This window comes from Amphiura filiformis, chromosome 19 (assembly GCF_039555335.1).
Source record: "Amphiura filiformis chromosome 19, Afil_fr2py, whole genome shotgun sequence".
Taxonomy (NCBI): domain Eukaryota; kingdom Metazoa; phylum Echinodermata; class Ophiuroidea; order Amphilepidida; family Amphiuridae; genus Amphiura; species Amphiura filiformis.
This window is the reverse complement of record NC_092646.1, coordinates 3,417,770-3,489,858: the sequence shown is the minus strand read 5'-3', so window position 1 is coordinate 3,489,858 and position 72,089 is coordinate 3,417,770. Positions and strand designations below refer to the sequence as shown.

At 37.0% G+C, this 72,089-nt stretch overlaps 2 protein-coding genes across 2 annotated transcripts; both read left to right on the top strand.

Annotated features, from left to right (window-relative positions):
- Nucleotides 1-13,006: 13,006 nt before the first annotated feature.
- LOC140141586 (uncharacterized) lies at nucleotides 13,007-27,473 on the top strand. The gene is made up of 12 exons (XM_072163498.1): nucleotides 13,007-13,120; nucleotides 14,333-14,557; nucleotides 14,772-14,934; nucleotides 15,535-15,662; nucleotides 18,792-19,049; nucleotides 20,442-20,561; nucleotides 21,949-22,146; nucleotides 22,661-22,786; nucleotides 23,887-24,000; nucleotides 24,419-24,616; nucleotides 25,669-25,774; nucleotides 26,996-27,473. The coding sequence occupies exons 1-12, from the start codon at nucleotides 13,057-13,059 to the stop codon at nucleotides 27,471-27,473; spliced, it is 2,178 nt and encodes a 725-aa protein (XP_072019599.1). The 5' UTR covers nucleotides 13,007-13,056.
- A 21,674-nt stretch (nucleotides 27,474-49,147) lies between these two features.
- On the top strand, nucleotides 49,148-52,256 carry LOC140141585 (protein O-mannose kinase-like). Its single transcript, XM_072163497.1, has 3 exons — nucleotides 49,148-49,345; nucleotides 50,913-51,076; nucleotides 51,519-52,256. The coding sequence occupies exons 1-3, from the start codon at nucleotides 49,198-49,200 to the stop codon at nucleotides 52,254-52,256; spliced, it is 1,050 nt and encodes a 349-aa protein (XP_072019598.1). The 5' UTR covers nucleotides 49,148-49,197.
- Nucleotides 52,257-72,089: the final 19,833 nt, after the last annotated feature.

Here is a 72,089-nt window from a genome sequence, read left to right as displayed (position 1 = left end):
CGCTTAGAAGGTTTACTGGAGGGTGGGAGGTACTCTCACACAAAAGTGATACCCAATGCGTCAGACAACCTCTTAACTTAAATTGCGCATCACTTTATCAATTTTATACCAACCAATGACGTAAACATTACAAAACTTTGTGTGGTAATTTGTATAATCTGTCATCACTGTTCATTGTAAAGCGCAGTGGTCTTAGCAGTATACTTAATAAATGTACGTATAGAAAAAATAACAGTAATTGAAAAAAAATGAGTGAAAGGTTATTAACTAATAATTGATAGACAATCTGAAATCCTGAATAAAATAATTGTTGTTATTAAACTGCAACTGATCAATGCTGATTTAAAGTACTCTTGTGTCTACATAATGTTTGAGTGCAAAATCATTCTGGCCGATTCGGTTGTTTGTCAAAGACATAACCGATATGTTTTGTTTTCGTCTGCGACAGACAGAAATCACAGAACAGTCCCCTATGGGAGCACTGCAATAAATGTATTTGTGTACCTCGCAAATTCATGTTTTCAAATCAACTGAAATTTCAATAATAAGCATTTTTGTGGATATCTAGGCCCTATTGAACCATTCCCTTAAAAGGGATGCTAAAATTACGAAATACTCCTTTAAAAAGAAGTTATGATATTGAATGAACACTTTGTTCTATAATTTTCAATGTTTGTTGTACATCTAAGTATCCTTTTAAAACTTTAGCTGCCGTTGGTCTGAGTTTTGGATCCGTACTGCGACACTTTTGGTGAAGTTTGGATAATAAGAGCCTAGTAAGATTTCCATGAAGATCTGCTCCTAACAAATAATCCGCTACCGCTGGAATCTTCCAGATGTCTGATTTCTCATCATAACCTGGCACTTCCATTGCTTCGTCATTTGTGGAAGACCCCACTCGGGAGCAACAAATTGTCCAGCTTCCACGGTGACTTTAAATTTTCCCCAACAAGTTGTTAAAATTCCCTTGGACGAATTGACCAGAGGAAGTAGGTCTAAATTGTTAACAACAATATGGAGATCAGAAGTCACTAAAAATTGTGAAAGTGTTTGAATTAAGGTATAAGTATCACACATGACATAAGCACCAGTTGGACCTGAATGAAGAAAATGAATTATTTTAACATAATCAAGGCAAAGTTGGAATCTCGTCGCCCCATTGTCTTCATCGGTGTCTTTTAAGATCTTGTTGATGGTTTTTAACGACCCAAATCTGTGATACTCTGTGACAATGGCGGGAATAGATGAGCAATAGCCAAGCAGTTGAGTTACAAACGGACTTGGTTGAAACTGTTTCAGTTTGTTTGCGGAAGATGAAAAGTAATTGCTGCGAGACGGGCGAGTCAAATTCACAAGGCTTACGTTGTATTTCTTCCATCTAGCAAGATAAACCTGGTCACGAAAATAAAGAACAATAATTATAATCAATAAATATGTACGTGTTTAACTTTTCTTATTTGTCACAAACTTGAAATTGCTTACCGAGAGGAAGCTTTCATCCAGTGTTCTCTTGGACGTCTTCAGACCCAATATTTGGCACGTGGCGTGCTGTCGGCTATTCTGAGCCACCGACACCAGACGGTGTCAGTCGGCTCAGAATGGAGTATGCATGCAGGTAATAAATATGTACATTTTAATAATTTTTATTTAAAAAAAATAAATATGTACATTTTAATAACTTTTAATATAGTATAGTAAATAAATATGTAAATTTAATAATTTTTAGTAAAGTATGATAAATGAAAGTGGCTTTGTGAGCTTGTTTACCATATCTACGACCTATAGCTAGACATACTCTACAAAATCATAGATCTGGATATTATATTACTAGGGAACCCGCTCTAAGCCAAAATTTTGAACCATACACAAGATACAATAAAAGATCTGAGCGATGTTTTAGGTCAATTGAAGAGTGTATGAATGTGGTGGTTTTTGGTTTTTGGGAAAGTGGTCAAATAATCATGCTGAAATTTTGTTGAAAACTACTCCAATGTATTCCTCTGGCCGGTAAGGATTCGAAAAATATAGTTTGATCCGTGACGCTCCATTCTCAAGTTATAAGTGAAAATGTCAAATGTCATTTATTTTGGGCTCTTACATAAGCAGGGATCATTATCGAAAACTGATTTTCAGTTAAATAGTCACAAGTTGTTACAAATAAACAATAGTTTGCACCATCTATGACGCTTCATTACATAGGTAACGTCGCACAATTGGTCAATTAGAGCTCAATGATGATTGATCTCTTTTAACCTTTTACTACATATAGGACACAAACTGGTTTTAAACGTTATAAACGTGATATAATTTTGTTTTGGTTTTGATCAAATTGCTTCAATAACACAATATATTGGGTTATATAATGGTTAAAGTATTCTTAAAATGTTGTTCATAAAAATTCTCATATTAAACGAGACGAATAAAATCAGACATTAAAAAGATGACAACATTTTTGTGATGTTGATATTATACAAAAATAGTCACTATTATAATATGGGAGAGAAAATGGTAAGAGGTCTTGGGGATAATCTGCAAAAGTCACCCAATTGGGCTGGAAATGGTCACAGGTCACTGGGATATCCCGCAAAGGTCACCTAATTGGGCTGTCAAGTCGTGTCTGTGGTAACCCTGCCTTTTCAACAAACTCAATATTTTTCCCTCCAGCCATACTACTGCTATTCAACGCAGTCACCCAACCATATTACCGTACGAGTGGAAATGGTTGTACCTTTTATTTTTTGGCCTTGCCAATTTTCTACCATTTCACTTCCATTTTCTATATTTTCACATTGACATTACACATAAGGAATATACAGGGTGTCCCTAAAAGAACTGTATCGTCGGAAACTTAATTGTTTGGGTATTTATCGCACCAACTAAGGCCAAGTAAAAATAAAAATATGATTCTCGTCCGGGTTTTTGAAAATTAGGAGGATTAGGGGCTTTTTATTTTCTATTTTCTATTGGAAAACGACACTAAATACCTGTATTTGGCACCATATTTTGGGTATTCGACATACAGATTAATATCTGAGAAAAAGGAGGAGACCCTTTTTATTGTGTTGTATTGAGAGGTAGGGTCCTCTAGTGATCACAAAACTCTTCTTAAGTGATGTATTATGCATTTACAAAGCTGTAAAATAAGTTTCAACTTCTGAAACATCTTTTTCTACAAGTTATAATTGAAAGTTTACAAAATAAAAAGAAATTTGAAACATCTTCAAAAAAGGAGGAGGGCGCGGACGAGAAACATGTATATTTTTTATTCGGCCTATGCATAACTAAATAACTGGTGTGGTTGAAGAATAAATCAGCTATCACATACTTTTTTAATGTTGACAGTTGACCACACCATTCTTGAAATATAAGAATTTTACGAAACTCCCTCATATCATTTACAACCCTTTCCACGGATTCAAATATCAATCGATGATCTGTATTCGGAGTGATAATCACTGTGCATCACGAGGCGTATTTATAGGTATTTGACTACGTGGAAAGGATTGAAAATGAAGTAGTTTTGTAAAATTCTTGTATTGACAATCTGCTCCAAACCTACACTGGCAAGTGTTAGTAGGTACGACTCGTTGATTGACTTTCTGTACTGGTGGGAGCTAATCTGTTCAGTATCCCAATCAATATCCGGTAAGTTCATATCGCCGCAGATCCAGACAGGTGCGCTTGGGTTGGAGGTACACAAGTCTTTGATGGCCTGATTCAAGTTGTCCAAGTACTGCTGATCATTATTAGTAGGGCGGTAGACTGCACCTAGGATGATGTTGTTGTTTCCATTCCATACCTTGGCTGCAACAATGTCTGCATCAGCGTCAATTGATACCTGATGACTATTAAGGCTGTTGGTAATGCCCAGTAACGCTCCTCCATAACCATCCTTCCTGTCCTTTCTGTATACACTATAACCAGGTGGAAAAATTTCACCTTGCGCCACGCCTGGTTTCAGCCATGTTTCACAGCCCATGACGACGTCAGGCTTGGTAGATTCCAACAGGCTCCAAAACACTTCCCTCTTGGCGAATATGCTCTGGAAGTTGATCACCAGGGTGCGTAAGTTGGCAGCACTGACTACTGGGTGTTGTTGTTTTGATGGAGAAGATGAGTGGTGGGCACGAGCTAGTTGAACTCCTACTAAGGATTTGATAGGCCACAATTGCAACACTCCCAGGGGATGTTAGATCTTCCCAAAATGGATAGCATGGGGGCGTCAATGTTAACACAGTCAGCGTGATACCACGCGTTGCAAGATTCACATAAAATACTAGCCTTTGCTCCCTTGTAATCAGTGCAGGCCTTACCGCATTCCCCACAAGGATATTTTGAGGGTCTGGGTCCTGGGTTGGTTTCCACATCTCCACTCAGCTGTATCAGCAACCCAAGCAGTAGTGCAGCATGGGTAAACGTTAATCTCAATATCATGATGGTAAAGATTTGGTGAGCATGGCATGCATAAGCAAGTAAACAGTTATTTATTACTTGTGAGATACATGTCTTAGTTACAGCAACAACAGGCACAAGCAAAATCACACATAAATGCATCAATATCAGTAATCGAGGATGGAGACATGATTGGTAGTGGTACGTGGGTGACAAAGGATTGGTAACAGCAAAGTATAACAACAACAGTTTACAGAAATTATAAACTTGGTAACACACTACAGCAATATCACACGTCATACATCAACATCAGGGATGGAGACATGATTGGTAACAGCAAAGGATTGGTAATGGTAGCAAAGGATTGGTAACAAAGGATTGGTAAGGTTAGGTAGGCATGGCAACAACAGTTTACACTGTATAAAACACATGTATCACAGCAACATGAACAGGCAGCAATCACAAGCAAGCAACATCATGCATCAGCAACGGGGATACAGATGATTGGTAACAGCAAAGGATTGGTAACATCAAGGGATGCATTGCTGAGTACACTGGCAAATATACTGGCCTACCTGTGGGTCCACGATCGCTATGACTACGGTAAATACGATACTTCGGAAGGTTGTTGAATTCGACAGGCATGCACTTGGTTTGGCGAACAAATAAATTGACTGGTGGATCAGGCTGCAGTTTTATGGATCAAAACACACCAAGCATACTTCCACTCAACGGTAGGCAAGAAAGGAACTATCCAGATATGTAATCCGGCAAGACTGATGAAATATCTTGCGCTGATCAGCCAAACAGATGGAAAAGATGGCCTAAATTGCAGACAAAATTGGGAAGACGTCCGCACGGTTCCACGCATGCGCACATCACTCAGATAATCGACCTTTTACTCCAGCTCAATCCGTTAACACGATTAACGGCGCCTATGAGCCTGGGCCTAGTCTCTACTCCCATAGAATTGGCTTTGGGCAGCAGCAAGGAACACTCAATCGCATCTATGACGAAATAACTGGAAATGGATTGTACGAAATGCCTCAATACGATAGACCACCAAGCAGGCTTCCTCCGGGACTGCCACCAGCCTATGATACTTTGAGTAGTCCAGATAACGAGAACGCGAACAGCGCAAGTGGTGAGGTCGTGAATAGCTCAAGTAATAAGCAAGCGATGATAAGTACCAGTAAACCAGACCTGAACACTGCAAATAACGAGAACGCGAGCGGGCAGTCTGCTTATGAAATCATGAAGAATGATGTCACGATTGATGTCCGAATGCCGCCAAATAATCAGTGAATAGCCTATACCGTATATCATTTTAACTTTAGAGTAGTGGCCTATATTAACTGTTACTCGTTTGTTGTAGTTCTCTGTGGTTCCGGTTACCTTGCGAATGAACACGGGAACACATGTTTAGAAATTATAGAAAACGCATTACTCAGTTCTGTGCCCAATAGCTTACTACATTTAATGTCCAGGGAGCACTTAATACAAATGACCATACGGGGATGGTCGCCTAAAAAAAGGCTGTTTAAATTTGTACCACGTTACTCCGAAAGCCCCTTGAATTTTGCCCAAAAAAGAGCGCTGAAAGACCATTGATTTTGATAGTACCATATCTAAAAGACCCCTAAATTGCTATTTTTTTGGTCAGACGATTTTCAACCAGAAGCTATGAAATACCTTTGATTTTGACCTGTCGCAGCTATAAAAGTCCCCTTTTTCCGGTACGCAGTCATCTCCCAGAGACCCACCACCTCAAACTTACGTGGTAACATGTACACTAAAAATTTGATGATGTGCACTGGGGAATGGTACACCCGGGAATGGTAGCCCTAGCTACCCATCTGAAAAATAGTTGTGTACGATTCAAGATTCCATTACCTGCCATACATGGATGAGCTGTCGAGAAACAAAAAACTGTTCCAACAATGTTCCCCTCATCATAAAATTTGTTTCACCGAGTTTACAGATGTCTAGAAAAAGACCCCAGATGACCTTCAACCTGACCTCTGAAAAATGTTCCGAAAAGGTTCTTCTGGTCACAAGGTTCGTTGTCACCGAGTTTGAGCTCTGTACCCTTTATAGATATCCAGATAATACAATTCTAAGATTTGACCCATGATGACCTTTTACCCGACCCAGCAAGATGTTTCATAATGTTCCCCTGGTCATGAAGTTTTGTTGTCACCAAGTTCGAGCCCCGTACCCCTTACAGATGTCCAGATAATGAATTCTAAGATTTGACCCCAGATAACCTTTGACCTGACCCCTGCAAAATGTTCCAAAATGTGCCCCTGGTCACAAGGTTTGCTATCACCGAGTTTGAGTCCTATACCGGTTACAGATATCCAGATAATACAATTATAAGAATTGACCCCAGATGACCTTTTACCTGACCATGCAATATGTTCCATAATGTTCCCCTGGTCATGAGGTTTTGTTGTCACCAAGTTTGAGCCCGTACCCCTTACAGATGACCAGATAATGAATTCTAAGATTTGGTCCCAGATAACCTTTGACCTGACCCCTGCAAAATGTTCCAAAATGTTCCCCTGGTCACAAGGTTTGCTATCACTGAGTTTGAGTCCCATACCGGTTACAGATTTCCAGATAATACAATTATAAGAATTGACCCCAGATGACCTTTGACCTGACCCCTGCATGATGTTCCATAATCCCAGTTTGTTGCCACCGAGTTTGATTCCCGTACCTCTTTACAGGTGTCCAGAAAATAAAATTCTAAGATTTGACCCCAGATGACTTTTGATCTGACCTATGCAAAGTGTTTCAAAATGTTCCCCTGGTCATTAAGTTTTTTGTCACCAAGCCTGAGCCCCGTACCCCTTACAGATGTCCAGAAAATGCATTTCTCAAATTTGACATATGCATGACCTTTGAGGGTGCACACCAGTAAATAGCCCACATTGACTTTCTGTACAAACATGGTCCAGGAAAACGTCATTTTCTTGATTCCAGAGCGACTCAGTTCTTCAAAACTTTCTGCAAGTCGAAGGTCAGATGAAGTCATCCATTGTAGAAATTATATACGGAGTCCAGCATTTTTTTCTAGTAAAATGCCGACTAGATCACCCTATAGCCCATACAGCATACACAACCTCACGAATAGCTTGATGTTTCTGAAATGTAACACATTTAGCCAAATCGTTATAAAAGGTCGGATACTGCTCATTTTTCACAGACAATCTATTTCCCAGGCTTAAATGAGGATTAAATGTGAATCAGGGCCTAATAGTTGGCTTTTAAGCCTTTTCTAATGTATTAAATTAAGTCGTGTTGCACGTTTCCTCGTTTGAAACACTGATTTTTTTCTCCCAGGGTGTAGAAGACTTGTATTTACTGGTGTGAACTCTTGACCTAACCCCTGCAAAATGTTCCCCTGGTCATGAGATTTGTTGTCACCGAGTTTGAGCACCATACCCCTTTCAGATGTCCAGATAATGCATAAGATTTTACACCCTTAATGACGTTTGACCCCAATTCTGTGAAGAGGCTATGGGCACTGGGTGACGTCATCGTGCTATGTAATATGTAGCAGAAGAAGCATTTTGACGGTTTTTGGTTATATACCGGGAATACCCCCTTAATGACCTTTGACCCAATTCTGTGAGGAAGCTATGGGTACTGGGTATAGCCAATGCTTCTGTGTAAGTGACGTCATGGACCCAATAAACACATATGTACACGTAACACATGGATATTCTGTATTACACACCATGGGTGTATTAACACCGTGGAATATAAAAACTAGTATTTTTATAAGTTATATTTCTAGGCCGTTACATTAAGGTTACTCAGGCTTCTAACATTAAGGTTAATTTTTTTAGGCACGGTTATTCATTGTTTTTGTTGATATTTGGCGACTCCCATACGACGACTAAACACTCCAAGTGGGACCCCAATATAAGGGCCCCGCAGGGCAAGAAAGCCAGAGTAACCAAAGGGGTGACGGGCTGTCTCTACTGGGTGACGGGCAGTCGATAATGAAAATGTGTTTATGGGAGCACACAACTAAATCAATGCGCCATTTGTGTAACCCTAACGAGTTCCGGTAATATTCAAACCCTTTTTGATGTATTTTGGGCTGGTCTTTAGACTAATAAACAGAGAGAGTAGCGAATTATAGTTTAAATAAAAGTATAAAGCCTATACATGAGTCGCATTTGTAAAATCATCGAGAAAATAGGTCCGCGAAATAAATAAACGGCAGAAACAGGTTGGCAGTCTTAGTGACATCGTAGCTGGAAAACGAGGTGGAAAGCTACCCATACATTGAAACATATGTTAAACTTTCATCGATTTGCAATCGACTGGTTATCATAAAATATCTTAAAACGAGCCCAAAAGGCCTCAAAACGAGCAAAGAAAACCGGTGTTTTTACACGTATTTCAATGGGGCGCCCTTATGTTATCGACAGACCGTCACCCATACTTATATTGAGGACACGGTGGCTCAGTGGTTACAGCCTTGGACTCATAATCTTAGAGATTGCTCGACATGCGTGGGTTCGAGTCCCCGTCCCACCACCGTGTTGCGCCCTTGGGCAAGGCGCTTTGCCTCGCTTGCCTCCCCCACCCAGGTACAATGGGAAGCTGCTAGGGGTAGTCACAGTCGTCGTACTGATGAACCCTGCGCCATTTGTAGGCTGCAAACTTGGTTCCGACATATTCTAATGACGGCGGACTAAATGTAAAGCGCTTTGAGGCTGTTTACTATAGATGGCGGATACCTTCAAAATACGCCTAAGATAATACGCCTAACCTTATCCAACCCAGCACGGCAGTATCGTGCCCATACGACCCGTATGGACATAATGTGTTACGTGTATATCATGTGTCTGTGTGTCGGGTGCAGGATGTTTTATGTAGGAGAAGAAGCATTTTAGCTGAAATCAGTGTCATGTGATATGTACTGCCTTGTTCAACGACTGTTGTAACCATGTCTGCTATAAAATTGGATGGATTGAGCATGGTACACAACGATATTGGTCAAGCTGTGTGTTTTAAACTCACAGTGAGACCAATATCTTTGTGTATCGTGAGAATTGTTATGCTCTGCGAATCTGATTTTTGGTCAAAAATGAGATTTTTGGTCAAAAATTTGATTTTTTTGTAAAAATTGTGATTTTCTCGATAACATTTTGCAACCGTTTAAAGTGTGTCGCTAAACATTGTTAGATATCTACACGCTACATGTACGTTGATCGTGGACTGTAAGCTGATGCAGAGACCTCCGATATCGGGTGAAAAAAGTGTTAAGACTCCAGCGGGTGCCAGATATCCAAAATAATTTTTTACAAAGTATATAAAGTATAGTATTATGAATTTTAATTGGGGAATTAGTCATGGCAAGGAAGAGCGAGGTACCAGATTTGGAGTCCCATGGGATGAGGGAATGAACGGGAACGGGAATGACAATCTCGAAATGAACAAGATGAAACAGAAATTAAGTATAAGAATTTATTAGGAAATTACTTTATCAGATAAACTGATCAAAACAATATGAGTGTATGAATTAATATAAAATCTTACCAGAGTTACATCACATAAGTAGTATAATTTAATATGAATCACGTGCAAGACATGATGACATTATAATCGTCATCATGTTACCAGTCTAACTTAACTATTCATCATGAACCAAAGTTGAGTGGCTGCATCAGTCGCAGGGCTAGCAAGGAGTGGCGACTTTATTAACGGAGAAACAAATCCTTGTTTCACTCAGTGCAATTGATGCACGTAATCGGATATAAAAACGTTCACTTGATGAATGGTTAACATGGCTTATGATCAATAATCAATTATTGACTGAATTATCGTCACAACAATAGGATGGAAGATTCTCACAGCATAATAATGGTCAAAATCGGTCAACGAATGTCTCAGCTAGAATAATGTTGACAGAAAAAGGGCAGAGGAAGAAGAGGAAGCAGAAACCAACTGGATTACAATAGCTTGGGGTATAAATCCCCAAACTAGGTAACTGCACATGTTACAGTGCAGAATGTTGATGGGGGCTCCATACCTTTTACAGAATATTCTTGTTTACTTTTTACTATTTAAGAAACATGTCCAACGAACTCACACTAGTTCTTTGTGTACACTAAGTTTACAATATTTGGCCCCAGGGGGCCATTCAAACTTTCTGAGTGCTTACCACTTTATGTATTTCAGTTCTGATGAACACTTATTGGTATTTAGGTTCAGTAAATATCACCTTAAGCCTCAATAAATTTGATTATATCAGAATGCTGTTGCTCAAAATCAGAAATTTTACCCCCACAAAAATCTCCTTAAAACCGCCCTTTTAGGCTAATTCTCTACATTATGAGCGCCACAATGTAAACTAATGGAAAGCATATTTTCTGTCAATAAATTACTTTACACAATCTCCCGATACACCGCAATTAATATTTAACCGGCGTGGTTTATGCAGACCCCTTCCAGACCAGTCTTGGAATTTTGCGGAAAAAATATTCCATACTAAATCTCAAGTCTGTACCTTTGATGGAGTAATTCCTCATTATACAATTTTTCTTTATTTTGTCTAGCCTATACTGATTGACTTGCTGACCCCTGGGTAAGGACATTTCTGTAATTTCCCAGAGACTGTCACGTATTATGATATTTATGATTCATTTCCGGGCTCGGTTTCAGTATTTTCAATTAGACATTATAATAGTCTTCAGAACAAACACTGAAACTGAAGCGTAGTGACTATTTTAAACAGGAATAATAACAACCATGCTCTTTCGTATTGCTCTCATCCTTGTTGTCCTAATAAAAGACACACTAACATTTAATTGACCTCAAGTCTTTGTTGTGAAATATCATTTTCTTGGCTTGTCTCTCGCTCGTAAAATTGAAGCGACAATCAGAAAGTTTCTGTTCCAATTTCAATTTGCTCATAATATCTCATGCATATTGACCTTTTCGGTAAATCCCATAAGCCTTTGTGAGTACACCTGAGATGTCGTCATTTGACGTCACGCAGATGCGAACATCTTTTAGTGAACTTCGCTACTGCCCATTTCAGAGATGGTAAATGCGCAGTAACAATGTGCGCATCGGCGTGACGACATCTCAGGTCTAACCGCAAAGGCTTATGGGATTTACCGAAAAGGTCAGTTGCAAATAGACCAATAATGCGCTCTGTTAGTGTAAATTACTATCCAGTGTCAACTGCAAGCGTTTTTCCTTGTATTCGAAAGTCTCACTTGCGCAATAAAAAGTAGGTAATTTTTTCTATTATACCTTTTAAAAATAAGATTTTTACTTTATCAGATTACTTTCACTTCAGTTCAGCAATTTGTTTTAGCACATCTATGGATGTTTCAAAAACGTATAATCTGAATTTTCAGGAATTGATGGAAGTTCTGGTTTGGAAAATTAATGAGGAGCTTTAATTAAACCTTAAGCATGCGGATCGGTGAGTAGATATAGTTGTCATACATATGAAAGGACTTTGGGGTTTCGGCAATTGCAGAGATATCGAAAATGAAAAGGGTTTTGACAGTTACACAGATCGAAATGTACTTTGGGGTTTCAGCTGTCAGATATCGAAAAGGACTTGGGGGGGGTTTGCACTTGAAGTTCAAATGATTAATACAGTCAGTTAAAAAGGAACATGATAAGGGCGGTGAGATACTTCATGTTATCATGCTTCATATTCATATTCACATTCAACACTACGCGTTGGGGCAAGCGAAGGCACCATGTGTATATTACCAGTGGTTACGCAATAAAATACAAGAAATGAAAAATGTTAAAATTATCTGCAAACTGTGCCAGCATAAGCTATCTACACCATTTGCCATTTTGAGGTAAACGATTTCAGCATTGTCACTCGGAAAGTCTACGCTCTACGGCACATAAATTTATTTATTGTACAGCGCCTAACAAAACAAACGTCATATTTCTATCAGGCAAAGTACTTGCGTTTGTATTGTTGCAATACAGGCCCGTAAAAAAGAATGTTCAACTCAGAAGACTCAACCAGTCTTTAATAATCTGTATAGTACCACGCAACCATCAATTTAACAGGTTAAGTGCTTAAGCAACAAAAGGATAAGAAATATAGAGATTTTCTCTTAGTAAACTGGCCTCAAAAAGAAACTTATAATTTTTCACAACGTCAAATCGTAAAATCCTGTCTATAAAAATGAACACAAATTGCACACAGGATTACTGAATGTGGTCCCGGAAATTGTTTCGTTTCAGTGCATTTTACTGTTGTGTCAGTTGGACAACTGCTTGGTTACTGACATGTGTTTAGAGTAGAGTATTGAAGTATTCCGGTGTGTAATTTTTATTCATTTTAATGTTCAGGATTATAAGTTTCTTTTTGAGGCCAGTTCATTTTGCACTAATGGGAATTGCGTAGAAAGGAGAAAAAAGAATAGGAACCAGATACATGTATTACAGGTATGTAGTTGTTAGTTATTTTGTAGATCTGCGAATGGTGTCGGTGAATAAATGTTACCTGATATATTATTAGAATGATGTGTATGTGAACAAGACCGGTCGAGATACAATGACTTTCTAAAATTCTTTCTCAATTATGTTTATTCTTAGGTGTATCATTGAACATTTGTAGAAGTTAACTGCTAAGTATTTTCCTGATTCCTCACCATTATGGGTGGATTGAATTGCTACATCTTTATAATGGCTGTCAATGTTGCCGTTCTTGTGATTGCAAGTATGTACAATACTCGTCACTCGTATATATGTGCAGTTGACCTCTGAATTCAAAACCACCTGTGGGAGATTTAAACCCACTTTTAAAACATCCTAGAAGGAAAATTGGATTTAGTTTTAATACTGCCTGTAACTACAATAAATAATGTATATAGGCGTTACGATGTGATAATGGTGTGGTGTGGTGTGATGTGATGTGGTGTGATGTGATGTGGTGTGATGTGATGTGATGTGATATTTTGCTTCAGCAATTGCTTTTGCTTTTGCTTCTATAAAAATGCACTTGGTTTCTAGGAAATGTTAATTCTGAGTGAACATAATGCCAACAGCACATTATGAGGTTTTAAAAGGACCTAGGATATTATGATTTCAAAGGTCAAAATCTACATTGGTTTACCCTGGCCAGCGACGATATGCACACTATTTTATTACTTATTTTATTATCCATTTAGTACATTATACAGCGATATTGTTTTCGTACATCTTTTTTGTAAATTTTGATTTTTGATAATGTTTTTCCGTTTCTCATAATTTAGCAGGGAATAAAGCACAATTTACTAAAGAAAAAAAAACCTGAAAATAAACTTATTTTACCACATGTGTTACAAAAATGTTTTATTGGTCTTGCGCAGACATGTATTTCCCAGGAAGTATCTACATAACTTGAATAAGATGAATGCGGTGAAATGTTCCATAATCTTCAAGGCATTTGTGACCTGTATTGGTTGCCATTATGTTACTTTCAATTTTTAGTAACTGTATCCTAATATAAGTAGCTTTAGTTCAGACTGCTGTTACATTAGCACCCACAAAGTAAGATGAAAATTGAAAAACAGTGTTAGTATAGTAGCTTACAGTTTTTCGCGGCCTCAGAATGTAATTTTGTCCTTATTTCAGGCAATAATCTAGCTTGATGTCATTTAATCTTTTCTCGAGGATCGTTTCGAATTTAATATTTTAAAAATTATGATACTCAATTCCATAGGAGGCGGAAGCAGGGGAGACGGGGGCCACACCTCCTAGTTTTCCATGCAGGAACGTCCCCACCCCCTACAAATCCTAATAGAAGAAAAATTAAAGAAATAATAATAACCATGTGCATCTTCCTTTTTAGTTCGAAAAACACCGTGTTTTGGGGCCAAATATGGTACCATTTTCCCCATCAGGCACATCACTGCATGGTTTACTTCATAACGTTTATTATAATTTATAGGAGATACAATTTTCGTGACCGACTTCATTAATGTTAAGATATGGGCAGCACCTCTTGACACGCTCGAGTTTGAGGCACTTCCGCTTCAAAATATTGGTCAACCAGTTGCTGTAGATTTTGATCCAGTCGACCACAAAGTATATTGGACTGATGTTAGACGTCGCATCATTAGTAGAGCGAAACTTGATGGCACTGAACAAGAAGTTGTTGTGGGATATGTATCAGGTAAGAACACTTTCCATATACAAGGCAGACAAGGACAAAAGACAGAGGGTGAGACACACTAATAAACAGACAAACACTCGCAATATGAATTGTTGAAAGTTTACGATCTGGGCTTTTGGTTTTGAAGAGGATGACAATGTTATTTGACGGGTACAACGTTTGTATACTTCAAGTTAAATTAGACAGTTCTTCATTATTATTATCTCTTTTTCAGTTCCTGATGGTCTAACTATTGATGTGGTAAATAGACATATATACTGGACAGATACAGGTACCAATACAACAGGGAGAGCAAATTTAGATGGAACTGGAAGACAAATTATTCTACAGGATGGTCATGATGAACCCAGGGCAATTGTGGTGGATTCTGCTGGGGGGTAAGTAGCAGACAGTAGAGAGAATACCGGGAAAAAGCCCAAGCTTCCAAAGATAACCCACGAGCCTCTAGTGCTCCCATTGATCACGATCGGATAAATTTTAAACAACTTGTCTTCGTCATTGTCTTTTTTACTGACGTAATTTTGGTTACACTGTGATGTTGGTTGTGCCAGCCCCTGTGGATTTTTTTAAACCCACCTATATTGTTTTATATAATTGGTACCTTTGGTTAGCTGTGGGTCTAATTCTCTATCCAGTGATACGAAAATCAGTAACAACATTCTTCACTATGAAATCGTAATGTAGTGTACGTCTCACAACATTGGGATTGATCTAATCTAAATCTCAACATTGAGCTCAATATCACTATAAAGCTGCGAACAAAACGTACCCGAACACATCCGAACAATGTCTTAAAGACTAAGACTGAATTGCAAACTATTTTAAATAGAAAAAATGTATATTCTAGAATGTAACAACATTATTTTCTTTCATGATGTTTTATAACAGATATTAGATTAAAACCTTGTTTAAGTTATTGAAACATTATTGAGAATCACGACATTTTAAACAATTTAAATTTTGTTTCTTAAATTAAGTCGTTTATTCTGGACCGATTGGGGAACCAATCCAAAGATAGAGAGATCTAAACTTGATGGAAGTGGGAGGAAGATTCTAGTAAACACTGGTCTTGAGCTACCAAATGGATTAACGCTGGACCTTGAAGGTATTGGTGTGACTTGGATTAAAGCCCGGGATTAAAGGGTTAGGCGGGTTGAGAGGAATACGACGTAGCGTTATTTGCACTCAAAAGATTGAGACAAATATAATTTGTTATGAATTCAGCAGACGGCCGAATCCAGATTCGGCTTTTGGTACATTTGTTTTAGGCATGCATTATATTTAAATTAGATCACAAGGGATCAATGCTGAGGGCAGCATATCATTTTTTAACGGAAATCAGATGATAACAGCGTAATTAGTTATCAAAAGAAGGTGGCATGCAGGGTTAGCTAACGGTGTATCGTAGTACGGTCAACGATGACCGTTAAAAATTGATATGCTGCCCTCTATTATAGGTAAAGCATTGGTCTCTTGTTCTCTAATTCAAACATAATGCATGCGTAACATGAGTTTACCAAAAGCCGAATCCGGATTCGGCCGTCTGCCGAATTCATAATGATGTATAGCTAACACACACGAGGATTTGTATGGGTTCTATAAAGGAGATCCCGATGCTGCTACAAGTGGTGTCATTTACGCCCCACTTTCATGATTTTTCTCGGGAGAGTAAAATGCCAAAAACGTTCGTTTTGATATATATCGTTGACCTTAAATCAAGTACTGCAAGACCTCAGTATAGAATTACAAATGCGGTTATTAGCTTCCTTTACTCATTTCTTATAAGATCGGTGTATTTATATAAGAGAATACACTGCGGGGTTTTTTCAGTTAAATATCTATAACTGGACAAAATTGTGCATGTCATCCCACTGAATTCGTCCAGGTGATTTTCTAAAGTACTAGACATATGGACTTCATATTTGGTTGTATGATGTATCTTGGTGAGACGATAAAAATTTACCGGATTTTGTTTTAATCCGGTTGCTATGGCAACGGTGGCCATTTTTTTAATTTTAATCGATAAAGTGACAAAACAGTACTTTGTCGTGCAAGATTCTCGAAAATGTTCCCCCAATACGGGCTTCTAAAATTTAATCGGTACTGCATTTGGTTCTGATAAATGGCAACATTATTTCTTTGATCGATTTGTAGTACAACACAAAAAAAGGAGAAAACAATCACTTGACGTGGTTTTATACGGGCGCACATTTTGAAAAACAAATAAACGCGTTTTTGATTTTGTGAACATGGTGCGCTAAAAGGATATAAACGAAGGATTTTCAAACGGATTCTAAAAATTGGTATAAATACACACAAATAATATAAAGCTACATCCAACGCACCAACATTTCTCTCACTGCGAAATTTGATTGCTGAGAAAACTTTAAGAACAACTTTATACGTGTTTTTATAGTTTTTTATACGTTTCTATTTCTAACCTTAAGAGAGACTAATGAAGGACTGCAAATATTTTGTCTATGTATTGAAGGGGCACAATGAGCAAGTGTTCTTCAATTCCTAGAAAAAAGGGGAACATGATAATGAAGATTTTCGTTTACTATAGCTTAAGCTTATACAATGTATTATAACATTTTGGATGAATGACGACGTATACACAGCTACGTTAATATATCATTGGACCTGCATATCCACTATGACAAGATAAACATATCGTGCTGCATGTCAATGGATAGCTACAATACTCAGCTTTACAATGACACCCCATTTGAAACAATAACATTTTTCGCGGCTGAGTACACGCCTTGTGAATGTAGTGGGGTCTCAAACAGAATTCGCCAAATTGACCATTATTCTATGCCGCAAGCTGCAATCCCATATCTTCACAATCTGGGACCTAATGCAATTCTCCAAGATGGCACCGCTCGCCACACACAGCCACGGTAGTCAACGACTACCTTCAGGACATGGGAGTAGAGTCAAAATGGCCTGCCATCAGGCCAGACCTTGGGGGGGGCATACCACAATCCGTCTGAACACTTGTGGGACCAGCTTGATCGTGCTGTGCGTGCCAGAGAAGCCCATATGCAACCACATTGAATGACCTGTGACGAATGGAATGCCATCCCACAGTAACGTGTAACCAGGTCGGTGAACAGCATGAGGAGAAGGTGCCTGCCCGGGGGGGCACTTCAAGTTGAAATGGATATAGGTGTAGGGCTGGCGCTTTCGCACTAAGGGGCATTCGGTGAGAGCAACATGTAAAAAATATGGGGTCATTGGGTGAGAGCATGATTTTTGGCATTCGGTGAGAGCAAAATGTAAAAAATATGGGGTCATTGGGTGAGAACATGACCTTTTTTTTAAATGGAATCTTTGGGTGAGAACCAAAACAGTGCCACAAAAACCTCGAAAATCGAATTTCTAGTTCTAAATGGCTTCAAATTTCTTTATTTTCTTCAAAATAAGTAACAAAATCAGTGATAAATGAAAGTTGCTGTTCAAATTGAACTTGTAGGCCTAAGGGTCTTTCGGTGACAGACCAAATGGAAAAATAGGGGGTCTTCGGGTGACAGAGCGCGGAGCGAGCATGTGTTCGTAAAAAAATATGGGGTCTTTGGGTGACAGCGATGCTGAAAAAGGGGGTCTTAACAGCCCTACATACGCGTCACCTCCAAAGTTGGAGTGCCCCCCCCCCCGGGGGTGCCTGACCTGCTGCCTGTGGTTTTTCCACCCGCTATTGAGGTTAGTGGCTAGGGTTGTTTGAGCACAGAATAATGGTCAATTTGGCAAACTCTGTTTGAGACCCCACTACATTCACAACACAAGGCGTGTACTTAGCCGTGAAAAATGTTATTGTTTCAAATGGGGTGTCATTGTAAAGAGGAGTATTTAAGCAATTAATTGATATGCAACACGATATGAATATGTCACAAATAATTTGAGATACAGATGCTTGGAAAAACTTTCCAAACTTTTGTTGAGGAGTTTAGAAGATAGTAAAAACAAAAACAAATCCTATCGGTTCTTCTTTAATTACGTCAAGTTTACAACTAAATGTTTAGGAGGACATGTCTTAATTTTAGAACATGTACTCAAAGGACTGGATTAATGGACTACTGGTATATTTCATTGGATCTTGAGACGATGTCGTATTGATATAATGTCACCACAAGTCACAAACTACCTTGATAATGAATCTGTTGCCAATATGTCAACACGTTTATATCTTATAATTACCAGATTATCTCATTTCATTCCAATTTAATTTCAGGGAACAGAATTTATTGGTGTGACGCTGGTCTAAACGCCATTGAAACAACAGACTTGGATGGGGGAAATAGGATAAACCTGTTTACCATCTTCAGCCGTGACATTCACCCATTCGATATTGGAATATATAACGGATACGTTTACTGGTCGGATTGGTTGTTTGTTAATATCCTAAAATTGAACAAATATGGTGAACGACAGGCTACAGGGGTAGGAACGCCCGTGTTTGAAAGAGCAGGAGGTTTACACATATTCATTGGTACATAAATTGGTTTCATTTTTCGTGAGCCTAAGGGAACCTAATGCCCATGTCAGACTTTCATGCCGCTTGTCGCTGCAACACGTATTAGCAAATAATTGATTGTTTCCATAATGTCTGCAATACGCGTGCGTCACGCCGCTCGGCAAGCGGCATGACTGTATGAAACCAGCATAACGTGGCGTAAAATATGGTCTCATTTAGGATGTTGGTTACCATCATAGTTTTTAGTAAACATAATTTTTTCACTAATGGGTTATTGATCCATGGTCATGTATGTAAAATAGGGAAAAAAACCCAGGAAGGGCGTCAATTCGAAGTTGAATGTGGGGGACACAAGTTTTGTTCAATGTGACCGTAAAGCAGGCCTGTCGTCGCGCTTGCGCAATGCAGAGGTGTGTCTGTGGGAGAATGTGCCCCCGTCAGTCGTTGGAAAGTTTTATAAGATGGGCGCCAAATGGAGGCATTTGGTGGACATTTTTTACACTATTATTTTATAAAATATTTTTGTTGAGAACGTGAACATTATTCCGACCCAATTTTCAGTTTCATACTACATGTATTTGAGTTCATTTCGCCACAATTTGCAAATTTACACTATTATATACCAAAAGTAAGGTGTGTACCAAATGTGTGTGTAAACTAAGAACGAGGAATTTTTCCTTTCGGGGGTGGGGCGTCAATGAAAGACAACTGCGTATTGTTCACGCAAAACATTTTCATTTTTAGTCCCCATTCAAGGTGAATTACAATTACATACTATTTGAGCCATAAATTAAGGTTTAATGCAGACAATTGCCTGCATTTTTAAAGTAAGCCAACTGATACTAAGGAAGAATTTGCCAAAATGTGGAGGGGTAGGACATTTGATATTGTGCCCCCCTCTTCCCAAAATTTGGAGGGGACATGTCTCCCCCCCCCCTCCCCCGGGATTGACGTCCATGAAACCCGAGTATGCCTATATCCTTTAATAGATAATTGAGAACCACATGAGAGTCCCTGTATTCAGTAGCTCGTCAATAATCGGATTCATTGCTAGGAGAAATAAAAAGCAGAAAATTGTAAGATGCCCAGGTAGCCACCTGCATAATCAATAGTCGGAGGTTATTTAAAGAATATTACATTTGGACGACGAAACACTGTTTAATGAACAAACTAATTCTTGTTATGTAGACAAACTGTGAACGTCATTGTTGAAATACGGTAATGAAGCGCATTTCATTGGTTCATACAGTTACAGCGTCATTTTAATAATATAAAATAATGCTATAGACTTTTGAAAGTTAATTTAGATACTTTGCGCATATTGTGTTCATACAAATATGTTAACACTTTTTTCCAACATTTAACTTGTTAAAATTTATCATCACACTGTTTTCTATTTCATTCCAGATACAATAAATGAATGCGACAGTAACCCATGTAACAACGAAGGAATGTGTATTGATGAAATAGACTATTACCAATGCAACTGCACCGGGACCGGGTATCAGGGAGACATATGCCAAATAGGTCAGTGCGTAATCAGCCAGGTCTTTCAGATGAGGCAAAAATTAGTTTATCTTTGTCCCAATAGGAAAAGAAAAGAAAGATTTTTTATCGGAAAATATAGGTTTTTTTTATTACGGGCAGTCTGCCATTCTACAACTACTTTGTAAAGGCAGCATTTTTTTTGGTGACAATTTGATGTACGTTTGTCCAAAGCAATAGCACGATTTAAAGACAAAGGTAGGTATTTATATTTGTAATTATTCTCATGAATTTATCAATTCAATTATTCTGTTATCCATCCGTTCATCAATCATCAATCAATCAATCAATCAATCAATCAATCAATCAATTAACCAATCAATCAAGTAAGTAAGCAAGCAAACACTTACTTCATCAATCAATCAATCAATCAATCAACCAATTAACCAATCAATCAACCAATCAATCAAGTAAGTAAGCAAGCAAACACTTACTTCATCAATCAATCAATCAATCAATCAATCAACCATTTGAAGGTCATTAAAGGGTCATCGGGATCACAATACATATAGCTTGTGAACTGGCATTTTAAATTGTACATACACAAATTGTGTAATATACGGTAGAGCTTCAATTCAAAAATGCCCGAACCTTTTTTTCTATCAGTCAATTCAGATGAACTAGGTAAATTCCAGGTGGCAAACACATTTGAAGACCTGAGCGCAAGAAGACCGTAAGTCCACTTGGCCCCTCAACATGTATACACTAAAGTTACGTATAGTTTCTTAGGGTTTTATAATGTTTAATACATGTTCTAGGGTGAAATCATCATGAAAGGTTGTGAAAGATTTGTTTTGGTCCCTGAACATGTATAAAACATTACCAAACTATACGAAACTATACGCAACTTTAGTGTATACATGTTGAGGGGCCAAGTGGACTTACGGCCAGGTCTTCATTTGTTTGTTTGTTTAAACTTATTGTGATGTATTTCGCTTCTCAAGACAACCAATTTGAATTTGAAAAATATGTTAACTGGTCCATTGTCAGCATTGGACAATTTTAGATGTGAACAGTCAAAGTTTATGCAAACATTTTTGAAGATCTTACCAAATTATTTATTGGATTATACAGATTCAGAAATGGTTTTGCCTATCTGTGACGCACCGTTCTAGGGCAATAAAGGTCGAAGGTCACATTTTTTGGCCTCCCCGGAGGTCAACACTTGAAAGCGTCCTCATATTTTTCACACTGGCCTCAAATTGCTCATTTTGGAGCAATATTTCAGAAAAGAATAGTTTGTTTTATGTATCCTTTGTTAAACCGGCAACATCTCAAAATTGAATCTATGCTATATATACATACCCAGAATTAGATTAGAAAAAAATGTGTGGCTAGTAACGGTACCTAATACATCGCTTTGTTGCAGTATCTAGTGCCTGCAAGTACCCAGGGGACATACAAAATGGTCATGTGATTCCTGGTCAAGCCGGTAATATCTATGCACCAGGGGAGAAGGTAGAATTTACTTGCGCAGATGGATACATGCCTGATGGGGAAAAGCAGGCATTCTGTCAAAGTGATGGCACATGGTCTGATGAGAACCCTGTTTGTAAATCAGAAGATGGTGAGTACTAGAACTAGCCCCGTTCGCAAACCGAGTTACCCTTCAAATAGCGCGAATATTGTTGTTGGGATATCTTAGATCATCATACAAGTCTATTAAAGGACACCAGGGGCGTAGCCAGCTTTCTTGGTCGGGGGGGGGAGCAAAATAAGATTTCAGGGGCACAGCTGAAAAAAAATTGCAGTTGCAGCATGCAATACAAATACCGGTTTCGTTTTTTAGAGATACTGTACATGTCTTCGAGCTTCCAAAAAAGCTTTTTGGACGATGTGCTCGCATAGCGCGCAAACATTTTGAATTTGACACTATTTTCGCCCATGATCAAAATGAAAATGGCTTTATTGTGACATTTGTGAAAATTTTGCATTTTAAACTATCTTGGCCTATGATCGGGGGTGAATTTTGATGTAATGGGAAGTGTTTCCTAGCCAGGCAGCCGGACCGGACTGGTCAGTGGAAGTGTAGCTGTTATATGAAATACTAAGCTAGCTAAACATATTTGTTTTCTTTCCAGATGTAAATGAGTGTTCCCAGACACCATCTCCGTGTCACGTGAATGCAGATTGTTCCAACACTGAAGGCAGCTATACCTGCCATTGTCAACCTGGATTTGCTGGAGATGGATATACAACGTGTACAGGTAGGGTTGAGTTTGGATTATTTCAATTAATCCAATTTAAACGCAAATCTGAATTCATTTTAAACCTTTCATAAGCTGGATTTAGAGATAACGTTCATGACAACATTATAAACATAACATTACACATTTTGTTTAGTTGAAAATTCAGGATAAGAAATGAAAATCAAAATAAATGTTATACGTAAGGTTCTGGATTAGCAACCCTTTTGTTTAGTTCGGAGTTTTATTTGGTATTAACTCATGACCTCTTTATTACATTGATTGCAAATATATTTAGTACTTATTCCCGACAACTAGATCTGAATTTCAAGACTTTTCATTTTCGATTCTGCTCAATGAGGGCACGTGTTTATAGACTAAAGATATTGTGGCTCTTATAAGTAGGAAATTTTATTGACAAACAATTATCTGAAAAGCTTGAAATGACAACTAAGTTTTAAAGTTTTTGTACTCTTGTTTTGAAAAGATCATTTCAATTTGAATATGAAAGTTTTTGAAATTCAGAATGATCTAACTGTCAGCCTATAATGTACTAATACATCTGACCGCAATCAGTATAATCGGTAAGGTGTTATGGCCAGTTTGAAGATGCGAATTCTAGACTGGCGCAGTCTCTGCTTGTTCTCATGAAATTTTCAGCTAACTTGAAATTCTATGAGAACACGGTATCAACTAAATTGATATTAAGGGCGTTGGCTCTAACTAACAATGTTCCTTGTTATGCAAATGAGATAGTTCACGCTCCGCGGCTCAGTTCAGCACCCTGGGATTTTGGTGCTTGGTTTTTTCATTTTCCTATTTCACGACATTGACGTGCATCAAGGCCGTTTCTATGCGGGTGAATGAGCATGAAAAGAATCTTCCACATGCTTTTTTGGTGCGAATCCTGGCTGCGATAGTTTATCATGTACGGGCGCACAACTTACATGTATGTATAAGTTGGGCGCTCGTGGAGTGCGTTTCTAAGCTGCATATCACTCCCTGATTGTTATTAAAGGGTTTATATGGTTTTACTGTGGTAAGCAAATTTTTGTCAAGTGTGCTGATGCTTGTGCGGAGCTCACAATATTATTATAAATCACTGCGTTTTTTTCCCACAGACACAGATGAATGTTCGTCCAACCCGTGTCAGAATGGCGGTACATGTAATGATTTAATCAACAATTTCCGATGTGACTGCAGTTTTGTCTACGAGGGTGTCCGTTGTGAATCACGTAAGTTTGTATGTTGTGAAAGCAATGTAAACATGTTTGCCTTCGGAAAAACAAAAACAATTAAATCTTCAATATATTTAAGAGAAGAAATACTTTTTTTTTCAAGTCTACAAGATTTTTACTTCAAGTATGATATGTAAAAAGTAGAACTATACCCGATCAAATATGGCCTCTCAGCTTCTAAATTGGTTTGTTATAGATTATATATACGACGTATTTAATAGAACTGATTTGATGAAGCGGTTTAAGTAAAATATTAACCGTCAGACCTGTTTATCATAGGATCCATCGAAAATATGGCCTCTGTTTTCAGCTTCTAAATTGGTTTGTTATAGATTATATATACGACGTATTTAATAGAACTGATTTGATGAAGCGGTTTAAGTAAAATATTAACCGTCAGACCTGTTTATCATAGGATCCATCGAAGGATGTCTTCATCCGGGAGAGTTGGAAAACGGTTATGTCATATCAGGTGGCTCTAACAATCTGATTTATCCTCCGGGGAAACGGATCGAGTATCTTTGTGAAGATAATTATGAGTTGCAGGGTACAAAATCCATATTCTGTCAAACTGATTCAACATGGTCGCATGAAATGCCAGTGTGTGTGGAAGGTAGGGAGAATAATAAACTGCTCAAATAAAGAAAGTCCGCAGTCGTGTAACCCATCCTACACCAAAGCCTGATCTTGTTATGACAATCTTGTTAGCTCCAGTTTGATACCAAATTTGCTAACAAACACTCTAAATTGATAAAGATTGATACCAGTTATAAAATTTGGTGCGGACTTTCTTTATTTGAGTAGTTTATTAGTAGACAAAAAAAACCACACAGACACACTCAACACCGTAAAGATTCGCCTAATGGCGCACTAGGGCTTCTTTGCCTTAGGGTAAATTTCATGTGCAAATAGAGAGCTCCCTCTTCTGAAATCCCAACAAGAAAATCCCAATAAGAATTAAGGTTCCGTGGCCTTATTTGCTGGTAGGAAATTTACGGGAGGGCACTTTAAGGATGTGCCTAAATGTCCACATACGTCACGGAGCATATAGCGCCATTAGGCGAATCTTTACGGTAGACTAGTTCAGCATTATGAGAAAGGTTTTTAACACAAGTCTCCACATACAGCCATTGTTTTTCTGCATAGACCTATGGACCTATATAATTGTTTTACAATGAGCATACTTAAACATAATGCCCTGTATTTTCCAAAACATGTTAAGCCTACGTAACACTCACACCGCACCCACCATAAGTATGATTACACAACTATAACAGGTCCCTCTATTTTTTCAGCAATGGGATATCCAGACACCCCCTATAGAAGACATGACCTTAATCACTGTTAATCTTCCACATAGGGGGTATAGATTTTCCATTTAGGTAACACATATGAAACTCACACTCCCTGTGAGGAAGATTAAGGTCATGTCTTCCATAGGGGTGTATGGATTTCATCTCGAACTTCCCTATCCCTGACCAGTCTCAGTGGCGTAACTAGGGGGGCTGGGGGGACATGCCCCGGGCGCCACCCTTAGGGGCGCCAAATTGACCGATTCAGCATCGATTATGCGCCCCTCGATTATGTGTAATATACCATACATTAGTTGCAGTTTCTTTATTTTTCCAATTAAATAATTTTAGCTCAAATTGTTTCGTGTTACAGAGAAGGACGGACTGAATACGCAGGCCATTATTGGTGGAGGAGTCGCAGTTGGATCGGTCATTATTATCCTTATTATAATACTCCTTGTTGTCTGTTGCAAGAAGAAGTAAGTAATATTTAGATTATAGTCTTTAACTATCGGCTTCACAACCCTCCTAACCCTTTTTAAAATACATGGAAAAATATTTTAAGAAATGTAAAAATTTAAAGTATTATGTGTAGTCTAATTCGTTTTACACATCTTGATCAATTTATATCGTCAGACATCAATGCATTCGGTCACAATGTTTCATTATATAAAAAAGAGGCAGTTTTAAAAGTTGTATCCATATGATTCAACTCTTTAAGTGATGAACGTTGACTCCTATATGCTCTCAGGTGTAAGAAAGTTGACTCCTATATGCACTCAGGTGCAACTTTTACATAATGAACCATTGTGAAAGAATGCAATATTCACAGTATTCAAAGTTGATTTGTTAGGTAACTGTAAGCACTGGTAAGGGCTGTCAATCTTAGCCTTGGTACATAATGTAGGACAAGTACATATATAAGCAAATTACGTTCAAGCTTTTGTTAATTTCACGTAGAGCTTATGTATGTCTTTATACTGGTAAACGTATTTTTTCCTGAAGTTCACTAGATGCCCGGGAGAGCTTGTAACAAAAAAGGGTGAATCTAGTTCAATTATTTGAATTTTTAGCATGAATAATATAACAGTTTTTGATTAAATGTGACGTGTCATGTCAAAAGGAGACACTTTTGGGCTGGGTATCAATTTTGAGGTTTTTACATATCTTAAATATAGAGATATTTTGCTCCACAACGCCTTTTCCCCCAATGAAATCGGACATACCTAAGTGAGGATATTGAATTCGTAAGTTATAGTATTATGAAATTGAAAATTGAGATATCGGCCTTTAAAAATATTATTGACAATGTTGAGAATAGGAATTACTTTGAAAATGTCTCAAAAAATACAAGATGCCAGTTATATTCCGGTCTGAAACTATCAGACAATATTTTAAACATTAATAACATCACAAATTCGCAACAAACCCAAATTGTGAAAAAATCACCCCGGAAGATTTTTGGCTATTTCTCCATTTACGATCCTGCCCAAAAGTGTCTCCTTTTGACATGACACGTCACAAATAAATACTCAATAAAGTGGCTACTGTTCTTTATGATAGTCTGCTAAACAGTGTTTATAGATAAATGCATTCTTGTTTATAACCACAATTGATATTAAAGTTGCTAACCGTAAGTAATTTGTGCTGTTTCTATTAGTGCTGCTTCTTATAGTTTTAATATGCTTCTTATATTTCAGTCAAAATACGGGAGCCAATGACTTGCTGGCACTGCAGCGTGTTAATCCTCCGGCTCCAAAACCAGACAATCGACCTTTTACTCCAGCTCAATCCGTTAACACGATTAACCGCGCCTATGAGCCTGGCCCTAGTCTCTATTCCCATAGAATTGGCTTTGGGCAGCAGCAAGGAACACTCAATCGCATCTATGACGAAATACCTGGAAATGGATTGTACGAAATGCCTCAATATGATAGACCACCAAGCAGGCTTCCTCCGGGACTGCCACCAGCCTATGATACTTTGAGAAGTCCAGATAACGCGAACGCGAACGGCGCAAGAGGTGAGGTCGTGAATAGCTCTAGCAATAAGCAAGCGATGATAGGTACCAGTAAACCAAACCTAAACACTGCAAATAACGCGAGCGGACAGTCTGCTTATGAAATCATGAAGAACGATGTCACGATTGATGTCCGAATGCCGCCTAATAATCAGTGAATAGCCTATAGCATCATAACTTTAGAGTAGTGGCCTATATTACACTGTTACTCAATTCCCAGAGCAAAGTTTATTGCAGTTCTCTGTGGTTTCGGTAACCTTGCGAATGAACACGGGAACACATGTTTAGAAATTATAGAAAACGAATTACTCAGTTCTGTGGTCAATAGCTTACTACATTTAATGTCCAGGGAGCACTTAATACAAATGACCATACGGGGATGGTCGCCTAAAAAAAGGCTGTTTTAATTTGTACCACGTTACTCCGAAAGACCCTTGAATTTTGCCCAAAAAAGAGCGCTGTAAAACCATTGCTTTTGATAATACCATATCTAAAAGACCCCTAAATTGCTATTTTTTGGTCAGGCGATTTTCAACCAGAAGCCATGAAATATCTTTGAATTTGACCTGTCGCAGCTATAAAAGTCCCCCTTTTGAGGTACGCAGTCATCTCCCAGAGACCCACCACCTCAAACTTACGTGGTAGCATGTACACTAAAAATTTGATGATGTGCACAGGGGAATGGTACACCCGGGAATGGTAGTCCTAAATAGCTAGCTACCCATCCGAAAAATAGTTACATGTGTACGATTCAAGATTCCATTACCTGGGGGTACATGGGTGAGCTATTGGTGTTATCCCGTATGTCCTAAACAAAGCCATGTCATATGTGACCGTCCACGGCGAATGAGCCGTAAATTCCTCCCCCGGTCAATTTTGTTTTATTTCCTGTTTAAAAATAAACATCATAAACTTAAAAATGGTATATCATTTGACTTCAAACGATATCCAGAAGCGGGGTTATGGTTTGTTAAACTTTGCACCTTCAACAAAATTATAGCTTTTTACGTTTTTACATGTGTCTCTTTTTCCACATTGTTGGCAAAAAATATCAAACAGTCATAATTGGCGGTCATTTCAAATCATCCCCAAGTCAACGAGGTTTAAGAAAGTTCTCTCATTGTTAATTGTTGGTTATGCATACCTGTATGTTACGGGGTGGGAAAAATCCCGAAACACAAAATAAATAAGAAATGGACACAGATGGAAGACTTGGTGGATATACTATGTTATTATGCTCCGGCTTTAATATAATAATATCTGATGATTCGTAGAAACAATGAAGATGGATGCAATATAAATATATTTAATGAATATGATGAAGATTGAATTGATGTTGACAAGTTGGATGCCTGGATGGAAGTTTTGATGTTTATCAGTTGGAATCTTGGATGGAAGTGAAGTAAAATGGCAAGTTCATATGGGAAAACACTTGAGTACCATCTCTACAACAGCCTAAATAATAACCTTAACTAAGCATTTACTTAATGACAGATCTTAACAATACACAACCCGTTAAAGAGATAAAACTTTCTCATGAATAATTCATAAGTACATCACCTACCATCTTAAGCCAAAAGATAAGTGGCAATAATTTACACCACACTTAAGTTTTTAGGATAACAATACACACTCATATAAAAGGAATCAATTGCTAAAGTGCTCTTAAAACTTCTATGAATGGAAGACAATAAACAATGAAGACATAAAACATTTGATGAACTCATAAAATTGAGAAGCAAAGGATGCAGGCATGTTCATGATCAATGCATGAGGTGAATGAGGTGAATGACCTTTTCAAATTAAAGATAAACCATGATCTATTAACATAATTTTAAAGACAATAATGGTTACGATGGAAAATAACTTAACTTGATGATGATCATGATCGATTAATTACACAACAGATAGAAATATAATTTGATATGAAACCAAAAACCTACATTAATTAAGAATGACACAATCAAAATAAACAAAATAATAAACATGGTAAATAATGATAAACCTTAAGTCCTAACATTTCAAACCCTACACTTAAAACCAACCATTCTGATGCCGGTTACATGTATAAAATACAATGCCTGGTAACCCACCACTTGAACAGGATTTAGCAATATAAGCAAACAAAGACCAGAGCTAAATTTTGCAAAACGAAGACCTAATTGAACCGATTTGGTGGACCATTTTGGCACTATTACTGCATGTGTAAAGTTTGAACAATTGAACAAAGCGTTCGTTGTCCCGTTTTCCCTATTATTGTAGGCCTATAAATTATGTTAAACATGGGGCCTGAATTGGCAAATGTCGAAAGCAGAAGCGAGGGTGTCTGAGGGGGATGTTAACCCTGAGAGGGAAACATTTTGCAAACTTAAAGTCCAATTGAAGCCATTTGGTGCATCGTTTCATTTCGCTTCAATTAGGTCTTCATTTTGCAAAATTTTCCAAGTTCTGAGGGGGAAACATCCTGCGTAGTTGATAAACAAATGGCCACTTTCACCTCTGCTTTCAAAATTTGCCAATTTATGTTTAACACAAATTTTCGGCTTTTTTAAACTAAAATTTTATACATTAATAGTGCCAAAATGGTCCACCCAATCGCTTCAATTAGGTCTTTATTTTGCAAAAGTTTCTTATTTCTCAGGTGGCATTTTTTACATTTTATTATTTTCTTCTAAAATTGCCCCCCCCCCTTGTGACTGCTGTAGATACGTCACTGCTCCAAAACACACAAATTGTTAAATATATCTTCAAAAATAATATTACAAAAATAAAAATACCCCTTGGGCAATGTTTTGGACATATTCAGAGGAAAAATTCCCAATTGAAAGGGACAAAAAAATGAAAATAACCCTTCAGCAAAATGCTTAAATAAAACCATGCTCATTACCATGATTATGGGTAGTACATACACTCCTAGAAACGACTTCAAATGCCATGTTCAGTAGTAATTTTTTCATTTGTAAAATTAACGTTATGTTTTTAAAACTTGGCCTACATGCTTTTGATCTGAAAGAAATACTGTAGTATCGTCTGCATACATTTTTTTTAAAAATAATTCTGAAGGGGACGTTTTATACCATTTATGTTCTTATCTCGTCTTATTTTACAAGCCAAAAGTTCAATAGACATTACAAACAATAGTGCAGAAAGGGGACAATGGGCTATTCCATTGAAAATCCATACCACCCCTGTAGAAGATTTACCTAAAGTCTTCTAAATAGGGAGTATGAGTTTTGAATAGAATAGACAATTTGGTAATTTCGTTTGAAATACTCACTCCAGTTGTGGAAGATAGAGGTAAAGCCATAATACAGGGGGAGTATGGGTTTCAAAATGATTAACCCTGACAAGTTACATTTGAAAAACATACTCCCCCTGTGGAAGATATTTCCAAAATCTTCCACAGGGGTAGTGTGGATTTCAACTGGAATAGCCCAATCTTGACGTACACCCTTTCTCCAAGTTGTATGCTGTTATTAAGTGACATAACTTTTATGCAGTATCACTGCTTAAAGGTCCACAGCCTCATCCCCAGAAGTTGAGATTCTTATCATCAAAAACCCCAGGACTACATAATGTTAGAGTGCAAAACCATTCTGGTCTATTTGGGTGTTTGTCAAAGACATGTCCGATATGTTTTGTTTTCGTCTGCGACAACACAGTCCCCTATATGGGGGCACTGCAATAAATGTATTTGTGTACCTCGCAAATTCAGTGTTCGAATCAACTGAAAAATTAATAATAAGCATTTTTGTGGATATCTATGCCCTATTGATCCATTCCTTTAAAAGGGATGCTAAAATCACGAAATACTCCTTTAAAAAGAAGTTATGATATTGAATAAACACTTTGTTCTATAATTTTCAATGTTTGTTGTACAGCTAAGTATCCCTTTAAAACTTTAGCTGCCGTTGGTCTGAGTTTTGGATCCTTATTGCGACACTTTTGGTGAAGTTTGGATAATAAGAGCCTAGTAAGATTTCCATGGATATCTGCTCCTAACAAATAATCTACTACCGCTGGAATCTTCCAGATGTCTGATTTCTCATCATAACCTGGCACTTCCATTGCTTCGTCATTTGTGGAAGACCCCACTAATTGTTCGGGAGCAACAAATTGTCCAGCTTCCACGGTGACTTTAAATTTTCCCCAACAAGTTGTTAAAATTCCCTTGGATGAATTGACCAGAGGAAGTAGGTCTAAATCGTTAACAACAACATGGAAATCAGAAGTCACTAAAAACTGTGAAAGTGTTTGAATTAAGGTATAAGTATCACACATGACATAAGCACCAGTTGGACCTGAATGAAGAAAATGAATTATTTTAACATAATCAAGGCAAAGTTGGAATCTCGTCGCCCCATTGTCTTCATCGGTGTCTTTTAAGATCTTGTTGATGGTTTTTAACGACCCAAATCTATGATACTCTGTGACAATGGCGGGAATAGATGAGCAATAGCCAAGCAGTTGAGTTACAAACGGACTTGGTTGAAATAGTTACATGTGTACGATTCAAGATTCCATTACCTGGGGGTACATGGGTGAGCTATTGGTGTTATCCCGTATGTCCTAAACAAAGCCATGTCATATGTGACCGTCCACGGCGAATGAGCCGTAAATTCCTCCCCCGGTCAATTTTGTTTTATTTCCTGTTTAAAAATAAACATCATAAACTTAAAAATGGTATATCATTTGACTTCAAACGATATCCAGAAGCGGGGTTATGGTTTGTTAAACTTTGCACCTTCAACAAAATTATAGCTTTTTACGTTTTTACATGTGTCTCTTTTTCCACATTGTTGGCAAAAAATATCAAACAGTCATAATTGGCGGTCATTTCAAATCATCCCCAAGTCAACGAGGTTTAAGAAAGTTCTCTCATTGTTAATTGTTGGTTATGCATACCTGTATGTTACGGGGTGGGAAAAATCCCGAAACACAAAATAAATAAGAAATGGACACAGATGGAAGACTTGGTGGATATACTATGTTATTATGCTCCGGCTTTAATATAATAATATCTGATGATTCGTAGAAACAATGAAGATGGATGCAATATAAATATATTTAATGAATATGATGAAGATTGAATTGATGTTGACAAGTTGGATGCCTGGATGGAAGTTTTGATGTTTATCAGTTGGAATCTTGGATGGAAGTGAAGTAAAATGGCAAGTTCATATGGGAAAACACTTGAGTACCATCTCTACAACAGCCTAAATAATAACCTTAACTAAGCATTTACTTAATGACAGATATTAACAATACACAACCCGTTAAAGAGATACAACTTTCTCATGAATAATTCATAAGTACATCACCTACCATCTTAAGCCAAAAGATAAGTGGCAATAATTTACACCACACTTAAGTTTTAGGATAACAATACACACTCATATAAAAGGAATCAATTGCTAAAGTGCTCTTAAAACTTCTATGAATGGAAGACAATAAACAATGAAGACATAAAACATTTGATGAACTCATAAAATTGAGAAGCAAAGGATGCAGGCATGTTCATGATCAATGCATGAGGTGAATGAGGTGAATGACCTTTTCAAATTAAAGATAAACCATGATCTACTAACATAATTTTAAAGACAATAATGGTTACGATGGAAAATAACTTAACTTGATGATGATCATGATCGATTAATTACACAACAGATAGAAATATAATTTGATATGAAACCAAAAACCTACATTAATTAAGAATGACACAATCAAAATAAACAAAATAATAAACATGGTAAATAATGATAAACCTTAAGTCCTAACATTTCAAACCCTACACTTAAAACCAACCATTCTGATGCCGGTTACATGTATAAAATACAATGCCTGGTAACCCACCACTTGAACAGGATTTAGCAATATAAGCAAACAAAGACCAGAGCTAAATTTTGCAAAACGAAGACCTAATTGAACCGATTTGGTGGACCATTTTGGCACTATTACTGCATGTGTAAAGTTTGAACAATTGAAAAAGCGTTCGTTGTCCCGTTTTCCCTATTATTGTAGGCCTATAAATTATGTTAAACATGGGGCCTGAATTGGCAAATGTCGAAAGCAGAAGCGAGGGTGTCTGAGGGGGATGTTAACCCTGAGAGGGAAAAATTTTGCAAACTTAAAGTCCAATTGAAGCCATTTGGTGCATCGTTTCATTTCGCTTCAATTAGGTCTTCATTTTGCAAAATTTTCCAAGTTCTGAGGGGGAAACATCCTGCGTAGTTGATAAACAAATGGCCACTTTCACCTCTGCTTTCAAAATTTGCCAATTTATGTTTAACACAAATTTTCGGCTTTTTTAAACTAAAATTTTATACATTAATAGTGCCAAAATGGTCCACCAAATCGCTTCAATTAGGTCTTTATTTTGCAAAAGTTTCTTATTTCTCAGGTGGCATTTTTTACATTTTATTATTTTCTTCTAAAATTGCCCCCCCTTGTGACTGCTGTAGATACGTCACTGCTCCAAAACACACAAATTGTTAAATATATCTTCAAAAATAATATTACAAAAATAAAAATACCCCTTGGGCAATGTTTTGGACCTCTTCAGAGGAAAAATTCCCAATTGAAAGGGACAAAAAAAAATGAAAATAACCCTTCAGCAAAATGCTTAAATAAAACCATGCTCATTACCATGATTATGGGTAGTACATACACTCCTAGAAACGACTTCAAATGCCATGTTCAGTAGTAATTTTTTCATTTGTAAAATTAACGTTATGTTTTTAAAACTTGGCCTACATGCTTTTGATCTGAAAGAAATACTGTAGTATCGTCTGCATACATTTTTTTTAAAAATAATTCTGAAGGGGACGTTTTATACCATTTATGTTCTTATCTCGTCTTATTTTACAAGCCAAAAGTTCAATAGACATTACAAACAATAGTGCAGAAAGGGGACAATGGGCTATTCCATTGAAAATCCATACCACCCCTGTAGAAGATTTACCTAAAGTCTTCTAAATAGGGAGTATGAGTTTTGAATAGAATAGACAATTTGGTAATTTCGTTTGAAATACTCACTCCAGTTGTGGAAGATAGAGGTAAAGCCATAATACAGGGGGAGTATGGGTTTCAAAATGATTAACCCTGACAAGTTACATTTGAAAAACATATTCCCCTGTGGAAGATATTTCAAAATCTTCCACAGGGGTAGTGTGGATTTCAACTGAATAGCCCAATCTTGACGTACACCCTTTCTCCAAGTTGTATGCTGTTATTAAGTGACATAACTTTTATGCAGTATCACTGCTTAAAGGTCCACAGCCTCATCCCCAGAAGTTGAGATTCTTATCATCAAAAACCCCAGGACTACATAATGTTAGAGTGCAAAACCATTCTGGTCTATTTGGGTGTTTGTCAAAGACATGTCCGATATGTTTTGTTTTCGTCTGCGACAACACAGTCCCCTATATGGGGGCACTGCAATAAATGTATTTGTGTACCTCGCAAATTCAGTGTTCGAATCAACTGAAAAATTAATAATAAGCATTTTTGTGGATATCTATGCCCTATTGATCCATTCCTTTAAAAGGGATGCTAAAATCACGAAATACTCCTTTAAAAAGAAGTTATGATATTGAATAAACACTTTGTTCTATAATTTTCAATGTTTGTTGTACAGCTAAGTATCCCTTTAAAACTTTAGCTGCCGTTGGTCTGAGTTTTGGATCCTTATTGCGACACTTTTGGTGAAGTTTGGATAATAAGAGCCTAGTAAGATTTCCATGGATATCTGCTCCTAACAAATAATCCACTACCGCTGGAATCTTCCAGATGTCTGATTTCTCATCATAACCTGGCACTTCCATTGCTTCGTCATTTGTGGAAGACCCCACTAATTGTTCGGGAGCAACAAATTGTCCAGCTTCCACGGTGACTTTAAATTTTCCCCAACAAGTTGTTAAAATTCCCTTGGATGAATTGACCAGAGGAAGTAGGTCTAAATCGTTAACAACAACATGGAAATCAGAAGTCACTAAAAACTGTGAAAGTGTTTGAATTAAGGTATAAGTATCACACATGACATAAGCACCAGTTGGACCTGAATGAAGAAAATGAATTATTTTAACATAATCAAGGCAAAGTTGGAATCTCGTCGCCCCATTGTCTTCATCGGTGTCTTTTAAGATCTTGTTGATGGTTTTTAACGACCCAAATCTATGATACTCTGTGACAATGGCGGGAATAGATGAGCAATAGCCAAGCAGTTGAGTTACAAACGGACTTGGTTGAAACTGTTTCAGTTTGTTTGCGGAAGATGAAAAGTAATTGCTGCGAGACGGGCGAGTCAAATTCACAAGGCTTACGTTGTATTTCTTCCATCTGGCAAGATAAACCTGGTCACGAAAATAAAGAACAATAATTATAATCAATATCTATGTACGTGTTTAACTTTTCTTATTTGTCACAAACTTGAAATTGCTTACCGAGAGGAAGCTTTCATCCAGTGTTCTCTTGGACGTCTTCAGCCCCAATATTTGGCACGTGGCGTGCTGTCGGCTATTTTGAGCCACCGACACCAGACGGTGTCAGTCGGCTCAGAATGGAGTTATACACGGCATGCAGGTAATAAATATGTACATTTAAATAATTTGTATTTAAAAACAATAATTATGTACATTTTAATAACTTTTAATATAGTATAGTAAATAAATATGTAAATTTAATAATTTTTAGTATAGTATGATAAATGAAAGTGGCTTTGTGAGCTTGTTTACCATATCTACGACCTATAGCTAGACCTGCTCTACAAACTCATAGATCTGGATATTATATTACTAGGGAACCCGCTCTAAGCCAAAATTTTGAACCATACACAAGATACAATAAAAGATCTGAGCGATGTTTTAGGTCAATTGAAGAGTGTATATGAATGTGGTTTTTTTTTTTTTTTTGGGAAAAGTGGTCAAATAATCATGCTGAAATTGTGTTGAAAACTACTCCAATGTATTCCTCTGGCCGGTAAGGATTCGAAAAAAATAGTTTGATCCGTGACGCTCCATTCTCAAGTTATAAGTGAAAATGTCAAGTGTCATTTATTTTGGGCTCTTACATAAGCAGGGATCATTATCGAAAACTGATTTTCAGTTAAATAGTCACAAGTTGTTACAAATAAACAATAGTTTGCACCATCTTTCATTACATAGGTAACGTCGCACAATTGGTCAATTAGAGCTCAATGATGATTGATCTCTTTTAACCTTTTACTACATATAGGACACAAACTGGTTTTAAACGTTATAAACGTGATATAATTTTGTTTTGGTTTTGATCAAATTGCTTCAATAACACAATATATTGGGTTATATAATGGTCAAAGTGTTCTTAAAATGTTGTTCATAAAAATTCTCATATTAAACGAGACGAATAAAATCAGACATTAAAAAGATGACAACATTTTTGTGATGTTGATCCCTGAAGCGGAAGGAACGTCAATAACCTCTTTAACAGTCCTCGTAGAACACTTTATAAATATAATGACATGTACTTAAAGTGTATGTAGCTGGGATGAAGCAGACCATCAAATATATACATAAAATTTTATAAAACGTTATGGTCGGTTTTTCATTCCAGCTACATACACTTTAAGTACATAATTTCTAAAGTTTACAATGTTCTAAGACTGTTAAATGTCAAAAACGTTAGTTTTCAAAAAAAAAATGCCATAACACTTGGTATTATATCAATTTCAAAAAATATTTGATATTAGAAGGACATTCCGCGTATTCAGAATGCAATCTGGTGTGTCTGATGAGCTCTCAGGTCCCATAAAAATACTGTGCAAACGTTGCTATCTGGAACCCTTTTAAAACAATTTATATTTGAAGACCGAATTAAAAAAGACTGGTTTGCGTTTGACTTCAGGGCAAAGACGCGACTAAATTGGTTACTGACCTGCGCAGTGCGGCATTTTTGGTGTGGTTGGCAGGACGTCATGCGGAAACTCGGCAGAGTGCTACACTATCGTAAGTGCAATAGAATGTTATAGCTGCCTTTTGCAACATTTCAATAAATGTACTTATTTTTAACCAATAACACTAGAAAAATACCCAACTACATTTTAAGGTGATATCTTGGGGTTAGCTTATAGTGGCCATCAGGCAAGTAAAACAGAACATCAACACTTTACCATGAGCATGATGAGGGGATTGTGCTGCAAACAATAGGTGTTTTACAAAAGGCAGCTATTACATTCTACTGCCTTACGATAGTGTAGCACTCTGCCGACGTAGTATTTTTAATTCTGTCTTCAATTATACTGCATATCACCGATGCGCACATCTTTCTTGCGCACCTTGAATATTGTTGATTGTAGTAAAGATGCATGCATCGATAATACGTCATCGGGGACCAATCGCAAAGGATTTCGGGAAATGTGAATACATATTTGAAGAAAATATGAAAACCATCAACTTACATTCTTATGTTTTCCACCACCGATTTTATGAATGCCAGTGACACTGTCTTGAATGTCGTTACACGTTAGCATGGGATGACAAATACCATCATTATTCAGTTGAAATTGTCCTGGACTGCAATGTCTGTCGGTGCCTTTAAAATGATGTTCATCCACAGCTCCTGAACATAACAAAATGTGAAGATTGTAAAATCAAATCCTTGATATCTAAATTTGAACTGACAGCAAGATTGCCCCTTCAAAAAAAAGTGGACTTTAAGTTCCTTTTACAAAGTCTGGTGGCTCTGAAAAGAGCCGTTTATTATGTGGTTTAAAAAAATATATTTTTGGTTAAAAAATCTATTCTAACCCGTGGAGCTTTTTCAAATTTTAATTGAGATGCTAATACAAACACAAAACAAAAATTTCTTTGAAAAAAGAGAAGGTACGAGGGGGTATCCAAAAGTTTTTGACATCACCCAGAAGTGAAAGAGCTATACTGATGAAATTTTGTCAGTGTAATCACTGGTCCTTATGTACATTATGGTCCAAAAATGGTCTCATAAGTATGTTTACTTTCTTCACAGGTGGCGCTAGATGGGAAGTAGGCGCATAACCTTTTCATGATAAGATCCTCCACTTTCTTGAGTTTTTTTGCTGTGGCCGCATCATCCGTAAGTGATGGACGTCCACTTCTTGGCTCATCTGTGAGGGACATGTGGCCAGTTTGGAAATTCCTTTTTCAAAAAGCAATAGTGCATATGATGGGCAATCATCACCGTAGATTGTTTTCATTTCATCATAGATTTTCTGAGCATTGTAGGCCTAACCCTTCAAATGCAGGAACTTAATCACGCTGCGTTGCTCAATTTTCACCATCTTGCAGGTTATGCGCCTACTGTCCATCTAGCGCCACCTGTAAAGAAAGTAAACATACTTATGAGGCCAGTGATTACACTGACAAAATTTCATCGGTATAGCTCTTTCACTTCTGGGTGATGTCAAAAACTTTTGGATACCCCCTCGTAGAGGTTAATTTTTTTTAGTTAAAGTCGCAAATAGGTCCTAACAAAGATACACACAATAAACTTGATAATCACTCACTCACTCACTCACTCACTCACTCACTCACTCACTCACCTCAATCAATCACTCACTCACTCACTCACTCACTCACTCGGGCTTTCATCATTCTCATCATTGTGCCATAATTCTATCATATATGTTCATTGAGCTCAAGGTTTTTTGCCGCGGGTAGAAAAAAAACATGGTTTTAAACCGAGTTTTTTCCACTTGGCAAAACAATTTTTTGCCAGTTTTGTTGGCAAAAATGGCAAAAACTGACAAAGTGGTTCACTTTTCTTCATCTCAACACAAATTATTTTAATCATTATTTAATTTCTTCTTTCGGAAGCTTCAGGCAGACCACGAACTGCTAGATCACATGTGAACATTGGTACTAGATATGCGTTACAGCAAGACCAAATATCAGCTCAATCCTTTACCCAACATTCCCCAATCGTTCGTAAAGACTTGAATTGGTATCCCTACAAACTATAGTACCGTCATGGACTTTGTTGAATATTAATTAAAAGCAAAAGTTGTCTTTTCAACAATAAATCCTGTTAGCACTTTGCTGATTTGTCGAAATTGAAATGGATGAAAATCAATCAGCCTTGTGCAGCTACAAAAATGGGTGATTGTATTCAAATGAGTATATTTTAGTTTGCTGCATTTATTTATTTAGACGTGTGGAATCTGCTCTTTCCAGTGGTATTTTTATTTTTAGCAGATTCCTTGCAGATCTGGAGTTACAGCCCCTCAAACATGAGTTTACTTCTTTTTGACTCAGCCTGTAATACTCGGAGTCTGCATATTGCTTTAGTCACTAGTACACGTAACTGAATGTGTCATAACACAGATATTGTGGTCATAACTTGATCATTGTTAAACAACGTGACGAGACAAAGCAATATGTTGTCTGGTTCATTAAAGGTTGCGTGTTACTGTTTATGGGTTACTGTGTTATTTTTCAATAGTTTGCCAGTTTTTTGCCACTTTGCCGGCAAAACCGGACCCTGATTGAGCATTATTGATAAATTGACTTTTTAACCGATTCTGAAGCCAAAATGGTATTAATAGACGGGTCGGTACATTTTAATGGTTACCGGGCCGACTTCAGCCCGCCCTAAAATAGTTCAGTCTCCCTTACCTGAACCTAGTACTACTTGATCACTCTGCCCAACTGCTGACACTCCTGGGGATATATTAATACTCTTCGTCAATAATAAGATGATCAGTTGAGAGACAATAGCAATGAATGATAATGCTATCAAGAGGAAACACAACCTTGCCCGTTTAGCCATATCTAAATCCCTGGTCTAAATCATGAAACATCAGTAACGTCCGACATTTATGTAAATGGATGCGATATCCCAAGTTGAATCCAATAATATGTTCACAGTCAAACACGTGTTGAGATTATTTGCCAAGTTGAATCCAATAATATGTTCACATTCAAACACGTGTTGAGATTATTACCAAGTTGAATCCAATAAATATATTCGCTGTCAAACACGTGTTGGTTAACTTTTGTTTCCAAGTTGAATCCAATAAATATGTTCACAGTGAAACCAGTGTTGGGAAAACTTATTTGCCAAGCTGAATCCAATAGTATGTACCATTGTACCTTGTACCTTGTACCTTGTAGAAATTACTCCCGAAGAGTCCACCAGGGACTATACTGGAAATTGACTAGAGTGGTCCGGTGGTAGTGTTGAAAAGTTGAAAATATGTTCACAGTCAAATACGTGTTGACTGACTTAGTTCGAAAAATATGTTCACTAGTTAATAGCGATATTGTTTTTGACATGTTTGATGTAAAATTATGTAATTGGTGCATAGGTCAGATATAGACCGTAACAGTGCTATTGATGAGATCCCTTGAGGATCGAAACAGGCTTGTCTAACTGTATGCTTTTTTATCCAAGCCTGTCGGCATGGATTTTTATCTATATAAGTAATAGTTATTACTTATAATAAGAATAATTTATAGTGTTTTTAAGTTTAAAAACATGCAGGCCTATACATGTTTTAAAGTGATGTTGTGCGTACGCATTAAGTATAGGTTTCTCCATTTTGGTAAGGGCGATTTAAATTTAAGATATTCAAAGTTCTGAATGTCATAATGATTAATGAAAACCGCAGATAAAAGGTTTTTTTATATATGAATGGTAAGCCTACCATTGAAAATGATGCTAAGATGTTCGCCGATTCTACGTAGATAAACGAGAAACGGCGAGAAAAACAGCAGCGTCTCTGATTGGCCATTTTAGCGAACTCCGCGATTGGTCAATCTAACCGTCCATTTAGGCATCCCGGTTTACCGACCAATGAGAGTGCAGCAGATATATGATAAATAGCGATGTTTTCAGTAGGAAACGTCATTCTGTGTCGGGTCTTAGTCAGGACTCGTCATCAAATTCAGAGCCCAGGAGAGGACTCACAGTCACCATCCTCAAGATTGAAACCAAGTCAGGTTTTCATCAATCGGTATCAGCTCCTAGTCTGGACTTGATATCAAACTCGAGTCCATGAAAGGACTCACAGTTTTACCATAAATAAGGTTGAAATAGATTTTTTAACCATAATATTAAAGTTTCTATAAAAGAGACAGAAAAAGGTTTCCGAACCGCAGAATAAACGGCTCTTTTCAGAGCCACCGAACTTTACAAAAAGACCGATATGATTGGTATAATATTTTGCTTTGATATTCACAGTTTTGAATATTACTAACCAAAAAGCGTGACTTTGGTTATGTATAAATACTTCTCTTTAGAAACCAAGATAAGGTTTCACTATATAGGCTATTAGTATATAATTAAGAATCTCTCAGCGAAAGAATTCCTAATTTAATAGAGCAAGGTTAAACTTTTTATAACAAGGTTATTACTTGAAGCAGGTACCGTCTGTGCCCCTCAGTTTTCATAATTTTGCTCTTGCCAATTTTCGATCATTGACTAGTCTCGTTTTTAAATTAGTGATTCTCAACTTCCTTACATTGGCATTTTATACACAAAAAGAATATATATATATAATTTAGTTGTTATGTTATTTTTGTGGTCAGTTTGAAAGAGAAGTAATTCATTGGTAGAGCACCAGCGCAGTCACCTTCGGAGCCTTATTTCACCCTTATACAGATGAGCACTCCATTATAATGCCTCTTTGAAGGTGTCTTGGGAAGCATTTCTTGAACTGCATATCTCCTTGTCTTGGGTAGGCATTAATTGATTCTCTGAGGTCTCTGGACTTAGGACCAGACTCTGGTGGGTTAAATCGATTTTAAGTGCGCACAACCGTCACGCTTCCCTCAGAGATAGATTTAATTAAACCATCATCAGAGATCACCAGCGCGGTCATCTTTGGAGTCTAATTTCACCCTTCTTAAGATGAGCACTCCTGGTGTATTTCTCTCTTGGAAGATGATAAAATTGGAAAAATCACATTGTTGCGGTCTAACTAACACACGAACAAAGTCAGCTTGTTACACAAGCAAGTGCCACACCGTTGCAACGGTCCACCCGGGGTGATGTAAGGCAGCAGGCAGGACTAGTGTACAGCTATGAAAAGTGTCGTTGAGGAATATTTATAAGTGTCACTTGACATATTTAGGTCTGAGTGTCTTGTGCTGGTTCGTCTTCTTTATCTTCACATGGAGACGGTTTCCAGCTTTGAATCAGGTCTATCTGTCGGAATGCTTTGCTTTGACGGCATAACCATATCACATAGATCGCTGGTTCTGAGTGCGGTTTTAGAAGCCACATCCGTGATGCTACGTCTCTTTCCACTTGGTACTCCGAGAGCAGCGATGCATTTTGTCAGCGATGTGTTGTAAATACCTCTGCTTCCAATTTCAATTGGGAAGTAGTGCGTACACCATCCCCTATTTTCGCAGTCGGCTACAAGATCTTGGTATTTGCTTTTCTTTCTTGCATTGGCATTTGACAGGTTTTCTTCCATTGGGACTGTAAGCTCAATGATGATAACTGTTTTGGTCCTTTCAGAATAGATTGCAATATCAGGACGTTTTGCAGTCTCTGTGATTATGGGAGGAAATACTACTTGCTTATGTTCCTCATCCATCAGAAATTCCCAGTCATTGACCTTCTGTAACAGGTTTGTTGAGTCCCTTTTTGGAAGAGGCAGTGCTGGATTCCGGTAGGTTACACCATCTGCAGTGGGGAATTTTATAGTAGTCATATAGTGGGTATCTTCTGGAGGGGTGTTCGACTTCTGATTTGCCTCTTCAATGAAGGGCATTATGCCATTTGCTACAGCTTTCAGTGTCTGATCATGTCTCCAGTTGTATCGACCACTCTGCAGAGAATAGTTACATCCATTTAAGATATGGAATAGAGTGCAGTTATTATGATGACATAAATGGCAGGATCCGAGGTTGGTCTTTCCCCAGAGTCTCAAATTAGCTGGAGATGGAAGTTGGTCGTGGATGGCATTGACATGGAAAGATAGCTCTGGTGTCCATACATAAAGGAGCTTCTTCCAAGATGTATCTACTTGCATGGCAAAGTCCCATCTGAGCCATTGCCCTTGTTTGGCGCAGCCATAGAGGTACACAAGCATGTCATCTTCATCTACGTCTTTTACCAGACTAGTGAGGCATTTCCTGTGTTCTTGGGGTTTCATGTCTCTTAACAGTTTCTGGTTCTTTTTGAAACCAAGGCCTGCTCTGTCTGTTTGACCTCTGTACATCTCATTCAGTATCAGATGTCGCTCTCTTTGTTCAAGTTCTCTGACTCCGTTCCACCTTGATTGATTTGCTTTTCTTTGTAGGCAGTCTTTGTAGGGAGTCTGTGTTTTTCCATCTATAGAATACTTGTTGAGATGGTGCTTGGTGACTTGCATGCATTTTACAGAAGTGGTGAGTCTTGTAAGGTGAAGCCCATACTTCTTCCTACTTCTGTATAGAGCACTGTTGGTGGTACATGATTTTCTTTTTTTTTTCTTTCTTGCTTTCTTTTTTTTTTATTAATTAATTAATTAATTATTTATTCATTTAATTTAATTTTTTTATTAGTTTCTTTCTTTCTTCCTTCTTTCTTTCTTTCTTTCTTTCTTTCTTTCTTTCTTTCTTTCTTTCTTTCTTTCTTTCTTTTTTTCTTTCTTTCTTTCTTTCTTTTTTTTTTTCTTTCTTTTTTCTTTCTTTATTTCTTTCTTTTTTCTTTTTCTTTTCTTTCGTTCTTTCTTTCTTTCTTTCTTTCTTTCTTTCTTTCTTTTTTCTTTCGTTTTTTCTTTCTTTCTTTCTTTATATTATTCTTTCTTTCTGTCTGTCTTTCTTAAATGTTATTTATTTATTTATTTATTTATTTATTTATTTATTTATTTATTTATTTATTTATTTATTTATTTATTTATTTATTTATTTATTTATTTATTTATTTATTTATTTATTTATTTATTTATTTATTTATTTATTATTGAGACAACTAGGCAGGCTTCAGAAAAGGCCGTTCGTGACAAGACCAAGTCTTTAGTCCTAAACCAGATCATGGAGAAGTGCTTGCACCAACAGCTACCGTGCCTCATCAATTTCATTGACTTCAAGGCATTTGACTCAGTGCACAGGCCTTCCCTTTGGGAGATCCTCCGCATCAACGGACCCCTTCCAAGATAATCAACATCATTATGGAATTTTTATCGGGTGCAGTGAAGGTAGAAGCTGGTTCAAGATCATCAATGGAGTCCGAAAGGACTTAGCCACTGACTTCATCATGAAGAGGGCATTTGATGAAAATAACAAAGGAATAATCCTGCTGCCAATGAGGAGTTCAAGATATCCAGAAGAACAGTTGACTGATTTGGATTATGCTGATGATATAGCTCTCTTTGAAGAGACTGATGTTAAGATAATAATAATAATAATAAAAATATTTATTTGAATTACCAAAATACAATCAATTTAATAGTAATAATTGTTCATAAGAATTCGATTTTTACAAAATTTCAACAACGATTTTGCAAATCCTCACCTTTTCATCACTTAAACAATATAATACTTAAGAATATCTTATGAACCAACCTGTGCATCTTCCATATAATCAAAGTTAACAATAAAAACAAGGCAAGATGATAAGATACCCTGTAGGTTCTGGTATGAAATCATCATGAACCAACCTGTGCATCTTCCATATAATCAAAGATAGCATTCTGAATCGGTTGAGATTAATTTCTATTTGTTGTTACGGTCCACCTACTAGAGAATTAAAGGAAATACAAGAAGATTATGAAAGAGAGTTGAAAACAATCAAAGAATCAAAAAGGATAAGTATGTGTTATATTTACAGACATTGCAGGTTAATTCAGGCGCTTGACGAACACAAGCTGGTACAAGAAAACTATCCTAATATCTCCGCTCATGTCCCAAGCCTCTCCATCAATTCCTGTCCTCAGATACTCTACACAACTTTCCACCCATATTCAGTCAAAACCATTTACTCGCCATCCTTTCCTTCCCCAGACCCTCATAAGCAGATAAGCATGCATATCTGTAAAGAGAATAATAAGCTCACGTAATTACAGCTGTTTGATGTATATAGAATTGGCTTCATTATTAACTAAATGCAAACTATAGATAGCGCTATTTATCCTAAATCATATTTCTTTATTTGCAAGGGTTAGGTGATTAATACTGCCATTAAAACAGCTTGAATAGGTGAAACAAGCAACAGGGAATTTTTATAAACAAATTTTATCAAACAATAAAAGGAATTATTTGTATTAAAAGCTTGAAAGAGTAATTTCCGGTAACTAAATAGCGCCACGAATTTTGTCATTAATAGATACATTTTATATCCGAAAAAGCTTTAAAAATAGTATAAAAGTGAATAATTTTGAAAAAGATGGAAAATTAAAGTTGAGAACGACTTAAAAGCATCTTTATGCATTAGCATGATATCACTTTTAGCTGTTTAAGGTTACTGCCTCTTTTGAGGTTTTGAGCAAAAAAATGGGATGAATTTGCCACATTAAGTATCAAATTTGGCCCAGAAATAATCATCGGAAAAATAAAAGTTATACCTCATCTTAAAGGTAAATGCTTATATATTATTATTTTTCCATTGTTATTTTTATAGCCTTAATCAGATTTTCACTGGAAGCCTATGACTTGGGTCCCCGCTCTCACCACTCGCTATTTTATTTTTGGACTATTGATATCATACCATACTTCACACCGATTTCTCTACCAAATTGTAGGCATATGTCAAACATTCCACAATTACATTCTTGCTATCAAACTTTGGTATATGAACCTCCGAAAACGTAAATTGTCAGTGCTCCACATTTGGTCATAAGCTTATTCATTAAAGTTCTTCTATTTTCTTTCTTGACCCATATTTTTTATTTTAAACTAGCTGCAATATATCACTGAATCCTACTTAAGCTATAGGTACAAAGTTTGTATGTCCAAACTACAGCAGTGATGAAAAATAGTAACATTTCTTGCCACCATTCTGCCAAATCACACACTTTTTCAAAAGCTTCCGTTTCAATCATTTTTGTGATTCAGGTACCTGTTTTGCCATTATGTGTCAAATCAGTTCTAAGTTTACCATCTCAATTCTACTCACCATTTATATCCCAAGCAAAATGTATACATCCTTTATATTATATCCAAATTCAGGTTCAAGAACAGGTTAAATAGACCAAATATCAAATGTCTCCAGTCATATAAAAAGCACATTGATTTCAAAATGGTGCCTAGAAATGACCTCAAGTATTTGACCTACACAAAAGCCTCATTTACAAGTCACACTATTGACAACTAGCCATGCATACAACAGTACAGTAATGAATTCTGTTGAAGGTTGGTGAAGAGGCTAATCTTTCAAGTCAAAGCACTTCCCACAAATCAATGCAGTCAGTACATGTGTGCTGATGTGTGACAAAATAACATGTATTATAATACACTGCTATTTAGATCAAGAGGTGTCAAAAGCAGGTGAATTGTGGGATGGTGTTCAATAATGCTGAAACAGGGCTGGTGTTATGTCATTGTCTGAATAATTATATTGATTTTTATGGATTTTCTCTGCCTTGTGATAATACATATTGTGAATGAGAGGGATTTTTATCAGCTGTCTTAGAAATGTTTATGGCTGGGTCTGGCAATCCCAATTGCCCTCACCTAGCAACTGTAAACAACATATATGTTGGGTAAAATGAATATACTACAGTAATTTTTAAAAGCACTTTTTAGGCACAAATTTTGCAATTTGAATATCTGAAGTGTTGAATACATTTATGTACTTCATAAATGTAAAACTCGCAAAAATGTAAAACATGGACAAGTTGGATGGAATTCAAGAGTATGTATCCTTAAGCCTACAATTTGGTTGTACATGATGTTTTGTTTGAAAAACTAATAAATGATCCCATCAAACAACCGAGACATGACCATTATTTCCACCAGTATAAACCAAAGTTAAACCCAAGGGTGAGTTCCCAAGGTACCGGTAGTTCTTTCCTGCAAATTTAGTATGTCCTTTTTCGTCGTGACGACATCCGTCATTGACTCACCCACGCTATTACTCCAGCTATCGAACTTCCCGCCTCATCTGCATATAAGGCCTCTAACGTCATCGCACACTAGGCTACCAATAAGAAATTCAATTCTACTTTATAACCAATTATCAAAATTAACATACAATTGTAAAATATTTAGATCTTTTTGGATAAAAATGTATATCTTCAATACAAAAGGTCAAAAGTCTCGAATGATAGACGGCTTTTTCTCCCAGCTATACTTTAAACATATATCGAGGACTATTAAATATCAAAAATATGAAAAATGTAAATTGTTATAATTTGCCATAAAATTCGTATTATATCGCGAATTAAAAAAAATCTAAATTATTTGATATCAGAAGGACATTTCTCGTATTCAGAATGCAATTTGGTGTGTCTGGTGTACTCTCAGCTCCCACAAAATATACTCTGCAAATGTTAATATCCGATTCCTTATTAAAGGGTATCACTGCATTTTGACAGTAGAGTTTTCTTATATTCATGTAAGCAATTAGTACACCGATATATTATGCCCCTTGTACGTCATTTTACAGAAATCACTTGTATTTTAGTATTTTGTAGCTTTTTAGTTAATAACAACGGCTGCATATATACCGTTTTCCACCAGTGTTTTACAGCACGACATGACAAACAAAGGCAAAAAGGCAGGTGTTGCTGTATCCTGGTTACATGCCTTTGTGAGGCTTGCAAATCAGTAATTGTTTTCACATAAAATAATGCACATGTTATATTTGCACATGTTATCACGCTAATATTGACTAGAATTTCCAAAATTTTAGTAAATTTTACAACAGCTAAGTAATTAAGTTACGAGTTATTTTAAACTCTGAGTAGCCGAAATAAAGACAACTATGTAATAGTTAGAGCCAGCAGCCAATATCTGCTCCTTTTAGCTTGGATTTAAGACCTTTGTTGAAAGATGACTTAGATTGTAGATTGTAGATTCCCTCGTCTCTGTTCATAAGATCAAATTACAAAAACATATAAGACAGGTTTTAGCCGAGTGTGGGTATCAAGAAAGTCAAGAAACAAATGGAAGGTTACACCAAGGAAAGACAAAGAAAAATAGGATGGCAGCATCTGAACATAAAAGTAAAGTTCTGGTGGTTATTCCATGTAGCTGGAGGGTCGCAAATAATCATCAGAATCCTGAAGAAACATACATCGCAACTACTGACAATTACAATACCAAACTTGGATCTATATATTAACACTACCTTTGCACCCCCCCCCATTAACTTTTTATGTTCCTTAGATGGTCCCAAAACACATTGAAGATGTTTCCAAAATTAAAAAGCGGCTTAGGGATTAATCAAAGGTCAACACAGGGGTCAGATTACAAACATGCTCAAAGTTGGTTTAAAACCATGACAAAGTATTTCTCACACCTCAAAGATAAGGCACAGTTTGACCTATCTGCGACATACCGTTCTTGAATTATTTAATTACGACCAATATTTTGGTATACAAATTCTATGATCCAAGTATATTCACGTACCCCTTCCGAACGAGTGACAGCCCACTAAAGGTAAATCATGCATCGCTGTTTGCAGAGATATTCTGACCTGATGCAACCGTGCTAATAAATTGTACTATAAAATATAAATTAATTGTGTACAAAATGTGGGCCTATCAGTAACAGCATTAAACCTGTTTTTACTCGTTATGGTAATTTTAGTGATTAGTTTGTTCTGATGTATGTCCAACATCTGACACCGTTGGTTGCATCTAAATGCGCCACCCTACTAACATAATCGCAAACAAAACATTAAACCTGTTGTGCTCCAGGTTTGTATATCGCATCATTTTACACAGAAAGTGTCGGGTGTTTCGTTGCATTTACCCACCGATAAAGATATGATATAAATATGGCATCAAAGTTGTGTTTCATGTTGATATCGTTATTAGCATTCATTGCTGTTGGCTCTCAACTGATCATCTTATTATTGAAGAAGAGCATTGTTTTATCCCCTAGATTGTCAACAGTTGGGCAGAGTGATCGTCTAATGGATTCGGGTAAGGGAGACTGGACTATAATAAGTAGAATGAGTTTTTTTAGGGCTATAGTTTACCAATTTTAAACTTTTTAATTTACCAGCCCGACTGGAAATTTAACAGTCATTTTGGCTTCAGAATCGGTTAACAAGTCAAGTTTTCAATAAAATTCAATCATGCTGAGTTCGAGTTTTGCCGACAAAGACCTGTGTTTGCAAAGTTGCGAAAACTCAGTGACTCAGGGACAGTGACTCATGGACAACACATTGACTTGTAGCTAAGAAGCGCACATCCTAGACATTCCACAATTAACCTTCACAGCCAGGATCAGCTGCCGAGTTCCTTATCCAGGGGAATTCCAAGCTAAGCTAACTCAATTTTTATACCAGGGTTCAAACTCGCAACCTATCGATCCGTAGTCGAACGCCTATCGATTAAGCTAACTTGTACATGTAAGATCCTTAACAGTGATCCAATGTGTTTTACATGTTAAAGCATTGTTCTATCATATTTTCATTTAATAATTCAGTTGTTTTGAATTATATATCAGTGTGTTTATTGTGTATAAAATTGCGTGAACTTGGAAGAGGTGATTTTGGCCTTTTGGTATTTCCTACCCGTTACAGTGTGTTGTGTGTCCATCCGTTATTATCAGTATAATGTTTATAAGATAATCCTAAGACAGGAAGGATTACATTGCTATTAGACTTGCTTTCTACACAGTGTTTGTGTATTTGATATGTCTGTCTGTGTTCATTCCTTATTATATCATTACTTTTGTGAGGAAATTCCAAGACAGGAAAGACTAAATTGCTATTAGACTTGCTTTCCACACAGTGTCTGTATGGTGCGTCTGTCTGTGTTCATTCGTTATTATAGCATTACTTTTGTAAGACCTGTTGTAATACGGTATACAGAGAAGCAACCAGGCTGGCTTTAGATCAGGTCGCAGCTGTGCTCAGCAAAATACACATTTTGAGGAGGATCATGGAAGGAGTACCAACTTCCTTTGACAGTCACTTTTGTGACTCAAAAAAGCCTTCGACTCCATCAACAGGTCCGTCATGTTTTCAGTGTTGCGGCATTATGGAATACCAAAGTTATGGTAAATGCCATCCAGGTGCTCTACAAGGACTCCAATAGTGCCGTTATGGTAGATGGAAGTATCTCAGAGCCTTTCCATATAACAACTGGGGTGCTTTAGGGTGATGTGTTGGCACCATTCCTGTTCATTATCCTGGTAGAATACCTTCTGAAGAAATCAACTTCTGGAATTGACGCTGGAATTTTTACCTACCCACGTCGGTCAAGCAGGTATTCTGCTAGGATGCTGAATGACCTGGATTTTGCTGATGATAATGCCCTGTTCGAATCTTCCATAGCCCGTGCCTACATTGTTAATCCTTAGCTGTACATAACACTCTTTAGACACGTTAGGCGTTTAGCCAAATGTACTTTGCTGAAAAGGTTTCATATTTTGAAACCTATTCCCTTACACAGCACATTATCATCACCGTCAATTTAGTTTACAAGTTGTCACACTATAAATTTGTATCTAAACGCAATCTTCACATTTTGTTATGTTCAGGAGCTGCTGTGGATAAAGATCAGCTTAATGGCAGTGACAGACATTGCAGTCCAGGACAATTTCAACTGAATAATGATGGTATTTGTCATCCCATGCTAACGTGTAGCGACATTCAAGACAGTGTCACTGCCATTCATAAAATCGGTGGTGGAAAACATAAGAATGTAAGTTGGTAGGTTTTTCTTCAAAATATGTATTCACATTTCCCGAAATCCTTTGCGATTGGACCCCGATTGAAATAAAATTGGATGGCTTGAATCCAATACACACATTTATTGGTCAAGCTATGTGTTTTAAAATATTGGACGAGAGCGAGAGCAATAGATTTTGTATTGGGTGAAAAAATCCATTCAATTTTATCATTATTATGCTCTTAGAATATTGCTAGAAGTGGTTTATGGTCAAAAATGAGATTTTTGTAAAATATGTGATTTTTTATCAAAAATTATTTTTGGTTTTAAAAAAAATGAGATTTTGTTCAAAATGTTCAAACATGTGATGTTACCAATGTGATTTTGGTCAAAGCACAACCTCATACCTATATAATGAAACAACCAATCAGTAAGCTCGAACTCAGTAGATTATTGTTTTTCATTTTATGACCAGATTTATCTTGCCAGATGGAAGGAATACAACGTAAGCCTTGTGAATTTGACTCACCCCAAATACACCAATCCCTTATTATCTGCGGCAAAAAATCTACAAAAGTTTCAACCAAGTCCGTTTGTAACTCAATTGCTTGGCTTTTGCTCATCAATTCCTGCCATTGTCACAGAGTATCACAGATTTGGGTCGTTAAATAACATCAACAAGATCTTAAAGGATACCGTTGAAGACAATGGGGCGACAAGATTCCAACTTTGCCTTGATTATGTTAAAATAATTCATTTTCTTCATTCAGGTCCAACTGGTGCCTATGTCATGTGTGATACTTATACCTTAATTCAAACACTTTCACAGTTTTTAGTGACTTCTGATCTCCATATTGTTGTTAACGATTTAGACCTACTTCCTCTGGTCAATTCGTCCAAGGGCATTCTGACACGTTGTTGGGGACATGTCCACTGGAAACCTGCACAATTTTCTGCTCCCGAACAATCATTGCGGTCTTCTAAAGGTTATGACGAGAAAACAGACATCTGGAAGATTCCAGCGGTAGCGGATTATTTGCTAGGAGCAGATGTTCATGGAAATATTACCAGGCTCCTTTTGTCCAAACTTCATCAAAAGTGCCGCAGTAAGGATCCAAAACACAGACCAACTGCAGCCGAAGTTTTAAAGAGATACTTAGAAGTACAACAAATATTGCAAACTATAGAACAAAGTGTTTATTTAATTTCATAACTTCGTATTTCGTGATTTTAGCATTACTTTATAGGGAATGATTCAATAGGGCCTAGATATCCACGCAAAAACGTATTTAAAATTTCAGTTGAGGTACGCACTAATGTATTTATTGTATTGCTCCATATAGGCCACTGTGCTGTCATTTCAGTCCGTCGACAGACGAAAATACAAATCGGACTATCTTTGACAAACGACTGAATTGGCTAGAATGGTTTAGCATACAAACATCATGTAATGCCCATTCCAGAAAAACACAGCACTAATTTTTTGGGATTAAAAAAAATATTATCAAGTTCTGCCAAATGAAACATAGCTCAATCCTAATCATTCATTTAGTCCTAACTGGTGATAAAAGAAAAAGTTCACTATTGTACTAATAATACTGAAAAAACAACCAAAAACATGCATTTGCGGCATGTTTTCTGACAATCGAGTCACAAATATCACAGACTTGGAACAAGTCTAAGCATTCAAAATCTTGAGTATATGCTTAAATTTTGCTCTAATTTTCACTTTTTTGATTTACCTTAATTCAATGTTTTGTTATAAGAATGAAACATGTCTTTTCCAAAATTTAAATATATAGAGAGTGATAACGAGTAGTGTGATATCAGCGTGGAAGGGCGATAAAGTTATGCGCTATCAACAAGCTACAGTAGTTAATGAAGTATTGTATTATCAGCAGTAGATAATTGAAGAAGTAGTGTTGCGCCAGCAGTAGACAGTCACGACAGTGTTGCGCCAGCAGTAGACAGTCATGACAGTGTTGCGCCAGCAGTAGACAGTCACGACAGTGTTGCGCCAGCAGTAGACAGTCACGACAGTGTTGCGCCAGCAGTAGACAGTCACGACTGTTGCGCCAGCAGTAGACAGTCATGACAGTGTGGTATAAGAAGTAAATAAATAGTTGATGTGCTATTAGCTGTTGATAAGTTGATGAAGTACGGTAGTGTACAATAGCATAAAACTTTATCAACTATCTTTTGCTGATAGCACATTACTTTATCAACTATCTACTGCTGATAGCATAAAACTTTATCAACTATCTTTTGCTGATAGCACATTACTGTATCAACTATCTACTGCTGATAGCATAAAACTTTATCAACTATCTTTTGCTGATAGCACAATACTTTATAAACTATCTTTTGCTGATAGCACAATACTTTATCAACTATCTATTGCTGATAGCACAATACTTTATCAACTATCTTTTGCTGATAGCACAATACTTTATCAACTATCTATTGCTGATAGCACAATACTTTATCAACTATCTTTTGCTGATAGCACAATACTTTATCAACTATCTATTGCTGATAGCACAATACTTTATCAACTATCTTTTGCTGATAGCACCATACTTTATCAACTATCTACTGTTGATAGTACACTACTTTATCAACTATCTACTGATATCTACAACTTCATCAAAAAAATATTTGATATCAGGAGGACATTCCTCGTATTCAGAATGCAATTTGGTTTGTCTGATGTTCTCTCAAGTCCCACAACAAACACTTAACATCTAATTAATTGTGTAGTAAATACAGGCTTATCAGTACATTGCGATTGGCATAAAGCCTGTTTTACTGGTTATGATAGTGTTTAGTATGTTTTGTCTACATCTATAATACTAATAGTCAGGTGGCAGAGCAAAGGGGTAACTATTTGGCTAGTTAGCATTTGGCTAGTTAAATTCAAAATCAATAGAGGGTGTCCTATTTTGGCTAGTTAAATGCTAGTCACCTAGGCTAGTTAAAATTTTGTCCTTCAGGCTAGTTAAATATTAGTCCCTCAGGCTAGTTAAAATGTTGTCCCTCTGGCTAGTTAAAATTTTGTCGCTCAGGCTAGTTATTTTTTGTCGCTTAGGCTGTACTCTGATCAGCTCTTAATAGGCGGGACTCATAACATCGTGGATTGATACAGAATGGCGTATGCACAGCTATGCGCAGCACTTACGCGAACTGCGCTTTGTGTTCTGCGTGAAGAACGCGTGCTTTTGTGAATTTACGCGTGCGTGTGTTGGAACTTTATTGATTCGCGCAGTAACAAAAACGAATAATTCCCGCCTATTAAGAGCTGATCATAGGCTAGTTAAATTTTTGTCGCTCAAGCTAGTTACATTTTTGTTAAACATTTGTCCCTAAAACTAGTTGGTCTCTCAGGCTAGTTAAATTTTGGTTTAAACATTAACTCTTATACATTGGCATAATTGACATTGTTTTGAGATTTGAAGCAAGGAAAATCACTCAAGGATGGTGCTGATATTTGGGGAACATATTTGATATTATGCATGTTTATACCAAGCTTGTTTTGTTGTGATTTAAGTAGATAAAAACAGGGAAACATCAAACTGATTGTAAATATAATAGGGCAAAAATAAGACATACATTGTAATAATTGTAGTCCAAACATGAAAACACACATTACAGGAAAAGATTGAACTGTTTTGTAAATATAAGAAAGGGCGTAAAAGAAATCACACTTTGTGATACAAAACAGAGGAGACACGCACCAATACAATGAGATGTGAAAGGTTCAATTCTCGCTTTTCGCAATAAGGGCGCCGCCAGCGTTTTGCGATGTAATCGTGATGTAGCATGGGAAAATCGTGATGTATCATGGGAAAGGTCGACATCAAGTCCGCGCAATACGAATATTACCATGCTATTACATAGGAACACGTGACAATATTTTTTAGTTTGTCAATATAACGGTATTGCACGCAAATCGATAGAGAAAAAATTAATTGTGCACATTTCAAATCACATTATTAAGTATTATTGAGTATCGATTCGCGTGTAACACCTTTATTTTGACAAAAAAAAAAAATATTGTCACGTGTTCCTATGTAATAGCATGGTAATATTCGTATTGCGCGGACTTGATGTCGACCTTTTCCCATGATACATCACGATTACATCGCAAACCGCTGGCGGCGCTCTTATTGCGAATAGCGAGAATTGTACCAAAGCAAAATTTTGGTTTGCAAAACATCAGGGTGAGATTTCCTGTGGATATTTTATGTTTTAATGCCCCCTCTGCTGAAGAAAGGTGACATGTATGTGACAAAATTTAACTAGCCTGGTGACCAACATTTAACTAGCTTGAAGGACAAAAATTTAACCAGCCTGGGGGATAAAATTTTAACTAGCCTGGGCGACCAACATTTAACTAGCCTGAGGGACAAAATTTTAACTAGCCTGGGCGACCAACATTTAACTAGCCTGAAGGACCAACTTTTAACTAGCCTGGGGGATAAAAATTTTAACTAGCCTGGGCGACCAACATTTAACTAGCCTAATGGACAAAAATTTAACTAGCCTGAACGACCAACATTTAATTAGCCAAAATAGGTCTTAAAAGTATTACACATTCTCTGTGTGTTTTGTAAGCAATGGCAACCAAGCCCAAAGTCTAATATGTACTCTAATTTTAGCAAACATTTGTTCTATTCCATTTTATAACCAATTATTAAAATTAAATTACAATTGTAAATAATGGACTGCTTTTCCTTCCAGCTACATACACTTTAAATACATATCATTAGATTGATAAAGTTTACTTCGAGGACTATTAAATATCAAAACCATAAAAAAATCAAGATTATTATTTTGATATCAGGATTCAGAATGCAATTTAGTGTATCTGATGTACTCTCAGGTCCCACAAAATGCTGTGCAAACGTTGCTATTCGATACTTTTTAGTAAATTACAAGCGTCATATATATGCCGTTTTCCACCAGTGTTTTACAGCACGACATGACAAACAAAGGCAAAAAGGCAGATGTTGCTGTATCCTGATTACATGCCTTTGTGTGGCGCACAATATTGTGTTGGAAATCAATTGCTTGCACACAAAATTATGCACATGTTTTTTTGCACCTGTTATCATGGTAATGTTGACTAGAAATTCCAAAATTCTGAATTTGTCAATCAGAAAGTCTAGTTAATTTTAATCTATAATCCTACAAATGTATCTACAGACAGCAAATTAATTCAGGTACCAGTTATTTTAACCTCTATAATAGCCTAGATAAAGACAGATAATGTAAAAGTTACAACCAGTAGCCGATAGCTGCACCATTTAGCTCGTTTGTTGAAATCAGTCTCCAACAGTGGATCATAAATATGACTTACATTGTAGATCCCTCGTCTCTGATCATAAGATCAAAAAGCAAGTTAGAAACAAATGCAAGGATACATCAAGGGAGGACCTCATTTGTTGAAATCAGTCTCCAATAGTGGATCATAAGACTTAGATTGTAGATCCCCTCGTCTCGGTTCATAAGATCAAAGAACAAAAACACATAAGGCAAACTCTAGCCAAGTGTGGGTATCCTAAATGGACAATTAACAAAGTCAAGAAACAAATGGAAGGATACATCAAGGAAAGACCTCATTTGTTGAAACCAGTCTCCAATAGTGGATCATAAGACTTAGATTGTAGATCCCCTCGTCTCGGTTCATAAGATCAAAGAACAAAAACACATAAGGCAAACTCTAGCCAAGTGTGGGTATCCTAAATGGACAATTAACAAAGTCAAGAAACAAATGGAAGGATACATCAAGGAAAGACCTCATTTGTTGAAACCAGTCTCCAATAGTGGATCATAGATATGACTTAGATTGTAGATCCCCTCGTCTCTGTTCATAAGATCAAAGAACAAAAACACATAAGGCAAACTCTAGCCAAGTGTGGGTATCCTAAATGGACAATTAACAAAGTCAAGAAACAAATGGAAGGATACATCAAGGAAAGACAAAGAAAAATAGGATCGCAGCATCTGAACGTAAAAGTAAAGGTCTGGTGGTTATGTATCATCAGAATCCTAAAGAATAATTTATCGCAACTTCTGATAATTACACTTACCAGACTGGTACCTATATATCTATACCTTTGCATCCCCAAACCAACCTTTTTTATATTCCTTAGATGGTCCTAAAACACATTGAAGATGTTCCCAAAATTAAAAAGTGGCGTAGGGATCAACCAAAGGTCAACACAGGGGTTAGATTTCAAACTTGCCTAAATTTGGTTAAAAACCATGACAAAGTATTTCTCACACCTCAAAGATAAGGCACAGTTTTTCATATCTGCGACATACCGTTCTTGAATTATTATTAAATTATGACCCCCCCCCCCCCCCTTATTATGGTATAAAAATCGATGACCCAATTCGACGAACCCCTTCCGAACAAATGACAGCCCACTAAAGGTTAATCTTACATCGCTGTTTGCAGAGGTATTCTGACATGATGCAACCGTGATAATAAATATTGTACTATAGACGAATCCAACAAGCCAAGTGATGGTCAGAATTCAGTCGACCATTACTGGGTCCCATCTGCACCTAACTGGTGTTGTTACTGCCCAATTGGGTGGATTAAATCCGCTAAAAAATCGATGTTAAATTTTATTGTGTTGTAAGCTTTCATCATTCTTTTGTCCACGTGTATCATGGGTGATGGAATGCAGTTTAATATCCCAACCATAACAACGTCATTTCACATTTTAGGTGGGATAGCCCGGAGGGGGACCCAGCTATGGCTTCCATTGTGGTGTCACAATGCGTTAAATTACTCGTTATGGTCATTTTAGTGCTTAGTTTTTTTTAATGTATGTCCAACATCTGACGCCGTCGGTTGCATCTAAATGCGCCACCTATATTCGGAAACAAAACATTAAATCTGATGTGCTGCAGGTTTGTATATCGCATCATTTTACACAAAAAGTGTCAGGTGTTTCGTAGCATTTAGGAGCTCTTTTAGGCCTACCCACCGATAAAGATATGATATAAATATGGCATCAAAGTTGTGTTTCCTCTTGATAGCATTACTAGCATTCATTGCTGTTGGCTCTCAACTGATCATCTTATTATTGAAGAAGAGTATTGTTTTATCCCCGAGATTGTCAGCAGTTGGGCAGAGTGATCGGCTAATGGATTCGGGTAAGGGAGACTGTAATGGGGTTTTTTCAGGGCTGTAGTTTAACATTACTTGGCAGTGGCCAGTCGGGCCGGTAACTTTTTTAATTTACCAGCCCGACTGGAAATTTACGAGTCATTTTGGCTTCAGAATCGGTTAACAAGTCAAGTTGTAGCTAAGAAGCGCACATCCTAGACATTACACAATTGACCTTCGCAGCAAGGATCAGCCCCGAGTTTCGTACGGGTTTTAACAAGACAAATTAGCAGTGAGTTCATTGTCCAGGGGAATTTCAAGCAAACTCAAATTTTACACGAGAGCGTATTAACCACCGTCAGGGTTCAAACTCGTAACCTCTCGATCCATAGCCGAACGCCCTATCGATTGAGCTAACTTTACTGTTTATTATAATTATATAGGCCTAAAGATTATCATATCTTGTTGTACATGTAATGTACAAGTAAGATCCTAAACAGTGATCCAATGTATTTTACATGTTAAAGCATTGTTCCTTCATATTGTTCATTTGATAATTTAGTTGTTGTGAATTATATATCAGCGTGTTTGTCGTGTATATTGCGTGAACGTGGGAGAGGTGATTTTGGCCTTTTGGTATTTCCTACCCGTTACAGTGTGGTGTGTGTCCATCCGTTATTATCAGAATAATGTTTATAAGATAATCCTAAGACAGGAAAGACTACATTGCTATTAAACTTGCTTTCTACACAGTGTTTGTGCATTTGCAGGCCATGCCGTTTGAGGCGAGCGATCGCTCTCGCTCGCCACCGTTCGCCCAAACTCCATTTCTAGTGAGCGTTTTGCATTCGCCATAGACGCTATATATCGCTCGCTGCGAATATCCCAAAATCAGCCATCGAATCAGCCAATGCAGGCTTTAATCGATTCTGTACCCTCTCCATGCGGAGAAAGTCGCAAAGTTTAGCGCGATTCGCGCGCATTTCAATTTAAATACCGTTTCAAGACCGAAGCTATGCTTGATTATACCTATACCTAAACTAGTGGTATCTCATATGCACAGTTTATCCCTTACATACACTGTGTCTTGAATAGCTATTGTAGCCCATCAACCCTGTGGTTAAGAGGCTAGGAAATAATTCCTAATGTTTCATACCCAGGTTTGTATCCCTTTATCTAATCCTGCCCCATATAACAAGGACTTTTTTTAGCACATCTTATCTTGTATTGAGACAATGGCAGCCAGGACTATTTTTTGCCTCTTTTCTAAGCATGTTTACTATTGGATTGAACCATCACATGATTATAATCGGCTTTACTGATTGGTGGGTAAGGTCAATGCTATTGTTTATTTTGTGATAAGGCTGAGCATATTACTGCATATAATGAACAATACACTGCTATTTTGATACAGGCGATTTACTTAATTACTTCCAACTAACGAAATTTAGTTCCTGTTATCTACCCAGTTATATTTGCTTATCTTAATTGGAACCCTAATAATTATTGGGCCAAGTTTGTTACCTGCATGGTATATTAATTGGATTCCAATATGATAGTGATATTGATTTGAAAGTTGAGTTTCTTGCTGGATGGAGAGTTTAGTATATATGCCAGAGTAAAGATGTAGGTATCATTATCAAATAACTAATTTATTGTAAGATCAGTGCAGAGTAGGTTAGATATGAAAATGGAAAGTTAGAACAAAGTATATACACCTGATCCATGAACTGTGTCATTTTGAAAGACTCTTCTTGTTTGGCTTACTGTATGCTCATCCCCGACTCCCCTGCCCGACTTTAATGTTAATACTTCCGCCACCACTGTACACACTAATTTAAAAGATAGCTTGATGGTCTATTATCATAATATGAGAACTGCCTAATATTGCAATTAAATTGAAAGGGGGGGTGTCCGTTTAGATGTTGAGATGAGTAGAAACTTGATATCCAGAGATAATTATGTTGACAGCCTCTAATTGTACTTTTGCATATTATGATCCACTACCCATATCTATTATCTCAATTAATTAATGTTTTCAAAACGTTATAAAAACAGCAGTTACATCCAGTGTTATTCATTTTGTTGTTGTTTTTTAAATGTATTTGTATTCTTTTTGTTTATGCGCTTTCGTTTTTGATGTTTGTTTTTTGTTTGTTCTGGTTCTGGTTCTGGTTCAATACTCCAACAAAGCGGGTTCCCGCATCACGTCAGAGGTGGATGACCTGCTGTTAACTTGTAGTGTCGGTGTCGTCAAAAAGGTCGCGGAGCCTTGATTTAAATATTTTTGAGTTCGGAGCGTCTAACGTGTGATGGGGTAAATTATTCCAATGCTTAACAGTCCAGGGGAAAAAGCTGTCTGAGTAGATGGTCGTTCTGGTTCTTGGTTGTAGAAAAGAAAATGGATGAGTGCGTTTCAGTTGTCGTGTTGGTCGGGTCAGGTATGGTTCCCAGTCGACGTCCACTAAGCCACAGTTGATTTTGTACATCATGGCGAGTCTTACTATTATCCGTCTAGTCTCCAAATCCGTCCATTGAAGGGAAGAGATCATGGATGTCACACTGGAGTCTCTTGAGTAGTCGTTAAGGCACATTCTTGCGGCCGACCGTTGAACCATGTCGAGCTGGTATTTAGCTTTTTTGGTGCTAGGGTACCACGCGGTGGTGCCGTACTCCAATTTAGGTTGAACAAGGGACAAGTAAAGTCTTGATTTAACGTCGGGGGTACATGATTTGAAATTTCGTCGGATAACACCCAATGCCTTTTTGCATCCTTTTGTGACTTTACTGATGTGTGAGTTCCATTTTAAGTCACTACTAAAGGTGACACCAAGATAAGGATGACTTTGTGTCACTTGAAGAGTGTTTCCACACAACTTATAAGGGGTGATGGAAGGTAACTTTTTAGATGTAAAATGCATGGTGTAACACTTTTCTGTGTTAAAAGACATCAGCCAATCAGAGCCCCAATTGGATAAGTTGTCTAGGTCACTCTGGAAAATCTGTGTATCTTGAACAGAATTTATTTCCCGATAAATGAGAGCGTCGTCCGCAAAAAGGCGGATCTTAGTGCCATTTGAGACACACTCAGGCATGTTGTTGATGTAAATTAGGAAACACAGAGGACCAATGACGGTGCCTTGAGGCACACTAGACGTGACATCAACAGCAGAGGATAATTTTCCATCAAGAGTAACACGTTGCTTCCTTTTGGTAAGGAAAGTATTTATCCAACCAAGTTCCTTACCTCTTATACCGTAGTGATGAATTTTCCTAAGCAGACGAGTATGCGGAACGCGGTCGAACGCTTTTGAAAAGTCAAGTAAAACAGCGTCGACTTGCTTATTTTTTTCAAAAGAATTTGCGATGTCACTGATTGTTGTGACTAGTTGAGTGTCACACCCCCTTCTCTTTCTAAAACCATGTTGGGCGTTAGCGAGAATATTGTAATGATCCAAATGTGACATGATGTTACTGGTAAGAATGTGCTCCAAAATCTTACAACAGATTGAAGTCAAAGCAATAGGTCTGTAGTTACTAGGTGAGCTTTTGTTACCTTTTTTGTAAATAGGTGTTATGTGGGACATGAGCCAGTCTGTGGGGAGCTGGCCTGTATTTAGGCTCTGGTTGAATATAGCAGCCAGAATGGGAGCCAAAGGCTCTGCACACTCCTTCAAAATTCTAGCTGGGAGTTTGTCCGGTCCTGGGGACTTGTTTGGTTGAAGGTCTGAAAGGAGTTTTTTTACCCCCTCTGACGTGACTGTAATGGGTGGCATCTCGGGGAAAGGTATCCCAGATTCAGTTGGGATGTTTGTAGTGTCCTCATATGTGTAGACTGATTTGAAATACTCGTTTAGTATTTCCGCTTTTGTCTGACTGTTATCAGTTGTATTTGAACCATGTATAAGTTGTGGGATACCTCCGTTGTCTATCCTCTTAGACTTCACTATCTTCCAGAAGTTTTTTGTGTTTTGATGCAAATTATCAGTCATATTGTTGTTAATGTAATCTCCCTGTGCATGTCTGAGTTCTTTCTTGTAGTTAGCTCTGTAGGTTTTGAAAGCTATTTCGTCTTGTTCAGAATTTGATTTCTTTTGCTTATTGTAAAGCCTTTGAAGTTTACGATTCATTCGTTTGAGTCTGTTGTTGTACCAAGGCAAATTATGTCTGCTAGATGATAATTTAGTTGGAATGTAATTATCCATTAAAGCAGTAATTTTTTCTGATAAAAGAGTCCAGTTTTGTTGGACTGAGTTTTTGTGTAAATTTTGGATCAGAGATTCCCCCAAAATCTCGAGGTCTTGGCAAAGGGAGGGCAAATCGCCCTTGGAGTACTGAAAATCTTGCGTCTGGGTTGGCGCTTTTTACAGGGTTTCACATCACACATGACCTTAACTACCTCGTGATCACTGAGTCCGGGCAATGTGACAATTTGAGTGACAAGAGTGGGGTTTGTGGTAAGGAATAAGTCTAGAGTGCTTTTACCACGTGTGGGAACCCTCACTGTTTGTGTAAGATGATAATTAGTACACAAATCCAGGAAGTAGGAACATTGTTTCGGAAATGAGCCACCAGGCTTGACAGAGTGATTTTCCCAGTCAATATCTTTCATGTTGAAGTCACCACTCAACCAAAATGAACAATTGTTACTGTAGTTTGTATGAAGTTTGGAAATTGATTTATCAAGTTCATGTAAGGAGTCCATAGACGTATCAGGATTATAATATGCACAGACGTAGATAACAGAGTTCTTACCAAGGTCGAGCTTGATCCATAACAGTTCAGCATCGACTGTTAGATCATCTAAAAGCTGGGCTGGCATGTTTTTAACTGCCACCAAAACACCACCATAACCATCATGGCGGTCTTTGCGGAAAACTTGGTAGTTTCCCGGGAAGATTTCACAGGTTTTGATATCTGGGTTAAGCCACGTCTCTGTGCCTATAATAATGTCAGGTTGCTCGGTGTCTATGAGAGCCTGTATCTCAGGTACCTTACGTTTCAGGCTCTGGAAGTTTATGTTTAGTAGGGTTAAACCAAAAGTTTGTTTGCTGTTATGTGATTTAGCTCTCCCAGTATGCATTGCTGTATCTGTTTTATTGGCTTGGTTTTGTAACACAGGTCTGGGGATCGTGGGTACAAGGTCACCCGTTTTGCTGACTTGGTTGAGTAACACAGAACTGGTGATCTGGTGAACAGGATCACCCGTTTTATTGACTTGGTTGAGTAACACAGGTCTGGTGATCTGGGGTACAGGATCACCATTAGGTTTTTTCATGTAAATAATTGAACCACCATGGTGTTTTGTGGTGGGTGGGGCATCACCACTACTCATGTTGTTGCACGTTGGGTGATTTGTGGGCGCCCTTTTTGTTTTGATGTTTTGTTTCTTTCTGGGCGAGCTGGGTTTTTTTTTACGAGGCGTTGTATCATTTGACTTCATGATACTACCTATGAATGAGTCACCAAGTATTTCATATAAATTAGTACATTCAATATGAGTGAAATTGAAGAATGAGTCATTAAAATTTACCACATCACATGCAGGGCACAGCCATGCAAAGTCACCTACTTGTGTGAGAGTGTTGTATTTATCATCACTTACATCACCACATTGAGTATGAGTCCATTTACCACAACCATCACAACTAAGTGCACGCTGGTTGTCTAAAACTTCATTGCCACAACAAGTGCATGGAAATTTGGGTTTTTTCGTACGCTTACCTCTCCTGCTTCGGGACAGGGGTCCAGGGTGTGGGTGGATATCGCCACACAAACCCAGCAAAGTGAATAAGTTTGAAGTTGAAATGATGCTTTGGTTCTTTATGTCAGGTTGGAAATTAATAAACATGGAGGGGAACAAACCCCTACTTGCAAGAAGATGAGTGTGAAGCTTACAAGATGTATACAAAAGAGTAGCATGGTCAAATTGATCGCTGTTAACAACATTGCTGATAACATTTCTTACGTCAGGGAAAATACATGAAGACCCAAAGAATAAGTGGTTGGATCCTACCTTACAATTCAGGCCCGAGTTGTAAACATGATGACCCTCGTCCCGCTCAATCCAGATGGAGAGCAGGAGTGTTGAGATGGTGAACAATGAACGTAGCGAATGTATTACTCCAGAGTATGAGTCCTAAGAATAAAAAATTAAATCAAGTCGGGAGATACAAGATGGCGTCAGGCGTCTTGGTACAGGTGGGTGGGGTCTTTAAAGATGGCGTCCCGTTGGTTTCGAAGCAATGGTCAGATGTACACAGCATAAAGTCCAAGGTTAAAAACACACAAAAACACGCAGAAAATCACAGAAAATCGTTGACAGGACTGCTGGAGTCTTGGTGAAACCGATGGAAGTGGTTTAATGACCTCAGTGATAACAATTTTCGAAGAACAATGTAGTAGAAAAATGAATTTTCATTCCAATGAATCTCCAATGGTGTCCGTAGTCAACCAACGTAGGATACACAGGTACACGGGTGCGAGAAATATAAGTTAAAATTCCGAAGGTTAAAATTCGTAAAAATTCTTAAAAACACCAAAACTTTATTGAGAAGGTTAAAATGTAACATATATAACGCGGATTGGTGCGGATGGTAACTAAAAGTCGAAAAATAAAGGTGATTTAAAATCAGCGGAGGCTCCGCGAAATTTTTCACGTCTTCACCGTCTCGCGGTCAGAGGTTGTTTGTTTCGTTTTTGTATTTTTGTTGTTATTGTTGTTGGTTTATGCGCTTTTGCTTTTTAAGATTTCCCGAATGAGTTAATTCACCTTTTTTGTAATTTACTTTTTAGGTAAATCCCATAAGCCTTTGCGCGTACACGTCAGAACTCGTCCTTTGACGTCACGGCAACTTGCAATGCGCAGTAACATTGTTCGATAAACGATGTGCGCATCGGCGCAGATCGGCGTGACGTCAATGACGAGTTCTCATGTGTACTCACAAAGGTAAACAATTTTTCAAAAGGAAAGTTTGAATGTTGATTCAAGTAAGGTATGCATAGGTCTTCCAAATTCTACTAGGTGGAAAATTCCAAACTCTGTATATGGCCGTTTTTCAAAAGGGCCGCCAAAATGTACTTATGAACCAGGTAAAATGACAATAACTCTGAAACTATTTGACCTAGAGGGGTGATTGAGGTGTATATCACCACTAAATCAAGGCTGTCTGATTGAATGAAGGGGGTTTCATGTTTGTCTGAAGTCTAGGATATGTGAAATCAAAGATAGCCGCCCGTAGCAACCATACTCATCATATTATCCAGATCTACTTTACCTACAAGGGTCATTGAGGTCTCTAGACCGGCTTCAGATTGAGCTAGTTGCCACCTGCGCATGGGTGTTTATTGTACAACCATGTGCAATCTTAGTCTCTTACACAGCCGGTTTGTGTTGGTCTTAACACTCATCGTTACCAACAAATATGATAGCCAAATACAGTCTGGCCCGAGACTAGTGCAATCTTGTGCACATCCACAGGTACATTGACCCGATAATGTCCATTTTCTGTTGTTTTTAATCCTTTTTCAGTATTAATGTCAAATTCAAAATTTTCGACTTTGGGCACAGTCACGGTAAATCAGATTGTATGTATTTTGTGGCATGTTCATCCCTTGCTTGATAGCTTTAAAATCAAGGCAATAAAAAAAAAAAAAAAAACCCGACAGACTGACGCTTTTTGTGTGTTCATTATGGTATTTGTTATTACCCTGATTTTTCACTCCCTGTTGGCTGGTTTTCTATTTTGGAGTGGGGGTGGGGGTGAGGCATGTTTTGTTGCACTTTTGATACCTTGGATTTTTACAATCTTCACATTTTGTTATGTTCAGGAGCTGTGGATAAACACCAATTTAATGACACAAACAGACATTGCAGTCCAGGACAATTTCAACTGAATAATGATGGTATTTGTCATCCCATGCTAACGTGTAACGACATTCAAGACAGTGTCACTGACATTCATAAAATCGGTGGTGGATATGTTAAGGTGGTTATGGATGCATAATTAGCTCATTAATTATGCAAATATGCAAATTAGAGGGCGGCTTCACTATATAATACATTAGAACATATTAGACACACTTTGACCAAGTTGCAGGGCAAAAGTATGCAAAATAAAAGTACCCTGAACATTTATGCATTGGCAAAAATTACATATTAATGAGCCTTTCCAGTCCTTTAAGTTCATTAACTATATTGATTATTGACAAAAACAATAGGATACAAATTCGTCAAATATGTATTAACCTTTTCAGTAAATCCCGAAAACATGGTGTTCATCAAATATGCATTAAAACCCCCTGAGCACTACCTGCAGATCTAATATTGCCTCTGATTGGACAATTACATGATATCTTCACTTTATTCACCAATCAGAATGGAGCTTTGCAAATAATTCACCCTAATTTTTTTGTGTGGTGAAATTATTCTAACAATGTTGCTGATTGGTCCAATTGATAATGACAACTTCTGCATGGCCAATCGGCAGTTAGTTCTTATGGGGTTAACCTTTTCAGTAAATCCCGAAAACCTTTGCTCATGTTTTCATGTGCCACAAGTTGGTACCCTTTTTCCTGATTTCATAGGTGCAAGCATCAATTTTGAGATGAATTATATATATAGTTTTTACCCTCTTTGTACCAATAAGCCAAATCGCTATTGTAACTTCCGTTTTTTTTAGGACACTTTGCCCTTTGACCTATCTGGAAAATTCGGGTTTTGTGCGTACAAAATATAATTTAAAACTTGTTACTAGAATGAAAACAAACTTAAAAAACATTATTATTAAATGAATTAATTATTTAAATATTTTTAATGATAACATTATGACAATAATAAATAAATTATTAATAATTACAGCAATTTTCCCGATAGGTCAAAGGACAAAGTGTCCTAAAACTGCAAAAACTGTCCCACAATGCATTGCAAACTTCCAATGCCGATTGGGCTTATTACAGGTATGTTAAAGTATATATTGATGGAAAGCATAAAGAACATAGACCAAAACATAAAGTCAATATTCAGGGTGTACTAGAAGATATATAGGGTGTAACAATTAACAATTAGAAAAATAAAATCATTAAATCACCATTCATTTCAGAAAAGCGTATTGAATAACATATCAAAAGTCCCCGAAAATCCAAGAAGTAACACAGTGCCTAATTTGCATATGCAGAGAGTGGGTTTTAAGGGTTTCTGCAATAAGGTAAAGTGAAAGAAACTATACCACCTATTTTGGCCATTCAACACGCAGTTCTATAGGAGGACATAAAGTCATAATTATGAACTATGACTTTATGACTACAACCAATTTTGGCTGATTCCATTTAGGTGCATGTTGGGACATGTGTAAAAATTATAAATACGTTAAAAATCAGGTTTGAAAAAAATAAACCAATGTCATATTAAAGATCGTACATTATTGCTTTAATTTTTTTTTTAAATGTATGCGTAAAATGAATTTACCAAAAGCCGAACCTGAATTCGGCCGTCTGCCGAATTCATATCGATATAATAAAAAAATAAATAAAACCTTCCCTACTTTCTCCCTCTTTCTCTTGGACTGAAAGTCGTGTGGGACACGTTTCTTGTATTGCATGCCTATAGATGAAAGCAATAAAATTAAAAAAAAAATTGTACCATTCTTCTATCAAAATCGCATTACCATGATCATGGCTAGTGCATACACTCCTAGAAACGACTTTAACTGCCATATTCAATCATTTTGAATGTAACGACCTTGAAATGTAGTTTCTAAAAATACTAGTTTTTATATTCTATAGTGTTATATTTCCTAAAATATTTCTTCACTACGTTGAAAATACGTTTTAAAGTGAATTATGACCAACAGAGGGCGCTATTACTGTATTAAAGTACGTAGTATTTTGACAACGGGATACACCGTGACCATACGTATGCTAGCATACAGCATACTCTTCCAAGCACGGTCTTCACCGTGACAATACACTACGTATTGTCACAGTGTTTTCCATGTACAATATGTGTGTATTGGGTCCACCGCGATAATAGGCCGACTGTTACAATGTTACGATATAGGGGTTCAATGCCTTGGTAATAATACCTTTATTTCAGTATTATTAAACAGTATTTTTATCAGAAAAATTGACATAAACAACTCATTATTGTTTTTGGGCGAAAATCGCGAAGCGATTTTCGACCCATATTGCGCTGGGTTTTGTACTACTTACTTCTTCACGGCGCTTCAGAATAAAAATGAAATATTCGTGCTGTCTATGTAATCAGGAAACTACAGAGGCGATAGTGTCCATTTAAATTTGTCATTACTACTTCATGTTGATATTCAAACAGTGCTATAAAGTTGTCTTACCAAGGAATATGTTTGTATTAAAAGAAATAATTGTTTTACAACTTCCATGAACTAGCATTACTTTTATGCAAATCAGAAAATTGCAACAGATATTTTTCATTTCTCTCAGACTGAGCGGTATTGCCAGATTGTACGTACAGTTGGGCTACATTAATAGCCTCATTATAGTTTTATTGATACTGGCAAAATACTTGCTTGCACGTGCTTGTTGTTTTACTATAGCGTATAGAATCAGATAATGATACTTTAACCCATGAACCACACAGTCAATTAATTTATGTCAACATGACCTTTTCACGAGGCTGTGTTTATATAACTGAATCATTAATACAAACACAACCTTGAGTAAATTAAAGAGAGTACTTAAGGGATCTAGAATGGGCGTTTCGATAGTATTTTTTGGGGGGACATGAGAGCACATATCAGACATATGGAATTGCATTCCTAATACGAAGAATGTCTTTCTGATATCAAATAATTTTCATTTTTTGAAATCACGATGTAATAGGCCTACAAATGTTATGACAAATTATTAAAATTTGATATTTTTCATATTTTTGATATATAACAGTCCTCGAAGTAAATTTTATAAATCTAATGACATATTCTTAAAGTGTATGTAGCTGGGAGGAAAAGGCGATCAATTGAAAATTTTTGACCTATCATAATGAAAATATGGATTTTTTCCCAAAATGACCTAATTTTTTGTGTTTTGGGAAAGAGATCCATATCTTCAATACGAAAGGTCAAAATTTTCAATTGCTTTTTCATCCCACCAACATACACTTTAAGTAAAAATCATCATTTGCGAATTTCAAAAAATCAAAATTATTTTATATCAAAAGGACATTCTTCGTATTTAGAATGCAATTCAACATGTCTGATGTGCTCTAATGTCCCACAATAAATACTGTCCAAACGTTCATACCCCATCCCTTAAATGGGGAAACTTAGGCAGGCGATAAAGAGAAAATATATTTACTTTAGCACTGAGCCCTGTGCAATACAAATCGCCCGGACTTATTTGCTCATGCAGACCATGAGTGTTTGCTTATTGACCAATTACCAGGAGAAAAGTCAATAACTGGTTGCCCTTTATCTGCTAACTTGGTTGAACCTGGTATGGTGGTATACAGCTGTATACGTTGCAGTCAATGTTCAATAAATGCCAAATGTTGCTAGCAGTAAAATAATTAAATAGGCCTACTACATGCAATGACAATAAATAAAAATTCCTTTAAAAAAGGAATGGGGCGCCCAATGTGCATGTGAGTTCGGACGTGATATGGTGAGTTCCATGGCATGGTGTTTAGATTTGATATTATAATGATCTACTCAGGGAAGAGTAGAAGATGATCAAATGCAAATGTGTTTCATTGGGGAAAGTGTATCACAGGACCGTTTTGGATGAAATATTAAATTTGAATTGGAATGAAGCTGTCGTGTCAATTTGCGATTATGTGGGGTGGGGGAGTTCTGTTTTGGGGCATATTGTAGTGATGATATTACTTCTACTTGCTTATACACTGAAAATCTAATAGAGATGAATTATGATGTCGTCATGCATAGATCTTAAGGTGGTATTTGCGGCATATTCTAGAAATTAATAAATGGCTGAGACAAAACCGTTTGTCTTTCAGAAGATTTTAAGGTATGTAATTTGAAAATAAGTTATTTGAGTTTGATTTGTTATAGGTCTAATTCGTTTTAGGCCTAAATTTTTCATTAATAGTATACTCTTTATAATATAGATATTTTATTACTTTCAGAAGATTTTATTTTCATTTTGATTTTGAGTTAATAGTTGATCGCCACATCTCTAAGACGGAAAATAAAGTACTAGCCTAGTTTTAATAACCAGAGTGACATAAAAAGTAGAAATACAATGCATGGGGAGGTACATTATTGGCATTCAACATGTTCAAAATAAAAGAATTTTATGCAGAGGGTGAACTTGTTCAACTGATAAATAAATGTTGTAGATGTCAGCATGAAATTATTTTTAGGTATAAATACTTTCGTTAACGAATAACCGGAGCAACATGAAAAGTAGAAATATGGGGGAGACTCACTATTGGCATTCAACAGAATGAACTAATGGATGTTTTCATTCAAGTGCAAATTATGTTCTAAGTAGCTTAAACTTTAATAATTGACAAGAACCTATTCATTTTTTTAAACCAATTTGATTCCTTACTACACCTTTATCTTGACACTTCCTCATTTGTTCGCCCTGTTCCTTTTTAAAGGAATTTTTTTAACATTTATTTCTCTTATCTTAACAATTTTGTCACATCATACAAAAAGGTCATTTTCCGTGTTGTATCTCCGATTCCGTGATTTTTTCCTGTTGTCCGTAAAACGGAAAACTTTGGACTCTAGTTTAGGATATTCAGCCTGTCTCAAAAAAATTGTGCATAATATTGCTTATGAACTTTAAATGTTTTGGGTCGCAAAGATCAAATGCTTTGTTGGAGGTCGCAAATTCGACACCTTCGATGGGGTTCGCAAGGCATGGAAGGATGTTGAATACGACAATGATGTGAAAGGATTTTCACTTGTTCGTACTCGAAAACTCATTTGATCGTTGATTTTGTTTCAACCGAGTGATTTTCTTTCAAAATAATGTGTTTTTATACCAGGGTAAATTATCAAATATTCAAAGGTCAATGCAAAAATAATAGTTAAGACCCAAATGCCGGAAACGCTTGAATATGCAAATTTTCCTGTGTAAAGAGTGCGACGCAAATACAAGACGAATCAAAGAATCCATTTGGATCAGGAAAAGAGGCCCAAATTTGACTCTACAGGGTCGAAAATCTTAAAATGCTCACATTTTGGTTATGATAAAATAGGTGTTAAAATGTTTAAATCGAGAACAGTTGACACTATCTACGATATTTAGGATTTTTTATTATTTTTTTCTATTGTTGTGCTTTCTTAATTTATCTGTTTGTGGTATTACCCTTCTTCGTCATTTGCAATCTTTATCAGAAAACTAAAAAAGAAAAGATTTAAGTCTGCACAAAAAGTAACGCGGCTCTTATAAATACGCCTATAGATTCAGAACTAATAATTGTTTTCACAATATTTCAACATAGAGAAACGGATGATTTATTTACGCGCATTTTCATACCTCATTTGTCAAATGTCGCTCAATATTAACAACACAATAGTGCCTTTACAGAAAAATACCCGAATTTAAAAGTTGCCGTTTACAGCGATCAATGGTTACAATGCTAGCACTATAGCATTTAAAGCCGGCCATTATCTTCGCGCTTACTTAAAAATCAATACAAATAGCTGCAACTTTTAAATTCAGGTATTTTTCTTTCAAACACTTTTTTTCTTTCAGTATTGAACAAAATTTGACAAATTGGGTATCAAAATGGGCGTAAATAAATTATCCTTTTTTTATGTTGAGATATTGTGAAAACAATTATTAGTTCTGAGGGTATAGGCTTATTTATAACAGTTGCGTTATTTATTGTGTAGACTTTATTTAAAATATACAAATGACCGACTTATCGTGATTTGACGCACCATATCGTTATGAACACGACAGAGTGGCGAA

What these genes read in the sequence shown, in the direction of transcription:
- LOC140141586 (XM_072163498.1), top strand. Translation starts at nt 13,057, where the DNA reads ATGGGTGGATTGAATTGCTACATCTTTATAATGGCTGTCAATGTTGCC. An exon ending in GTGGTGGATTCTGCTGGGGG is followed by an intron (nt 14,935 to 15,534) that starts GTAAGTAGCAGA and finishes TCTTAAATTAAG; the next exon opens with TCGTTTATTCTGGACCGATT. An exon ending in GTTGTCTGTTGCAAGAAGAA is followed by an intron (nt 25,775 to 26,995) that starts GTAAGTAATATT and finishes CTTATATTTCAG; the next exon opens with TCAAAATACGGGAGCCAATG.
- LOC140141585 (XM_072163497.1), top strand. Translation starts at nt 49,198, where the DNA reads ATGGCATCAAAGTTGTGTTTCATGTTGATATCGTTATTAGCATTCATT. An exon ending in TGATCGTCTAATGGATTCGG is followed by an intron (nt 49,346 to 50,912) that starts GTAAGGGAGACT and finishes TGTTATGTTCAG; the next exon opens with GAGCTGCTGTGGATAAAGAT. An exon ending in GTGGTGGAAAACATAAGAAT is followed by an intron (nt 51,077 to 51,518) that starts GTAAGTTGGTAG and finishes TTTTATGACCAG; the next exon opens with ATTTATCTTGCCAGATGGAA.